Consider the following 72,089-nt stretch of genomic DNA (forward strand, 5'->3'; position numbering starts at 1 on the left):
AATAATCGGGAATTTGGAAAGAAAGGATGGATGCGAATATAATTGACCCAACCATGGTATATATCGGTAATTATTAAATATAAAAACTAATAACGGTTTTATATAAAAACCAACAATTAATATTAAAAACAGATTTTTATGATACGAACCAGATGTATCAAGTTCCTCAAAAGGAAGCATGCAAGATTTTTAAAAATATATTAGTTTTCTCGGAGACTTTTCATTTTGGTCGGAAGTAAGTGTCTTGCCCGCAGTTTTCCTTTCAGCGTAGCTTTGGCACGAGCGTACCGTGCGGACGCGACTACTTGAATTTATTACGCTGGGAAATTCCTGAAAGAAAATATAATATTCTATATTTAGAATTCTTCGAAAAGAAGACTATTTATCATAACAGCTTAAATATTTTCTGTTTGCTCTTTTTAAAATACTATTTATGGCATTCGTTAGATAAAATCCTTTTTTATTCAATAAATATTGATAAAATTCAATTATAATGAATGATATAATATCAATATCTATTTTGACAGTATTAATCGCGACATTTATTCATCGAATCGTCAGCTCCTTACCGAGTTTGCTATAATTTGACACTAAGAAAAATAGATATTTGATTTGTAATTCTATATCTCTACAAATATACTATCTAGGGTTCTGATCAAGATGTTTTTAAAACATTGGAACAAAACTAAAGTACACAACTCATTTTCATATTTCTCACTGTTGAAAATCGTGACTCCATAATTTAATGGTTTTTAATATGTAAGTTATAAACAATGTTATTATGGATGGCAAGTCCTGTTTTAATATTTAGTGACAAATTGATAATTAATTATAAATAGTGAGTCGTACAATTTAACAAGAGCAATTTGTAATAAAAGTATAAAGTACTTAGTAAATATATAATTAGTGTTATTAATTAATAAGTTTGTATTATGAATTTTATGCTCTGCGGTTGTCATGATGTTTTGCACAGCCTCATGAACCGGACGTAAATTTTCCTGAAACCTGAAAGTAAGTTATTTATAAGGTGTTCAGCTCGGTTTATCTCATAAGGCTCTTGCATGCTTTATGCGGGCCTAAGTGAAGTGTTTTTAAAACTGTGTCAGCTCGAATTAGTAGCGAATTGTTCACGATGTAATAAATCGTCTTTAAAATAAATTTATTACACGCCGTTTCAAAGAACCAAAACGAATATAAATCCCTTGGTGGCACCGTTCGTGATGGTTTAACATTAGTATACTTCTAATACTTAACAGCCCACATGCTCAGCGTACGTCAAATGGAGCTTTTATGCTATTTTCAAAGCATGATCCTGGAAATTCCTTACGTTGTAGATAATCTATTTACAAAATTTTAAAGCTTTATTATCCTTTATATTTATTTTAAGCATTTGATGACTGCATAAAGGATAATAAGGGTTCAAAATTATGTAAATAGATTATCTACAACGTTTAAGGAATGTCCAGGATCATGCTTTGAAAATAGCATAAAGCTCCATTTTGACGTACGCTGAGCATGTCCCCCTTTAAGAAGATTAAGTAAATGACCGGTGCTCCAAAAGGCAGTACCTTAAAAACAATAAAAAATATAATATTAGCATAGTTATTATATGAGATCATTTAATGAAAAGCTAACATAGTAAAATTTAATGTCTTAATTATTTAATTAAAATAAAAAATTATAAATAAGATTGACGGCTACTATTATTATATCCTTTAATATTATTATAATACAATAATTTGACCACTTTGTCAATCTGGAGTCATTAACGTCTGATCCAATCGCGTTTTGATGCCTCTTGCATGTAGAACGGGTTACAAAAGATACCCATACTTAAACTATTCATCACTAACAATATGTTGGTTTAAAGTTTATAATTTTTAGTTTGTTTTGCATACTTAGGTTAGTTTAAGATTTTTAGAGACTATACAATTCACAAATTAATCGAAAATGTTTGTAACTAAAGATTAAACGAGAGTAGTAATTACTTTATTAATATGAACCTAATTTACTTTACTGAATTTAAATTTACTACTGTGGAACTAGACCTTTACCCAAGATATGCTCCCAAGAGGATCGAAGATCACAACGTCACTGTAAGGAATTGAGATAACAGAAGATTGATAGGACTCGATGGGTACGGATCCTTTACGATATTGTTCAAATAAGTCTATTTAAAATTAAGTTTATTTTACAATTGTAAGTTTTAAGCACGCTTTTACCCATATATATACATATATTATTTATTTTGATTATATATTATGTGCTCGCCTTTCAATTTCTCTCGATCAAGTAGCTACCATTTTCCTTATTTTTTGCAATGTGAAACTTTCCATGCGTAGATCGCTATTGTAGCAACGCTGTAGAATATTGTTTTTTTTTTTAATTATTAATAACTATGTCCTTGATTTTTCCTACTAGGTGGTTGTTAGTAATTTTGAACAATCACAAACACCCAGGCTTTGAGAAAAACACATAAATTGTGTGTCCTGACCGGGAATCGAACCCAGGAACTCGCAGGTGGAAGGTAAGCGCCTTACACACTGCACCACGAGAGCCGCCTTTGTAGAATATTGATTGATTAATATTGACTTTAATACACATAAAAAAAATAATGAAAATAAATGATGAATAATTATAGTTGCATATTTTGGCATTATATTATGTGGTTAAAGAATGAAATTGTTATTGCATATGATTTTTTTTAAATATAATGAACATGATATTGTACATGATAAGTAAAATCTTGCACTACGCTATTGTGGCATCGCTGAAATGTGAGGAAATTTTAGCCACAGCCCACACTGAGCACATCTAAAAGTATACCTCGTGGTATAAATTAGACGCTTCAGTTACCGCTTTAAAAAGACAATACTTAATCTACCTCAGCTATCGATAGTTATTTAATACGATCTTGCTGAATCCACCAAACAGTATCCATCAGTTATGGTATTAAACTACATGCACTAAATTCACTAGATAAACTGAATAAACGAATTGCAACCCCGCCGTGAAATTCACTATACAAACTGAATAAACACAATAAACACAAGAATGCCTATATATTGTCACACTATTCTACGTGGTTGGCGTATGAAATCAAGTAAGTCTAAAAATAAAACTTTATATATTTTTGAGATCCTGTTTTGAAAAAAATAACAGATATGTCGGGGTTATATTGTCATGCTTGATGTTTTTTTGCGCGGGAAAAAGCTTGAAATGTCTCTTTTATTTTTTTCTTCAACTAAAATACGGCTATCATAGAGGACATATTTCTTTATTTAAGCAGCAAGGCATACCTCTGGGAATATTTGCAGCATGACCCAAAACGTACACCGTACTCACCAAAAAATAAAACGTCTTTAATAAATTATTAATGGCACATTCTGTATCTAGGCCTGCTTATAAAATATTTCATTGCTTGTATCACAGTGATGTCCTATAAAATATTATCGAGTGATTAACAAGACATTTTTTCTTTCTATTTTTGATAATAACATGTTGTAACTATAATACAACAATGTATTAATATTTAACAACATCAAATTATTACCTCTCAGTATAGGGTCATAGAGCAAACACGAGGTCATGCTACTCCCTCAGTTCATATAATATATTGCTTACATAGCACTTCTATATGGCAAAGGAGGGTCAGTCCCAGCGTTGGAATCCTTCAGGTTATTTCACAAGGGTACGGGATTGTCACAATATAAGTATATACATATAATATGATTGGGACTAGATGTAAGGGTATGCTTTCATCAAACTGAGCGTGAAGACGCGACGTTAGACTTAGTTCAGTCACGTGATATGGATGCCTGTGCTTTAAGCTAATTGGATTCCGGCTTCCTGAAAGGCCGCTAAATACCATCTACAGAGTAAATTATATGGTAAAGCTACTACTAGGTTGTTGAAATGACCTGGAAACGTGCAAGAAGACTAACGATCACCAGGAATTCTTGGAGGCACCATGTAGTTTCCATATGCTCTTACTGATGAGTGGATATGGCCACGGAAGAAGAAGTTATGAAAATACGAGTGACCGTATACTATTCTGAAGGTAAGCTTATAGCCCAAAATAACTACTTTTAATATCGTGAGATTGTCTGCAAAAAACATTGTTTCAAAAGCACTATAGAATAATATATAAGGTTTGAGACTTTTACGATTATTTATTATCGTATTTATAGATTACTTGGCTTACTCGACGTTTTGGGCTCGTTGAAGAGACCATTCTATAGACTGATCTAAATTATATGTTTTAACCAACCTAATCCGCCCCGCACCACATGTGGTAATAATAAAGCACATTACGAGGCACTATATTTTGTGTAAATATATTTCTCATACGTGTTTTTGAAGGGTGTCGGACGAAATCCCGAATGCCGAAATCCCGAATGGCCGAAAGCCCGAAAGCCTAAATCCCGAAAGCCTAAATCCCGAAGGCTGAAATCCCGAATGGCCGAAATCCCGAAAGCCGAAATCTCGAAAAATAAAAAAATACAAACAGTAATAATTGCGCAATCTCAACACTGAACTTGAATTGCGCAAATTTTGCAAGAGAGACAAAAAACATTTTTTTGTGGAACAAATGGGTTTTTGTCTCTCATATAAAAAATTGCGCAATCTATTTATCTTATCTTAATACTTATCTTAATACTTATTTTAAATAGAAAACATCAGGAATTTTTAAGTATAAATTAGCAGTTTTTTTAATGTACTTATCTAATATCATAATATTTAGAATCGATTCAATAATCTAAGCAGTATGTCTTGATGGCCATTGTCAATAAAAATTTATGATATTTTGTCCATTTCGGTTGAACGGGTTTTACTTTTCTATGCCACAGACCCAATTTGACTCTGCATTGTGATGTCAGTATTTTAAGAATATAAATAGTAAGGATAACTGCTCCTTAGTCTCTGTTATAAAATATACCACCCATTTCTGTCAAAAACGTATTGTATTAAAATACATTTTATTTTAAAATTGCCCAACGACTTTTATATTACATATTTCTGGTTGCATCAAACGGCTCTAGAGAATTGGTAAACACTTTTAGGAGAACATCATTAAGTCGTAATCGACGTTTATTTCATGGGATTTTAGCATCGCCTTGCAAAATGAGCTGTTTTTATTGTCAATTTCGGGTCTGTTTCGAATTGGAAACCTTTTTCATTATTATTATAAGCTTAGAAGAAGTTAACTAGATTTGTGGTTGCAATTTTTTATGGTTTTTGCTACGGAAAGTAATTTTACAGTGAGACTAATGGGCAATTAAAAGTTATGACAAGTTTACGTATTTGTGGTGGTAGTAAAGGAATGGTGGAACCCTTAAATCTAAATATTTAATTTGAAATTAATTTCCAATACATAATACATTGGAATTAACATTTAGTTAATTAATTGTTATTTTAGCTTCTTTAGCTTCTTTATTAATTGTTATTTATCCATTTTAAATGCGGCTAACTCCTGGTTTAATAAACAAAATAAAATATTTGAGATAATTTTACAATATGCGTTGAGATATTGTAGACTTATTTTATTATATATTACATATTATTGTTTTACGCCATGGGTTGTATTAGTATTAAAAATTGTAACGTTAAAATTAATATTCACAAACATCTGAAATAAATAAATGAGTCTGAGATTCAGATAATTTAAAAAATATATAAAAAAATACATTAAATATTAATTTGTTGGGTGATTAGAATTATTTTATATGATGAAATGCAAGTATAATATTATAATGATATAATTGAGCTGTTTAAACTCTGAAATCATTTATTAGATATTTATAAATTTCAAAGTTTTGTTAACCATTTTTTTACCACATTTTTATAAGCTCGTATTTTTGTTTGTCCGGTACTAAGATGTCGGTAAGATTTTTAACTAACTTCCCGACTAGCTAGACATTTGAAACTTTTAGAATATATCAGAACTCGACGACAATGCATTATTTTAACACCTTTAGTCATTTTTAAGCAGAATTGAATTCATTTTCAGTTAATTCTGTTTTGTATGGAAAGTTATTATTGTTGGTTGCTAAGGGGGTCCTAGCAACTAAATTATGAATATATAAGTACGTTACTATGGAAATCAATATGAAATGTCAAAATGACATTTCAGTATTCTATATTTATTCAGTATTCGATCAAGTACAATAAAAAGTTTTTATTAATACAGAGAATTGTCAAGTTTATATGATTCAACAGAAAATTTAAAAACGTGGTATATAAAAAGTTTTTTTTATCTTGTAATTATTAGTATTTTTATTCGGGATAGAATGACTGTAGAATTTAAGAACGTAGTATTATTGAAAATATAAAACTTTGATTTAAATCAGTATCTTAATGGTGACAGCACTCACCCAGTAAGTGAAAGATGTGCATTTGAATCCCATTTGGTATATTTTATTTGTAGATAATAATTGTATCTTTATAAGTATATTATATTTAAGTATAATAATATTTAATGCAAAAGTAAGTACATAGAAAAAATGTTTATGATTTTTTTTGTAGTATTGAAATACAATTTGTTTTATGCCCTATTAATTTTATTTTAATCATTCATATTGTCTCTCAGTCAAGTATAGATAAAAGAATATTTTATTCAAAAAATATCTTAATATTTTTAGTTCAACATGATTTTTTGCTCATTAGATTTTATAGTGAAGTTAAATTATTTTTACAAAACAACTCTACAGGGAAATAATTTATCGTGTAAGGATTTAAACAAAGCTTTTGCTCCAGAATTTTTCCTGTAATTGTAAAAAAAAACCGTAGCAGGAAGTACGCTTGTAATGTAGAGCTAATCGATGCAAAATAAAAATTCTTTACGGCCCTAGGTATGCTTTTGCAGGCAGTATAAAGTGTTTTAATCCACTTTGCAAGCAATTAGCAGTTAGTACGGTGCTACGATTGGCCAGCGTAGACCTCTACGCACAACGTATTTTTCACGCCACCTTGCGTCCAATTAACTCGTTGACAAATTAATTACTCACTTTAGCAACATTGCCTTTGTAACAAAATCTTAGCAAAAGATCTCTGGCGTGTATTTATGAAAACTCTCTTGGCGAAACTGTCAACCTTCCCTGTGACGCAATTAAAGAATTTAAAAGTATAAATATACATGTTATATATCTATTATCTTCATCATCAGCCGGGATTGATCCACTGGTGGATGAAAGCTTCCCATAGCTCTCACTACTCTTCTCGGTCTACTCGTCTAGTTATTTGTTGCTAGGTATATTCACCAAACTTTTTATTTCGTCCATCTAGTAAGTTTTTGGAGAACCCTGTGGTCGTTTGGTACCCACTTTTTCCAGCAGTTATCCACTCGCCGATCAAATAGCCATCTTATTTCCATTTTATTTACTCGATTTTATTTATCTATTGGTTTCTTCTGCGATCCTTTCGCGTTATGCCCAACATGCACCTTTCCATGCCACGTTGCGCTACTCGTATTTTTTTTTATTTCTATTACATTCAAAGTCCATGTTTCACACGTATATTTGAGAACTGGTAGCAGACATTAATTGGGTACGAAACAACAGGAAGTCAATTTTAAAGATACTATTCAGTCACCCACATGCACTCTGTGCCAGTTTGCTTACCCAAGCAACCTTGTCATATATACCACTGTTAACTGAAAATTATTACCCGTAGTTGTATTTTCTACTGAGAAATAATAAAAAAATATTATTAGGTATTAGAATAATAAAATTTGACATATTATTAATAACACTGCAATTCTACGTGATCCTCTCCACCATGGGTACTCTTAACGCGATTTCAGTCTTAGATAACCGCTCCTGAGACATACCCAGTCGTAAAAAAAGATGCTTCATATCCAAAAAGCGTCCCGTGATATGCCCGAGTAATAAGACCAGGTGTGGTTTGGGGTGGCCATTAACTTAGCAGTAATTATAACGCAGCGTAACACAGAACACACTAAAAGCATTGTGCACATCGATAAGAAAGTGGTACTGCCACCTGTTAATTTTTTCACTTAACACAATAATATAGTAATAGAGTTATTGTCGAAATTCAAATAACAAAAATAAATATAAATAAAATATATTATTATTTAACACATCCACAAAAGTAAAATTACTTTGTAATATACACTGACCTTAATTATTGTGTTATCAAACAGATTAACCGCGCTACATACAGCATAATGAAGAATTGTAATCGCCAATTAACTATGCAATACAATTTCAAATAGATTATTGTAAACAAATTAATACGATGCTGTAATAAGTATTTAACTGAATACATCAAATCCGAATACAAACATGAAATTAAACCCACACTATAACAAATTAATTCACCTGGTAAAATCATTATTTACATAATAAGCGCTGTTATAAATATACATTGCATTATTTTAGATTATTTATGTACTAAAGCTTCATTAATAATATAATGTTGTGATAGCTGTCAACGTAAGTGTATTCAATTAAAGCCTGTAAACTGCAGCTGAGCCGCTAAAGCTTTTGTAATCGTGAAAATCAGCACAGAGCTTTGCATCATCGTCAGGACAGGTTCGTTCATTTTAACCTAGTTTCCTGTGCTATATGTCCGCTAGTAGTTAACACCTAACACAACTGTTTAGTTTAGGAGCACACGTACACCACACTGAAAATTTTAAACGTACAACACACCATGTATGAATTATATAACAAGCGAAATGGTCATTTGCTCTACAGCTTAAAGCTTGTCTAGCATAATATTTAAAGAATTGCCATTGTGAGTATAATATGAAACGATAATTTATTCACCATTAAAATCAGAATCTATTAGCCGTTACAGTTCTGTTCATTGAAAGCTGTTTCATTATAATGTCATCATCATCTTAGCCATTTTAGATTTACTGGTGCATGAAAGACCATCCAAAATGTGTCTAAACTTTTTGGTCTTTAGTATTAATTTGTTACGCGATGTTCAGTTATTAGAATGATAAGTCTGCCCATCTCTACTTTTCAATTTTTGTATCAGTCAAACATTTTTATTCGCTCTTTTACTTCTTATTTTTTTTTAAGATTTTTCGATAGCACATTATGTCACTTATTTTTTTAACCGTATTTTAAATGGCAGAAAATGTAGGTAAAATATGTTTAGACAGGTTTTTCTTATATAGTTATGGCAGATCTTTAGTGTTATATATTATTTAAATTGAAATTTATTGATTAAGATATATGACGTAAAATTCAGAATTTACAAATTCAAGACTTTCACAACATAACATGAGAAACTAAGAAATTGTATTAAAACAGTATTAAAAATATAATATATTATTTCTATATTAACATTTTTGAAGTAGGTAGGTACTTAAACGGTTAATTGAAATAATTTATGTAGTAATGATATTAACACGAGCATATAATTTAATTGTGATTTTTTCGAAAAGGATACTGACTAGTTGTTTACCGGATAAACTTATTATAAATTAAAGATTGATAAAAAATAATATATAATATAGTTTCATGTTTGGGGCTTTTAAAAGTTAAAAAAAACACAAATCTTCTTAATTAGTATTGTACACATTCAGTATTTATTATTTAAAAAAATATGATGTAAATGGTACTGTCTTTAGATAATTCATTTAAATAGTAATAGTATTTAATTATATGTAAGGGGTTTAAAATATAATAAAAAAATTATATTGTGAATTTGAACTTCGTCGAGTAAGAATTACGTATTTTAAAAGCAATTGTATAATATAGAATAAATTGTCACAAAATGAGCAGCCAGACGTATATAATATATTAACTTACTTACTTTTAAAAACATACCGCCTGCAAATATGAGACCGTTATTCACCGTTAAATAACAAAAGCAAGACCTGACTGAGAAAATGAATTATTACTCAGTTTGCCGTTTAAACCAAATTGCACAGTTATTTGACGGTAGAACAGTCAAATAAATTTCATTAAAGCCTCTCTGTGTTCGTCGGGGACGTAGACGAAGTTGAAAAACAAGAAACTCTTATTTAATTTTGATTGGTGTTATTTGATTGCCTCAGACTCAATTGATAAAAAGGTTATCATTAGATAATTGAACGACTCATATTTCAAGATTATATTTAATTTATTTTCCCCAATTATCTACCTAATTCCAAAAACAGATGTTTTATTTATATACTGTTTCTTTGTATTGTTTGACTTTTCTTTCAATTTCTATTCCGGTTTGCTTTATTCAGGTTTACAATTTTTAGGTTATACTTCTTTTGGCGCGTTTGGAAAATTAGATCAGAGTTTATTTTTGGCGTGTGACATGTAACACATAATTTTTTTTTTACAAAAAAAACGCACTCGATTGGATTTGAACCACCGATTGTTCGGTTTTCAGCCGAACGCACTACCTTTACGCCACAGTATGATACTGCAATCGTGACGATTATACAGTATAATATTATAGTTTAGAATTGTTCCGTTGCCTAGGCAGCGAATTTATTATTATCGGCTATTTGCAATTCCTTACGTAAACAAACGATTAAACGTCAGTGAGTTGGTAGTTTAAAAATTAAAACAACGATAAACTATTATATAATTTAGTAATATAAGTTAAAGTGTATAGAAATAAACCAACGGCATTCCAATAAGCGGCTCTTTTTTTTTGAGTGTGTAATTTAATAAGATAATTATTAAGATCTAGTCAAAGAATCTAGTTTATCACAAGTTTGATTTTTGTTTTGTTACGTCAAAGAATTATAACTTCTAACGCGCGTACAGTACACACACCAATATTTTTTGTAAAGTTCCCAACTATAAAATAAATAACAAAACGCATAAAATTAAACGATATAAAGACATGCACCAGTATTCAAATGGTGGAAGGGCCCATTTACATTTTTTCTATTTTTAAGTTTTTTTCAACAAAAATTGTAGCAAAAGCACAAATCTGTCAGTGTATTTCAAATCAAATGACACAAGTCTCCTGAGTCTAGTACACATGCATTAAGTGTGATTCACACCATGCAAGGATAGTCAAGGCAAAGTTAAAAGAAATGGCCATTTTTATACGGAGGTTTTCATACAATTTGGTTCTAAAAACAATTTCGTTATTTAAATACTCATTCTCAAAATAACGGGAAACTTAACATGTCGAATAACAATCGGAATTAGAAAAATAATATATTTGAAACAATTATTACAAAAGCATTTTGTCTGAAAAATAGCCTAATAATATCGAAAATCTCAATTAAAATGAATATGAACATACATAATTTAAAAACACCTCAAATATAATATATATATAGACATATACCAACTAGAAAAAAATCACATTTGTATATTTATAAGCATTTCATGTGGGACCTGCTAGTTTTAATTATTGTAATTAAGTAGGTGTCACGTATGGTGCGATACCAGTATATATACGGTTTCAAATCCCGTCGGGCGTCATATTTTTTTCAAATATAATTTTTCCAGTAGGTACTTAATATCCGAGGTGTTTACAAGCTATGTATGTTTAATATTATATAGAATGATGCATTTTCAAATCATGATAATTATTTGTTGAATGAAAGAAATGGTTTATTAAGGTTTATTATTATCAAACTAAACAAACAACAACTAAACAGATTAAACAATACTAAAACATTGTGTATATCACTCAAATATTTTGTTCGCAAGACTAAATTGAAATCTTATTATTGTCCTACTCAAAATTCTCAAAATTGACAAGTGCGCCCTTCTGCCATCTGTTTTACGATATATACACCAATAAAATAGTAATTATAAAACTATATATTATATATAATAGTTATATGTATAAAGTATAAATACATTAGAATTTAAATTCAAATTCCACCAAGTACCTTCGGTCGATAGTATAAGTTTATTAAAGTCATAGATTACATAGAGACCATAGAGAATTAATAATATATAGGTGCACAATCATAATAAAAGAGTTCACCAAATAACAATGGGAAAAGGTTAATAATTAAATAATATGAGTACATGCATATAACTAATATTTATAAAACTAAGGATATTTTAGGTTTTCCTTAGGATATCAAATATTCTTTTCAGTCCTCTAGATACTTCAAAACTACCGAAAATAGCGACTACATTACGTCTTTGGATGTCAATGCTTATTCGCTGTCTAAGTTACTCAGTTAAATGACACTCACCTGTTTTATCAGTCAACCAAAACCAATATCCATAACGAATGTTTCAAAACCCAGGGGACAGACGATATAATTGAATTTTGTGTGAGTAATAAAAAAACCTGCTGAATCTGAAGATTTACTGATTTATTCAGGTGATTTTGGAAAATTCGAAACTGTAACTTTTACGGAGCATTCGATAATTTTTCGAAAATATCAACAAATTATCTAATTTTATGTGTATTTTATAAAAATAAGTGTGTTAATGTTTTGTGATATTGCCTACTTTAGTCAGACAGTCAAATTAATATTTCCACAAGACGTAGTGATAATCTCGAGGATTTCATGAACCGGAGCTTCGTTCTTGTACGCTTTCGTTCATTTCAATCCCTGTGAGTATGTCTACCACTATCATAGTGGCATCCCAAATTATAATATCCCTCTCTTTACGGAATTATCATGATACCATTAGGCCGCTTGTCATATAGTTGATAGACAACAAAAGACTCTTGCTTTGACAGAGCTCCTGTCAAAATCAATGATTAACAGAACACATCTGATAGTAGAATGAATGAAGATAATAAATAAAGTCAACAAACAGCCCATCACTAAAAATGTCAACATCTCCAGGCAAGGACAATGACGCGTACGCAGTATTTTTCTAACTGACATCTCATAAGAATTATATTGAATTGTATCATGTTACAGGCGTAAGATATTTTTACCTGATACAGTAGTAAATAAATAAGTACATTTTTTTGAATTTTTTGTATAATACCGCATCAAAAAATCTGTGGTTTATGAAACGCCTGGGGATGTTTTTGTTATAACATTGTTATCTTAAGATATTCTACGAGGCAAAGTTATATAAGGCCTGCCCTCTCCGAAACAGAATTTTACTTGTACAGATTTCGAATAAAAATAAACCCGGCGCGCCGCCTGACTTTTTGCCAGTATGAGTGGGTACTCTCCCCAAGTTTATAATTTGAAATGTTAATAAACATTGCGCATAAAATAGTATAATATGTTATTTTCAGATAATATCTTAAAGCTTTGTTCTTAAATTTTATATATCGCATACTTTATTATTTTGTGAATATATGTAACATTGCGTCGCTATAGGATTGGTTTCCCGAATAGACCAAATGTTCAGGAGACGAAAAACAAATTTCATAATCCTATATTTAAATACATGGAGATATTTAAATTGTTATTATTACAGCATATGAAAGTCGTATTCAAAGTTCAAAGTAATTTAAAGAAAGGGAAGGCTCTAGTCCAATTAGATACAAAAAAAACATTCTGCATTAAAAGGTCGATTTTGACAAAAACGGATATTCGGGAAACCAATCTATTACGACGATTGGTAGATTTAGAGACATGTAAACTCAAGGCATTGTCTGATTTCTTAAAGCCCCTTAGGGTAAAAAATCAAAGAAAAACCATACATTATTACTACTTTAAACAAGAGTAGGTACCTAGTAAAACTATCAAATTCAAAATATTTTCTAGAATCGCATCCTATAACTAAAAAATAATCATGATAGATTGCACATAATAATGTTAGTAATTTATTTTTGAATACAAATATGTACCTATCTGTTTGAGTGGTTATGTTATAGACCCATTTGATGTTAGTTATAGCTATTTTATTATGATCGGAGCATTATTAACTACTCAATTTGTAAAATATACGCAAAGTTTTAAGATTTCCGTATAATTTAATAATTGAATGACTAGTTTTAACAGTTTTGATACCTTTTTTGACGAATCCTTTGCTTCGTTTGCGTTAAAAAAATGCCACTGTCTATGTATATTTAATTATTAAGAATATATTTAATTTTGTAATGTTTAACTTCATATGTGTAAGTATAGATAAGAATGTAGCCAATCCACAATAATGTCGAGCTGAGATAATGGCACTTTAGCAACAACGTGATATTAAAAATGTATGTAAAATTTAAAATGTAAAATTGTAAATAGTATTTTATTTCAAGATTTTTTTTGCGGCTTGGCTGTTTTCAGCAGAACGTAGAGAAAACCTTCTCGCATCTGATCTATATCATATCTCATTTATTTTTATTTTTTGTGGACTGGCTACTTTCTGCATAACTATGTCCAATTTGTCATACGTCATATAAGTTACAAGAAGCATCTTTCAAAGTTTTAATATTTATATATATGGGAATATTTGTTACAAAAAACACATTAAAACTACCTCCCAATTCCAATAAAATTTTCCAGTATTTTTAATTTTAGGATTTTGATATAAAAAAAATCCATCTTTAATAAAATATAACAGACTTCAAAACTCTATATGACACAAGGAGACAGTATTAATTAGTAAGTAAACTATTAAAGCACACGAAACTCGTCCATTTACTTTATGAATTCTTTAACAAGGTATGCCCAACCCTCTACCTTTTACAATATTTAATATAACAAACAATTTTCTCTGTGCGCTTAGCTGGAAAATATATCCGTTTACCGAAATTCTAAGCAATCCGTTTCAACAATGTCATATTATCTGTTTATTTTCACAAATCTTGTACCAATTATTCTCTTCTCAAATGTCACCATTATTTCACAATATTTTCTTTATATTATAATAATATAAGAACCTCTACAAGTATACGATGTATTTAAACACCCACTTTGACCGGCTTTATATAAATACGTATTCTTGGGTTGTGGGCTTGAACGCACGGCTGGTTGAAAATGCAAATTGTTTTTTAGTGTATTTGATCTAATGCAAGAATTCAGTAGGTTGGGCAAATGACTCAAAACTATATTTCGTAAAACAAGTCGATTAATATAACCTATTTTAATAATAATATCGATTTTTATTCAAGTTACTTATAGTTGAAATTAAAAATACGACCTCTCAAAATAAAATTACATTAAAAATCTGACTTGAGTTCCAGAATTTACGTCATGTCATTATTTTTCATATATTATAGTCTTTGCTCCTAAAATGTATCAATAATAATAATTTTTTTATTTATTTCCTAACCATTTCTGAAGAATAAGGGAACTCATGAACGAGGCTGGTCATAGATTGGATCTGCTGACATAAATGAAATTATTTTGTATAAAGATTATGAATGTTAGTAAAAGATGAAGAGTAAATATTTCAAATTCACTTTTATATCTTTAAAGCATTTGTGTCCCATTCTGTTAACATATTCGCTCATGCCTACTTAAATAAAGCCATACATAAATTACACACTATTTATGTGATATGTTCGAGAAACGAACTCTCCATACACTGCAATAAGTTACATTATAAATTTGTATTCATGCCGTTGACCTATTCTAATATTTATATTTTTATATTTTTATCTAAGAATGTATCTTGTATAAGCTGAAGTCAATAAATATAATATGCAGTAGGTACGAAATATGATTATATTATTTTTATTTGCCTGTATTCAAAGAGGGAACATAATTAGCTATTAATCTATTATACTCTATTATTAGCTATTATTAAGCTTTTAATAATAGAAGCTTTACGTCCAATATAATATATAAGATTATTCAATTAGGGCTTAAAAATATTCGTTCTCTATTATACTCTATAGAAAGATCTTTTCTTAAGTGAAATTACCCCTAATTCGAAAAGAGAAATTCCACCCGCCCCCACAAGACTTTTGCTATAACTTTCTGCCAAAATTGATAATCTAAATTCAATGCAAAGTTCATTCAATATTTAAGATGAGCTTACTATGCGTACTGGAAGTAATTTTGAAGCCACAAGATTAATAAATATAGATATAAAACAAATTATAAGTTTACAAAGATTTTGTGGTACGGAGTCTAGGAATTTTACGTCGATGCAAGAGCTAAGATTTGAATATAATTAAGTGTTTTGCATATTTTTCATTAAACTATTAATATTTTACAATTTATTCATCAAGTAATGACAACCACCTCCGTTTTCATGACTTATTCATATTTTTTATTTAATGGAAAGAATCAAGTCTCTCTTTAATTTATTTCTATTATATTTCACACATTCATTAAATTTTGGAAAACTACTTCTTTTTCTTATAGTACCATCACCACCCATTCCAATTACGACGATACTGCTTTGCTTATCGTTGATCTTTTATTGGATGACAAGTTGAGGAATGCTGTATTTTTGTCCTCTCATAATGTAGTCGAGGTACTGTAGTTTTATGGTTTTGATAACTTTGCGTTCCTTTTCCATTCTAAGAACGTAAAAAATTGTCACCCGGTCATTCCAAGGAATGTTGATTGAATATCTTAAAAGCCTCAAAATTACTTAAGAATAGTTTTTTGTATACAAGGTTACACGTCCTATGAATATTTGTGACCCAAAATAACTATAGAATCTTCAATATAGAACATGGATTGACTTCAAAATGCAAGTAACTTAGTTGAATATACATAATGTATGTAAAATTTCACGCCAGGCGGGACTCAAATACACATCCATTAGATTACGGCCAATATTTTTTTCCAATCCTGGTATATACATCTAAAATATTTTTGAATTATGAAAGTAAGTTTAATAATGAATGTTACATTCTCAATTTTTTTTACGTAGCAGTACTCAATATAAAAAAGGTTAGTAGTTACACTAATCGTATAGTATTCTGCCCTATTAAAATAAATAACTTAATTTCAAATAAATCAATTTGGAAATAAATGGTTTATTTAAAAAAAAAAATCATACATAAAATGAGAAAATATTATACGGGAGAACCAGCCGTCATTCGGCAATACCACTTATTGTTTTCATCTCGATTTCTGTGATGCCTCTTGGTGTTTGTTGACCAATATGGTCAGCGTCCTGGCGGTATCATGATTATCTCGTAGAGGGAAGAAAATGTATAGTTTAGGATGCTACAGGAGTATATACACGCGCGTTGTCTCGCATTGTTCATCAGCTCGTTTGGCTGAGGCCAATACTGCTAAAAATACGAATGTGAATATCGCTGTAGAGCGATTATTCTATGTTTTCCCGATGTAAATATATGAAAAATGTGTATCGTCGATCTAATTTTTGAGATGCTAGAAGAGGAGCGTAGAGGCTCTGGCGGAGAGTCTACGTGAGTGAAGGTGAAAGCAACCAGATGATAAAGTCCTCTGATAGGAAGCAGAAGGTTTTAAGGATACCGAAGATAGTTAGGTGCTCGGACGCTTATTAGATCTTCGTAATTCAGTGCTTAATGTGCTATTCTTTCACCCGTTGGTTCCTAGTTCGATTCCGGTCACAATATTGATACGATTTTCTCAAAACCTGGATGTTGATGAATGTTTTATTTCTATTATTAATTAATACGTCTTCACTGCACTACTGTCATTGAGCTTCATGGCATGTTGCAGTGTTAAAAAAAAATCGTACATAGCATACTACACCGTGTTACCTAAATAGAATCTATTCTAAGGATATATAACCACGTCAACCTCAACTCATCGCACGAAATTAGTGAGGTATAGGGTTTCGTCCGGTAAGAAGTATTAGAAGGATACTGCCAATAACTATTTTTACATCAAGTTAAAACAATATGTAACTTTTAACTATAAAGCACACAAAGTCGCTGTTAGAAGAGCATGCACAAATTCTAAACCCTAACCACATACATCTTGATAATGACTTAAGTCTATCCATGTCACTAGAGCGGCATTGTCGTGAAAAATGAATATTTTACTAATAAAAATATACGCTTTAAAATAATACAAAACAGGTCAAACGTGTCATCTTTATATAATGTCATCCTTGAACATTGTACCGACACTGTCAATATATGAATATATTATATTTTATTGTTTATCAGACGAATTTCCTCGAACACCCTCGCACATTTCGATTTGACTGTGAGACATAACGCGCAGTCATAGCAAAGCGTTCTATTTGAATCGCTTGGAGGTAAAATTTCAAATTGCGATACAGGAAATTCATCTCGGCATGAAATATTTTACGATCATATTTCTCAGAGGCTTCCAAATTTATCGACATTTTATCGTCATATTTAAATTTTATGTCATATCCTATAAATTACTGTATACATCTTTATAATTTAACGTTAAAAATATTTAATAATTGGGTTACTACATATTAATATACCTTTGTCTTCTTATTTGTCATACTTGGCTTGTGCAGATAATAAAGATGTAAATATTCTGTCCAACTAGTTTCACAAAATCTATAATATAATCAACTTAGCTAATAGTGTTAATTGATGTCATTGTAAGTTATATATTTTTATTTCCTCTAGTGAAAAAATACGAAACATGAAATTTGAGAGAAATAAATTTATTGATAATTATTTATTTTATTGGATTTAAGATAATATGTACTATAACATTTGCGTTATCATTCTTTTGCAACCCGGGTTTTAACTTTCGACATCTTTGGGCACTATGCGTATTTACCATTGGTAAATGCACTGGTAATTAGGTAAAATGCAATGGTATATGCCTAAGAAATTGAGACTCAAATGGATGAGTACATAACTTAAATTTATAAGAATTTATATTCAAATTCCATCAAGTACCTTTAGTTGATATTAATATGAAAATTCACATGTTTTAAAAGTTGTTTTAAACTGACAATTGTTTAAAAAATGTTTAATAAACTTACAATTGTTTTAAAAAAATGTTATAAAATATGAATTCCTGAAAGGATCCTATATTATTGTCCCCATCCCATTTGTAACAGTTAATGACTTCGGGCTTTGTCAGCATTATTTTGACAATGATAAAATTAACAAGTCACTTAATTATCGCAAAATTGTCCCATCTACAGTCAGCATATTTCGCATGAACGGCATTCTTTGATGGGGTTCGAATCTCTCTGATTAGGTCATCGAAATGCTCGAAGTTGCAATAATGCAGAGGCCAGCAGATTTTGAAAAATGACTTTTGCAATTTACAGAATATTCATGTATATACATAGCGAGTCATAGATGACGAGCGAATCTTAGTATCAATCTTAATCTCAATCCGTGCAGTAATCTTCGTGTCAGTCAGATTTCACTCTCTGAATCACTCCGCCCATCATCTCTTCTACAGAGCTTCGGACAAGTAACTTAACTCTTGTACCGACTGTTTACGCTGCAACAAAAACTCGTTCCTCCACACATTGGAGCAACCACCAAATGTTTTATATGTATGTAGTCAAAAATCTCTATATTTTTATTTTCATAAAAGTTTTTATAATCCATGTTCATGTTTAATAAAATCCATTACATTCTATAATTTATTTAAAAAAATGCCTTAGTTCCTAATTAATAATATAATTTACAATATATATATTTTTGTGTACAATTATTGTAATGACATAGTATTAAAAGATTATTTATTATACAAAATATGCATAACTACAATGAAAATCATGCATTAGGTAAATACTGTGGTAATAAAACTACAAATGGAAATTTTAATATTTGTTCTGTAGTAGTGGAAAATATTTTGCGAATAAAATGTTTTATAATATTCTGTCGTTTTCGAGAAATGCACATAAACGCCTTTGATAATATTTTTTATGCGTTTAGTTTTAAGTATTTCCACTTAGATAGAAACTCGCGAGAGATAAATATAGTGATATTGCACTTTGAGCCATATAATGTCTAAAAGAAATGCTATAAAAAAATAGAAAAAAAACCTATGGAATATTTGTCAATCAAATAAATAATGTTGTTTAATAATAATAATTTTGCATTTTACATACGGTTGTTTTTATTTGTATATGGTATGTGATAATATAAAATTTTCTAAAATCTATTCTATCTACTAATAAGGTACAAAATATCAGTTTTGATGCTACTTGACCCGGTGAAGACACAATATTTTCTCAAAGCCTTGGTGTTTGTGATTGTTTCACTTATATTACTAAATATACTACTGTTAAACTACGTTACTGTTATTGGGCCCCAAGGCCTGTTGTAGTGTTATATGTAAATGTATATTTTTTTATAAATCTTAATCTATTTCTTAACTGACGACATAATTAAAGTCAGTAGAAATATATAGTAAAGCAATGAAAGTGAGTAATTAAATTAATTTGAAGATGTTTTCATTGAGCTGACGATTTACTTGTTTATAAATAATTATGACAAATTATAAAATGAGATAATTACATAGATATCGTCTTCAAATAAATTTGTTTTTCTTCCATTTTTATTTTAATACAGAAAATACTTATCTTTCATTCATTAGAGCATATCATTCAAACAACGATTTTGTAAAATACAGGTAGGCATATCAACGGAAACAGTCTTTTTAAATTATCGCAAAGCAACATTTGCTAAAAGTAGTCTACATGAATGAGATATGAAATCGAGTTGGGTTGTTTGTGATAAAATTTTATTCGATGAACATAATAGATGACTCGCTCTCGAATGCTTCGCATAATATTTTATGTAATGTAAACACACTCGCAGAAACGGAAAGATGCTTTCTCGAACCTCTTTGATACAAATATATTATCATCTCATTGTGAAGACAACTTTGTCTGTAATACTGAATAGGAACTCAGTCTTCAACAGCTGTACCTGACATGGCAAATGAACCATTTGGTTGTTTTGTGTGTGTGTTTTTTATTATAAATACTCGTCGTACCTAGTTCTATCAGGTTGTAATGTGAAATTATTCGATTTCAGTTAGAAAACTACTATGTAAAAATATTGCCTACTTTCAGTTGATAATACTATATGATTTGCTAACAGTACTATTAAGCCAAACATAAAGCAGAAATGGAAGAATATGGCGGATACCTATTATGAAACTAACAGCCTCAAATGTAAATCAGCAGTATATTTAGGTCAAAGAATAAACAATACATGGACAAATATAATCATTAAGTAGTACACACGAAGTATAAAACATCAGTGAGATAATTGAATTCTGCATGTGATTCAACGTAATGCACAAGGATCAATAAGAATTGAATCAGTTTTTGGAAGAATTTATCCAGCAGTGGATTGATTTAGAGCTAAGATGATGATAATGATGAAAGAAAAAATGTAGCTGGAGAAATTTAACGGAGTTTGAGTTTGGAGTTATCTAAATATACTTTGATGATGCATTTTTGTAAACTATTTGTTGAAGGAGATAGATGTAAGGATAAAAACAAAAGTTTAAATACGTGCATTACACATATTTGATTACATAATATGTTAATTAAAATAATAAATAATATATATAAGATAACACGATCATTTTATGTCGATTAAAGATAGAAAGCAATATTTGTGCATATTATAATTATTAAAGTATGTTCCACCTACTCGGTTATATTTCAAAACGAAGGTAAGCGAGTCACTAAGCGACAACCCAAGCGGAAGAGAAGGAAACAAATAAAAGTGGCGGACATAATATAATTAATTTCGCTGGACAAATCATATCATCCAGTAATTCGAGATCTAAATAATTACAAGATAAAAAGAACTTTTTATATACAACGTTTTTAAATTTTCTGTTGAATCATATAAACTTGACTTGACTAGCTTAAACGATCAAAAAAAATGTACTTGATAGAAATAATACTGAAATGTCATTTTGACATTTCATATTGATTCCTATAGTAACGCACGTATATATTAATAATTTAGTTGCTAGGACCCCAGATCCCTAGCAACCAATGATAGTGGATTGGATTACGGATTTCTTTCGAAATAACTTATCATACAAAACAGAATTAACTGAAAATGAATTCAAATATAAAAGATGGCTAAAAGAATTAAAAGAATGCATTGGCATCGTGTTCTGATATATTCTAAAAGTTTCAAATGTCTAGCTAGTCGGAAAGTTAGTTAACAATCGATTGCAAGATTTTTACTGGATAAACAACCACCGGAAAAATAAGAATACGACCTAATAAAAACGTTGTAAAATAGACCGGTATCATGCTGGTTCAATTGTATAGTTAGGTTCAGCAGAATCACGTATTATCGGACGACTAAGGGCCAAGAATATTGCAGACAGTCGATCAAGATTGACTGAGCTGATGATTATAAACTTTATTTTAAAATAAGCTCAATGCGACTTAGCAATAATAAGGAAGTATAAATCTGTTAGATCGGACGTAGACTGGCACTAAATAAATATTTACTTAAACGAACCTTCACGAAGGCTTACTTTTAAGCTTAATCAACTGAAACAATATATTCCTAAGCAGGCTGGAGCGTTAATTTAATATATAAATATCTAATATAGAGCTTATTTTGTGTCGAGATTCGATGATGCGAACCAAGCTTTTGCAGTGATGAATAATTAATAAAGATATTATTTCTCGTAGAGAATTTCAAAGCTCTCATAATATTTATTAAAATTCCAAATATTTGAAATATTTTTAGGGAAAAAGCTTTGTATTATATTTTTTAATTGCGTATTTTAAAATAAGTAGACTGTTTACATTAGGTATTCTTTAAACATTGTAATAGAGACATCCATCTACAATTGATTGTGTTTTCCGCTAATGATGACAAAAAGTTTTCGATTGTTATTTATCTCAGGTTTATACATTACATCTCTTATAACAAGGGTATGAACTTATCGATAATGAATCCGATATTTGCAGCTAATTTCATCATTGTCCTTTATATTATTGTTTTTAGTTTAATTTTTAAGAATATGTTTAGGCTCTGTCTCTATAGAATAACGTTTCTTGTATGGTTTTGATTGAAGCTGATAATTACCTAATCTAATACCGAGTTAATTTTATTAAAACAATGATTATAGTATAATAACTTGTCACCCACGATGGCTTAGCGGCTTACGGGTCGGCTTATAATGTCAAGGGTTCCATGTTCGAATTCTGAGTCTGGAACATACAAATATTGTTTTTTAATTTATGTCTGGAGGTAATAGGTTGAGCAAGTGGTTGACATCCATTTCTAGTAAAAACGTGTTAATACATAACCTCTACTGTGTGTAGGCCCATATGATCCAATAGGATCGGGCTTTGTAAAAAAAAAAAAAATTATTGGCACAAGCGTACTCGTCTTAGATGAAAAAGAACATACTATAATATTATAATAATATTTCATCATCAACATCAGCCTGAAACTATCCACTGCTGGATGAAGGCCTCTACAAGCTGCTTCTACTTCTCTCGGTCCTATGCGTTGCGTTGCAGGAAGCAGACAAGGGTTTGCGATGTGATAGAGTTCATTAAAAGCCCCAAATAATAATATTTAATACACATAATTTGAAAACATCACATACCCAATAGTAAAAAATAAATTTTTGAAAAAAATACGACACCCGTTATTTAGTGGGTATATGCATGAGATGTTTTCAAATTTTGTATGTTCAATACCAAATGTTACATTCTCAAATCTTGGTAATTATTCATTGAATAAAAGAAGTAGTTTAATAATAGTATTTTGTTATTGTAACGTTATGGTCATAGATAATAAATCGTTCTTTAAATCATATATAATTATCTTCATTAGTGCTTTTAACGGTTTACTGTTAGACTTTTACATCGCGTAATTAGATGGAATTAATTTCCGTTAATCAAGTGTCCAACCAGGCAGAGTCTCGGATGCATAATATTTCTATTTAATAATGCGGGCAAAGCTTCTCTGATACTAGGAGTGTGCTGCTTGAATAGGTTAGTTGACATTTGTTCCATTACATGATTAAAACCAAACAAAGCTCGTTTACGGAGCCAGCAGTTTATTTTACCCTTCAAAGCAGTTGCCGTGCATTATGTGCAAAGCCATTTTTAGAGTTTTGCTTCGTATCTATATGAAAGATTACCATGACATTTAAATTAAAAAGTAGTTAAAAAGCGTTAAAAATGTTAATATAGTTTTACAATAAATTGTCAAAAGGTGAAATCATGGTAAAAAACGATCTATAATGTATAGTACAAGGCTTTTAATTAGAATTTTAATGTCTTTATTGATTAGAGTGCATAGACCTTAGTATTCTTTAGTTTTAGTGCTAAAAGTTACAATTCAATAAATAAATAATACAAAATAATAAACAGATAAATATTGAAAATACAAAGTTATAATTTCAAGAACAAATAACTTAGGTATATAAAAGACACGTCTTGTACTATCATGCTTGAATGTCGGCACCGAGGGATTGAACATGTGAATAGATTATTACACAAAGAGTTTTTTTTTTGGTTTTTAAGAATATTAAATGTATTATATAAACATGTACCATTTTTAAGATAATTTTTAAAAAACACACTTAAACTTCGACTATATAAGTCAAACATCTTTTTTTTTATCGCGGCTAGTGCTGTTATTAATTATATTATCAATTTGTCTATGATTTTATGCGAATTGTTGATAGCAAATAATCCAATGTGTTTTAAATTCCGAGCAAAATTGTAATTTTAATCAAAGCAGTGATTTTATTACAGTAGAACCTCGATTATCCGGACTAATTAGGGGTGAATATAGTCCGGATAGTGAGAAATCCGGTTTGATAAGTACTTTTTGGATGAACACGTTGTATTGATATATTAAATAGGTAGGTACATATAGTTTCAATTTTAAACTATTTTTTAGCAAGAAATTCAATTACTTCTTGATTTTTTCTTAAATGTAGCTGTCCTTTTTGAAGCTGCCAATTCACGAATACTTTTTAGACATCATAATATGTACCTACTTTGATTTATAAAGCTCGCGTCAGGAGCATCATGAGGTATAAAAAAATTATCTCTAAGAGAATTTTCGGTATTAAAATTAAAATTTAGTTACAAGTAAAATTCATGGATATCTACTTTAATTTATTAATCTCATCTTTTTAAATAGTGTATCCTGATATTGTGTAGGCTATAGTGTAGGCTTATAACGTGTGTGGATACTGGGTTTGAATCTCGGGTTTGGCAAAAATTCACATATTGTTTTTAAGTGTGTGTTTGAGTAATATAGAATAAGTTGAGCAAGTGACTAACATCCATTTTTCGTACATAAAAATTGGCCCAGATTCACATAGAATTGTCGAGCTAATTAAGATAATAATAAAAAATCTTATAAATATTTTTTTAAACAGAGAAAAATAGATATCAAAAATGTACAATGCAATCTTGTTTTATAGCGTTACTAACCGTAACATCTACTTACTTAAAATAATTTTTGGTATAAAAAGCTATGACTATTTTTATTATAATAAATAATAAGTCGACAAATTTACACAGTTTTTACATGGTTTAATACTGTGTATAGTTCAAATTCCTTGAAAAAAACGGTGGAAGAAAAAATAATTTATATTTAGTATCGTTTATTTAAGATATTTTTAATAATCCTAATGAAATTTTTGACAAGCAATTCAGGCTTTCGTTCAAGTATTCAAAATTTTACAGTGCTGTAAAAACGTTAAAACGGTCTTAATAAAACGAATTTTACGTGCCAATGAAATACTTTATTATAGATAGGAATTCTTTGTAAATGTAGAGTGGGAGAAGCCAATTACAAACGAGGCTAAAAACAATAATCCGTTTCGCAAACAAACCTCTTCAAGAAACACTAATACTATTTAATTAAAAATAATATAGAAGACTCTTCTATTATATAGGTGTTTTTCAAACATTGGTTCGCATACTCCAGGTGATGACCGTGGCTAGGGATTGTAATACCAAATGTAAAATCAGTATTTTGGTATTTCATATCGAATACTGGTAGTCAAAAACATCAAGAAAAGATTTTTAGAGTACTATTATTTCTTTCTCTGTACCGCCAACTTTTTCCGCACAAAATGAAAGAAAATTCTACCCAAAAAGTTTTCCGCCCAAAATAAATTTACGGATGATTCAGTTATTTTATATATGGTTTTTTTCAAATTCTCTTTTTTAAAAGGTACCTACCAAAAATACCGACATTACGATATGTTTGAATACCAGTATTGTAATCCTTGACCGTTATATCTGAACTTCTTTATTGTACATAAAGTGGCTCATCATTGATTAAGATAGAGTATCCAGCTGTTTCAATGAATGATTTCGTTAGTAAGTTGGTATAAAAAAGTAAGCTACTATATTTGCTTCCAACCAGAGAATATTCAAATAATGAAGATTATATTAGCAGATTTTTTACGAAGAATAATAAAATTGTTATCCATTCATCCTTGGGTCCTTGTACTGGATCAAATATAAATTGACAAAAGACAACATCCGTATTATTTTGATTATCTGTAAGCTCGAACTCGCGACCAATGGCTTCGTATTCAAAATATAATTTTGAAACTGTGGAAAAAATGTGTTGATATTATTATCACAAGAAAAATCACCTAAATCAGAAATACAATTGTTAATAGACATGTAAGTCACAAGTCATAAAAAATCTACACATATTATTTTTATTAGAAAGAAAAATCATCCATTGACAAGTCACAAGAAATAAAAAAGAAGATTCTAAATAGGTTAGGTATTTAATTGCTACTCAAAACATAAAAGAGGACGGATGGCTATGGACTGTAAGCTTAGGAAACACTGTGTATTTTATATCAACGAATAAACGTACAGGTACATTAAATATTAATCTACTTGTTTCTATCAAAATCTTTACGTTTATTTTATTAGAATATCTGAGGTATATTTTAAAGAGAAATAAATTTTATATGAACCTGTCTTTAAGTAGTTTTGTAAAATTATGTAGAAAGATTAGAAACTTCTTTGAAAGAAAAAGGCATTAATATAACTATAAGTATGAAGCAAACTTTTATTAATCTTCAGTGTCGATTTAAGTTAACACAAAATGTTATACCGTTGATCCAAATTCATATATTTATTAAATAATAATAAATTTATATAACTGTAAAGCCTAAACATAATTTTTATCTCTCTATCGCAGTAGATAGAAATAGCATGGTGTCTGAGGCAGTAAAAAGCGGGTTCAATTTCTTATTTATTTTTTCAATGTGTGATTAATCCAGAGCAAGAATCCAATGTTTTATGTGAATGGTTGATAGCCATTTCTCACAAAATGTCTGTTAATATAATCTTAGTGCTAAGGCCTGAATAGTAATTTACTTAATATATCTGTCCCTTATTTGCATTTCTGTGTGATATTTGCAATTCCATGCGATTGTTCATCTTAATAATAATGATTATACATAATAATATGTACATAATTTTTGGGCTCTAAGTCCTAAATTCTTAAATAGTTTGAAATATGCTTTAATAAAAAATAATTTAATTAACACATACTGATGGTTCATTATTCATAATTAATTAAAGTTTCAGAGTTTTTCTTGAACAAAATTATCACATTAATTAACATTTTTGAGAATGGTTGATTAATTAATTAAGAAAATCTAATATTATATTATTGATAATATTGAAATCCTATTTCTGAAAAAGGGTAGTAAAAGTGTGTACTATAAATGAATCTACCATTCAAAAAACTATCAGCTAATTTTATTATTAGTATAAAGTACCTCTTTTAAATCTTCATTTATTTTATACTAGGTCTATATTATAAAAAAGGCTGTTTTTAATGTCTTTAGTAAAATCATTTAATTCAAGGGTATGCGATTTAATCAAGTTTTTTAAGAATCTCAATCTATCAAAAAATCTAGTCACTCAATAGTAACCAAGTTTTGACAATGTAAAACACATGTTCAATAGTAATGGAATTATTATTTTAGATATACTATTACATATTATTATCTCTATCCATCAGTGAATTAATCTCAGTCGATCACAAAAATGTATCAAATCTTATAACCGAATAATATTTCAATAATTGAACAAAATTACCGTTCTTATTATAACAACGCTCGGAATTTTTGTATGAATAATATTTATCCAGATACTGTCTTAATTTGGTCACAATTCCGTATTAGTGTGTAAATTGGATCGAGCAGATGTGGTCTTAGAAGGCCAAAGTGATATCTAAAATAGCTTGCGGTGGACCTCTCCAAATAACAAATGTCCTCTTCGAAGTGAGTGCAATGAATCATTCATGGGGTGAGATCAATGAATATGAACCAGACACTGTATATATTTCATTTCTTAGTGATGCTAACATAAATCACATCTCATTGAAGATGATTCTTTAGGTTGTAATTTTTATCTTACAAAGATAACGTTAGTAAAATCGGGTATATTTTATCCTTGTTATCAGGTATTGCTTATTTATTTATGTATCTTTAATAAAAGCATATGAAGCACAGTTTGTAGAATTCTCAACATTTTTTTTTTATAAAGTTTTGTTTTAGCTATTTGCTCTTTTTTTATTACATACATAGGCGGGGGACTACCTATTTTAAAAATACTCGTACCTTAGAAACATTATTTTTTCGGGCGATAGTTTTAGTTCATTTAGCTGGCATTTTTTTCATAGCCCATTCCTTTAATGACCAGTTTTATTTCATTATTTATTTTAAACACTAATTTTACAATAGACCATGAGGCCCAATACCGGTAGGAAAATTTCAATAAAATAGTATTAGTGGCAGTTTTTACGGCCAAGTCAGTCGAGCGGCTACCACGTCGACTTATAAAGCCGTGGGTACCTGGTTTGAATTCCATGACTGGAAAATTCATATTTTGTTTTGCAATATGTATTTAGACCCAGAGTATAGACCTACTAGGTTAAACAATTAGCTAGAATCCATTTCTCGTAAACAATCTATTAATACATTGTAATGGTTAAAAAAGAGGAAAGATAGGAATAAAAAGAAATTACAGAAGTTAAAAGTAAAGTGTAGAGCTATTATGAAGTAAAACGTAAAGATATAAAGCATGATTATTAAGTTGCTCAGGGCATGAGATCGCACTGGCAATTGGATATGACTATCAGTGAAACTCGTATCTATAGATTAAGCGCCAAGTGCTTTCTAGATATGTACATGATGGAATACTGTTAAGTGAAATTAAATAAAACACTATATTTAGAGGTAACTATTGTTTATTATAAGCTAGAAAACAAAAAGAAATATTGAATTTATTATAATAATTAAGAAGATAGAGACATGGAATTGAAGAGACTCGTGATCATTGCTTTGCGTATATATATAAAGTTTTACAAGAACAATATAATACAAAAATGGGGAGACTTATCTGCTGGTCTATTGAAAGTCACTGATTCTACAAATAGTAATGAAAGTTCAAATGAAAGCTGAATTTAATTTCAGCCACCGGCCGACGGCGACCATCAAATGAATGTAATGTTTAATGAAATAAATGAATTGTTTTAAAACGATCAGTCCATGTGTGCTGCCAGAGTCTAGAGGTCAATCTCTCAGTGCTGCTAAAGTAAAAATGACAGAATCCAAGCAAAACTGGGACCTCGTCTTGCCGTAGGGTTGTGGTTGATGTAAAATAGACAACCAATCTTGCATCTTCTTTTACTTGCTCAGCGTTTACCTACTTTGAATTTAGGTATATTCACAACATGCCACATCCTCCATTTCGTCGAGGGCGAAGGACCATAATGTTCAAAATTACATAATTATCCAGGCTTTGTGAAATACCATGTGTATAATATTGTAACTTCACCCCGAATTGAAGTCAGTACCTTATTCATTGAACTAAAATTATAAGTTAAAATGTTCAAAATATTATGTCACTTTGAAATTGAAATATATACAATATTATAATTTATAAAAATTAATAGCTGCCTACCTTGTAGCTAACTAAGTTGTCTTTACGATTTTTTTTTCGGTGTCTTTTGTCATCCTATTGTAACTCTTGCTTTTTAGTGTTGTGTTTACTTTAATTTGACACTCTTTGAAATTATCTTTGAAAAAGCATGACGAGAAAGAACAATACCAAAGTTAATTACGGAGTTATAAAAGAAGTGGAAGAAAAATAATGTTTTATTTTCATTGACTTAATTTTCCTCCCCTAGCGTGGAACAAGACTTGTCAAGGCACAGCCAGTAAAAGACGACGCTGACAAAAATACTTTATCTATTTTTGCTACTGTGCCGGATTTAAAATACGTTACCCTGTGAAAAAATAATAAATAAAAGAAACAATTTCACGATCTACGGGCTGATTAAAAACTTTGCAGAAATGTTTTTTTTGCCTTTTATGGAAGATTATTATTTGTTTGCTGAATATGCAAAGCATATTTACGATACAGAATTTATAAAGAATTGTATCAAAGCCGCAGTAAGCACAGCTTTGATTTAGTAATGGGTATATAAATTTAAAAACAAAAACTGAAAGTAAAATCGGTGAAATTTATGCATCACATGGAAAATATTGTACGATAATTATTTTGGTTTGGTCACTTATTATAAGCTATGATGGTTTCATAATAATTTTATGATTTTGATAAGTACTCAAATAAAGAATCTTATAATATATTATCTATTTATTTAAAAAAAGACAGATTGAGCACACAGCAAATTATTAATTCAAGACGTTCACAACATGACATTTAGAATAAAAAGTACAGGTAAATCAACTAGAGAAAAAACAAAGTAGAGAAAAAATACAAAGCCAAAAATAATTTTATAGAAAAGAAAAAAAATAAAATAAATAATGAAACTCATAAAAAAATTAACAAGTTGTATAATTTAATAGTTAAGTAAACTTTTAGTACTATAAACTTTTTATTATAGGTAGTCCATTTGTTAATTTTGCGTAATCTATTAGTAACATACCTACTATGTAATACTAATAATATTATTAAACTATTGTGAAGGTATTTTTAAGTATCACTTAAGTCTGTTTATATTGTTTAAGGTTAAATTATATAAAACATTATTTTAATAGTAATTATTTGATTCGTAAAATTTTTCTTTCTTTTTTTTGTTTTCTCGGCATTTTCAATGATAAAAAGTAAATATGACAACAATAATATTAAGATAGTAATAATAAATAACATAAGATAAAAGACAATATTATGAAATAAAGATCAGTGGATCTATTCTATACACAAGGTGACTATCGGCGACTATCGACAATAATTTATCTTATTTATGTATTGGGTTGAAATTGTTGCAATAAGTTCATCGTCTAAACTGTCAAAAAGTGCTATGTTTTAACAGCCCTATCTTGGCTGTGGTAACTTGTAGAGCAAGATAGACAGTGTTGACAGTTTAAACGGCTAACTTATTGTAAAAATTATAAAACCTCAATACAATAAACTACCGTCGATAGTCGCCGATAGCCGGCTTGGTCGGATTGACAATTGGTCGTGATTTTAAGTAGATAAAAGATGAAAAAAACTCAGTTACGTTTTCTGGGCAAATGCTTTTAATAATATAATATGATGTCTTTTATTTTGTTTAATATAGTATCTTACAACCATTATTGGACTTTTACATTAATAATAATATGAACTTGTGTATTATAATTTTCATAAATGAATTTTACATTTGCGATCATAGATAATCGTCAAAATTTTAAGATTAATGTGTGTTGATTAAAACAGCGATGGCGAACTTATAGCAAGCGTGCCATTTTTGGACAGCGCAAAAATTACACTTTCCCGCAAAATAAATGTAGAACCTTAACTGAGATGTCAAACAATAAATCCTATCTAATTGTGACAAAATTACGTTATAACAAAAATGAGAGATTCTGACACCGGTTGGTAATTATTAAGGTACATTATTATTATTTTCATTTAAAGTACAAAATAAAGCAGATTGCTAGAAAGAATAACACAATAAAAAGCACTTTAGTGAGAAGTGTAAAAACGGCTGGTTAATTTAGTCACAATTAGATAGGATATACATTGTTTAGGTCAGAGCATATGGGCGCGAATCCCAGGAGGTGCGGGTCCGAACCGCTGGACAAAAAGATATTTTCTAGTGGTTATATATTTCTTGCATGTCTTTTCAAATATCGTATGTTCAATAAAGAATGTTACATTATTATGTTTTGCAATTTTTTCAATGCATTAGAAAAATGTTTAGAAAAGGTAATCTTTTCGGAAGTAAACCTATAAAAAAACTATTAGTTTTAGACGGAAATTTTCTATGCGGGAAGACATATATTTTTTTTGAATGAATGAAATGAATGCGGAAGAAAATCGATTTGGGGAATGAAACCTAAAAATTGGTCTCGACTCTGGTTTGAAGCTAAAAATATTGTTCACTGTTTAAAATACATAATTTTAAAATGATCACAAATATAATTTTTTGGTTTATGGTATCTGAGCACTTGAAAGGTGTGCTATCCCTTTACTCGTAGATTATATTTTACCATTTTTTGTTTCCACAGTTTGTAAAAGAAAAGATAAATATTATAGCAGGGCATGAAAATTGTTCAGTATAAATAAGTACAGTGAATAATGATGATGAATAATAAATGAATGAAAATATTATTTATTCATTGCCTAACACGAACCGTGCATAAATTAGTCCATATATTTTATAGAAATCAATATTAATAATACTCGTTATGTATAAGGTAAATAAAATAGAATTATTCTGTTTTACTTTTTTTATAATAGTTTTCATAAAAGTGCATAATTAGACACACTGTTGGTTTAAGTTTGTATAAAGTTGGATAATATATTTTTTGTATGTTCGGTAAAAGTAGCAGTAGTACAAACATGGAAGAATTATTATTATTATTATTATTGTAAATATGTATTCAGCTTGCCTCGTAACTGCAGATATATCTGTAGGTACTAATATTAATGTTTTCATTAAAAATCATATTTTGTTCTATTTTTATTTGAGTCGTTTTAAATGTGCAATCAATTAAAATAATTAATACTTGATCCAAAATAATTTGTAACGAAAATAAAATGTTACGTTAATTTGTTGAATCTCAATATACCTCGATAATATTATTACTCATTGTTTAATATATTATATTTAGTGTAATTCTCTAAATTCGGTACTTAAATATTATTTTATCGAGCTAATAACCAAGTGTAAATGCGGTCAGAAAAGTCTTTACTTTTAAGCTTTAATAACGAATGGGAAAAGAAATGTTGGGGTTAGCAAATGACGTTATAAATACTTTTATTAAAGGGTGCATAATATGCACTCTCGTTGCATAGCCTCATCAATTCTGTCGTCATGGCTGTCCCTCTCACTTACCAGCGGCGGTGCTATAGGAGCAATCCATGAGATGTAGAACTGATGTGACTGACCTAGTGAAATAACGTAACGTTACTATCTATACTATACGTACCCCAGTGGCGAAGGGTGGAGGTAGGCTGTTAAGATTCGCTATAAATAGTGCACACTAAAATTTTTTAGTCATATTTATTTGTTTTTATTGAACTATGACTACAATTTACAGATGGTGTTAGTTAGTTTTAAAAATGAGTTAAACCATGCCTAAACGAAAACATAATAGTTTTGGTCTAATTTGGGCAATACGACAAAATTGTACACACTTTTTCATTCATAGTTATTTGTTTTCGTTGGATTAAAAATACATATTACAGATATTGTTGGTTAATTTTTTTAATTTATTAAGCCCTGACTAAACCAAACTAAAATAAATAAGAAATATTATTCTATTTATAAAATATTCAAAGTTATGTATGATTTAATTGCATAATTTTAGATATTTTATAAATAGACATGTATTTTTTGACTATTATATATTATGGCTTGGTTTCTCAGGGTTTAATTGAATTTTAAAAACTAACCAACACTATCTGTAAATTGTAGACTTATTTCAATGAAAACAAATATGTATGTCTGAAAAAGTTTAATGTGCACTGTTTATGGCGGATCTTAATAGCCTACTTCCACTCTTCGCCACTGACGTACCCTATGCTCCAAAGCTATAAAATGCAGGGCAAAGTAGAGGTATATATTTTTAGATGCAAAAAATAAAAAGAAAACATTTACAATAAGTTATATATTACATACTAAATAGACAAAAACAACTACGTTATATAAAGTATATAAATGAAATTGACACATTGATACATTTTTACGGCTTTGACAGAGTTACAAATAATGATGGGATTTTAAGATAAGTTTTGTATTGAAAAAGCTTTCCCAGTCAGTCGTATATATTTTTTGAATTGGGATTTTATATAACTCTGTAAATACCTGGAAAGTGACCGATACATAATAACATAAAAAGTTTGTACTACCATTCGAAAACTATAATATAAAGTCGTAAATATTTCTTCTAACGTAGTCAAAATAAAAAAAATTAATATAAACGTTTTACCTACTATGTATGTTCTACAATATAAAGACTCACTTTTTGTTGACCACATTCTATGTGTTATAATATTTTTTTTAATTTTGACAGTTAGCTAACTTGTAGAAAAAAAAACTTTTATTTAGTACTACGAAATAAATACCCCAAAGAATGTTTCTATTGAAATAAAAATTATTAACCTGAAAACTAAACAAATTAATTAAATTAAGCCTCTAAAATGCCTTTGTAAGTAGGAATACTTCACTAACTGGCATAGTTTTCGAGAATTACACTAGTTATATTATGAAACTTTCAAAATATCTTCGCGTGGAAGTTAACCACTCAAGCTTTAAGTATCTCAGAGAACGGATGATTTAGCGATTGAAATTATAGACATATATAATACCATATATGAGAAGGGATTATATCCTTTTTGTAAAGGATATTGCTAACACGCACCTTTGTGTGGAACTAACGAGAGAATTCGTAACGGAAATGGTTCTATCCGGTTCAGAGAATGGATTTTTATATTGAAGTAAAACTTTTTATAAGGTTAAACCAAAGTCTGTAGCAGTAAAAGATATAATATTATTATATTTTTTATATGTACATAGTCGTCCTTATAGGTATACCCAGGTAAAGTTTTTTTTATTATTATTTACGCTTATTTTATTATTATTATTTTAAAACATGAATATATCAATTGTTGTAAATTAATTATGTAGATACAATTTATTGTCACGATGTATATTCTTTCTTATAAATAATATTCATATCGAGAAATTTTACGTCTGTCCGATGTCTAGAAGTATAAACAAAATACATAACTAAAGCATACGCATTGACCTACCATATAATATCATTTAAAAAACTCTACATTTTCAAAACCATTATTATTACCTAATAATAAGCTTTAATGTATGGTTGGAAAATCTCAATAATAGAAATGTGTTTTCAATTCAACGTTCAAAGCTATTTATAGAATAAGTACTTACTTCAAGTTACCCATACAAAAATCCACCAAAGCCTTTTCATAATAAAAGTTCAGATGGCACATAAGACCGTCACTCGATCCCTATCTCTAATTTGGTGAACGGAAAAATTCGGGGACCAAAGAATTAAGAGAAAACCCAGACATAAAAAGACTGCCAATATATTTTCTGACACTTTATTTATAAGGTATTTATATTCTAGGTAGGTAGGTTTTTTTACCCATGCGAGCTTTTTTTTAATCAAATAATATGATTTAATAATACGTACAATATAAACTTATTTATTTAAGACAACAAAATATTTTGGACATAACAAATCAAAATTCAAGACGTTCACAATATGAGATTTACATTATAACAAATATTAGGTAGCCTTATAAAAGAGAAGAAAAAAAACATAAACAAGTTTATAAAGCAAAAAAGTTTCAAAAACAAAATGCAGAGCACATCTTTGAAAATGGCTATATCTTTAGGGAGCTCATTGACTAATCTTACACCCCTCGTGAATTGACTTTTTCAATCACTCAATCACTTTTGAACAGAAATAATCACAAGATTGTGATATCTCCCACAATATGATAACTATGCAGTTTGTAGATTGATATCATGGCATCGCTGCAGGATAAAAGAAGATTCAAATACTTACATAGTACTTTAATGATAATAATATATATATTCTTTATAGCACGACATGCTAAATGAGCTACATAACACAGACCGTGAGGCGCAATGACAATGGTGTAGCAAAATAGTAATAGAACCGAAACAATCACAAATACGCCGGCTTTGAGAAAATCATGTCCATAAAAAACTGCTTGTCTTTAGCTATTGCTTGTTATAACAAGTCATATATAAATACCTACCAACTATCTTTAATATTATTATCATCATCAGCCTGATTTAATCCACTGATGCAGGCCTCTCCAAATTAATTACATTTATTTCGTTTTGGCGGCTATACCCAATATTAGAAACAGATGATCATTATTTAAAATATGCTTGCATACCTACAGACATACGACAATTTATAAGTTCATACCTGAAATATATATTATTCAAATGTGACCATTTATGAATATCTAAAATTTCAATAAACTGAGTAAAAAAAAATATGTTTGGTCCTAAGCAGAGCATAATATGTCATAGGTATTATGTGCCTTCGCAGAGTGAGAATTGTTGTTATGCATTTTCCCGACTTATTAGGTTTTTGCACTGGATCAAATACACAAGGAAAACTTAACATGGATTTTAGACTACACGTTAGTTTAAAATTATTGCAACTCCCGACTTCGTATTTACACTAAGATGGTCGCTCTGCGTATTAGACTAACGTGGTTACCAAATAATATATTCAGTAAGTATAGTATTATGAATCTAGTGCTGTCATGTGCACAAAAACCTCGTGAAAATGAAACATAATTCAAGCACAATGCAATATAAAATGAAACAAATAATATTTCACGATGGCGTTGAGCATCACAGCAAGCATGTGGGAATATATGTATCACATTTTTAAACATTCATCCGGCAATATACTGAATGCATATTCCAACGATGTGTTAATAATAAAAAGTATGAATGATATTCATATGGAACATTTTATTAACAACTACGAACAAGTTAAAATAAAATAAGCTATAATGATCAATAAACTTATACCGAGTCAGCATGAATTTCGATAGCGTAAAATTATTTTGTTATTTATATATCAATTGCTTCATCTAGCATCAACTTTTTATTACAGTCAACGACATAGCAATGGGCTATCTCATGCTTGCTCATTAAAACGCATCGTAGTCGTCGCGTCAAATTGCGCTGACGGCACAGTTGTTGTGGCCTCATTAATGGGCCATTCGATATAATTAGAATGTTATTGAAATGTTGTAATTAAATAGTAATTAAACGCTCCGCGGTGAAAGAGATTTATTAACCTAGATAAACGGTGACATGTGTAAGGTAGGATGATTGATAAGAACCACTCCACTCAAGTCCGTCGCCCGACATAGTCAATTCTCACTTTTCCCTCGACGCTTGACACTCGACACTTGTCATTAGACATTCATCTCTCGAGCATAGACCCTAGAGCTTGTCTTGATCATTATCACTACGGATCGCGGCTCGGTCTGAACACATAGCTCACCGGGATACAACGTACCTACCGATATCTTACTCTGACCATTGTAACTCTCTGTACTCGGCATCAAGACAATAAACGTCTACATCCATATACACCACCGCTGCCTCAATCACTTCATCACCTCCAACTGATCGATCCCTAAAGTCCTAAAAGTATATTACTTGAGACTTTCACGGTTTTTTTTAATGTAGTTCGTTTTGGGCTATCACCTTGTATTCGTTCTTCTTTTTTCTCAGAGGCCATTATCTTATATATTTTTTTAAATTCAAATTTGAGCTGTCTCCATGGAATATTCTGGTGATTTTAATTTAATGTATACCCTCTCGTCTTCACCTAGTCGTTTTTTAATCGGTCGTGAGGTTTGGCCAATATACTTCTTCAAACATCCGCGACAGCGTATCTTATAAATGCCCACCAAATCCAAATATGTATGCTGGTTTTGTTTCAAAAACAGTCTCGGTGAACTTCAAGTTATCTATCAGTATCCTTACTATGCTATCTGTAGTATGTTTATTTTATGTATGGCTCATTTACTACACGAATAACCCTTAAACCAACTACGATAAGGTTCATTTACCTTAAATGTCTACCAAGTCTTTAATAATGGGTGAATCCAATTTACTCAAATACTCATATTATATATGAATTAATGAATGATTCGTTAGGTATGAATGTAGTAATTCAATGGAAATACTTTATTATTTTACCCAGTTTACACGTTATGTATTTATAATAAAAAAATATTATTTACACTTTTTAATGAACTTCTTTACAAAAATCACAATCTTTCAACATTCAACAAAATTTTATATGTACATAAATAATAAATACAATACATTATTTTGAATTTATATATAGTATCAGAGTCATGTATCACATTGAAATTGTAGAGTAATTCCGTTAAGTTATGGCTTATACGAAGTAATTTCAAATGGTGAGCAGATGGTGGGAAAATTACTATAATGATTTGTCTCATTTATTTTTAGCTACCTGTCACATTGTCTCCCAACATATGCACTATAACTTAACTTAATATTAAAATAATAGGAGCACCTTTGGTGCGATAGATAAACAATCTGTCGGGGGTTGCGAATAAACATGTTATGCAGTATATATTACGATATTTACGCTACAGTGATAGCTTACTTGAAAAAGTCTAAATTATAGCGCATTATGAAATTCATGTAGATTATTATAGACATTATGATATTTTTTTCCAATAGCATATACAATTATTTAATTGTTGTTTTTATTTAATTAAACGCATTTTCTTGTAGTAGTACTTATTCCACTTTTAATCAATAGATTAGAACCGGTTTCGTCCGCCTCAGAGGGACATTTTCAACTTAATACATTTTTTTAAAACAATATTTATCAAACAAAATCCAAAGCGACAGAAATAATATAACAATAGGTACATAAATTATCCATCCAATAATACCTTCCCAATAACAGAAGAATTTAAAATTAATGAGGTTGGACATTAATATTTCATACTACATCAGGGGCATTAAACAAATTATTTTAAATATTAACAAACCACAAAATATGAAACAATCAACACTTACAATAACATTATTATTAACAAAAATTTATGATTAGTTTGATAAATATTGTTTTAAAAAAATGTATTCAGTTGAAAATGTCCCTCTGAGGCGGACGAAACCGATCATAATCTATTGATTAAAAGTGGAATAAGTACTACAAAAAAATGCGTTTTATTAAATAAAAACAACAATACAATGCAGTTCCAACATGAATTGACGGTTAACAAAATAAAAGAAATTATTTATATACTATTTTCAAAATACTTCTGTGAATTTCCCAGACGAGGGATTCAACCCCGCGATTCACGACTTCATAGTCGGAAATTTATCACGCGTTAATCGAGAGCGCTGGCTAATCTGAAATGATCGCATCTATTCAGTCACCCTTAATAGCCGCTCCAATTTTTTAATGCGACCCTTCGAAGCTAATAATTCAACCATTAACGCCCTATTCTATAATCTACCTGTGAGAGAAAAGTGCCGACGTGTCCAATCGCATTTTGAATGTCTCCGTCTCGGGAACCGAAATCGGTAACAGATTTAAATTCTGCCAACGGGGAAACCTTTCGAGGGTGTCATTCGATTTGAGTATCCGATGTTATCCGCGCACGTTACACCCTTAATTAGAAGGGACCGGAGACGTCCCTGGGGGCCCTTCGCATAATGGTTTGTCTACATTTGGACAAATGGTTATCTCACCGCAAAGGTTTCCATGCCAATAATGACAAACAGCCTGTTCTAATCTTTATTGCAATAACTGTCAAGTACTATACACTTTTAATGCCCTTTCGTATTTTCAGGTATTGATTTATTGTTAATTGACTGCCAATAATAATTGTAACTTCAAAACCATTTTTGATTAATTTGAATACCTCCATGCTTTTGTTTTGTCCAACAGTATTTATTACCTATACGGTATAATGTATTATACAAAATTAATGATGTTTTAATAGTCATTTCATTAAACCAGTGAGTAAAATATGTCTCATAACAATACTTACTTACATTTTAGTTAGCCTTTTTTACGTTTTAAGATAAAAGTTTAGTGAGACTGTGTTACTATTGTGTAAGTATAATAGTTTTAATAAAAGAACACAAATAGTTTCTTTTGTATAATACTTGGAGAAGCAGCTACTGCGATTTGATGATTACACACAAAACTTTCCATTCGCTGAAAAGCCACAAGCCAGCGACTATTTAGACGGAACATTACAACCTGCTTATTAGCTTATTCGATGATTACACTGGGCGACTTTACAGGCAGGTTGTAAATTCGCCAATAAACAGCTCGTAAAGAAGCTCAATGTAATTGAGGCTTTACTTTATGTTTACAATCATCAGTCCGGGGTGATCTACTACTGAATAAAGACTCTTTTCATTATTTCCGGTACCCAATTACTTTCTACTACGTACATCCGCCGAACTTTATAAGTAAGAAAAGTAATAAGAATAGTATGTGGATCCAGCAAGTTTTAGAGTGGACTTCTTATCATTCAGTTCCCCATGAGTATCACTGTAAGATTGCATTAACCCTTAGAATACTAAACAACGATATATCATTGTTCATCAAAACATTGATAAATGATAACAACAATCGTTGTTGATGTCATAATACTTGAACTAGTAAATCATTTCGGACACCTTCTACTTCGTCATTATCAAACCGGTGTTTATTTTGTTTATCTTTCACATTTAATTACTTTTATAACACTTATTTTGCAGGTAAGATGATATATTTATTAGAAAATAAAGTTACTTATGGATGGAAAAAAACTACCCCTTAATAAAACTTCTAGTTGTCAATAAAACGCTCAAATTAAAGAGGCAAATAGAATTAACCATTCATGTTATGACATTTCGGGGTGAAATATTCTAAAATAAGTTGTATTTTTTATTAAAAGTATTGTTATTAGTCTCCCGCATACAATATTCCGATATTCCGATGCCGCATAATCAATTAAAATGTAGTATGATTATAAATAATACCATATTTTTTATCAACAAACCTATAAATAGTAGGATTTCTCGCTAGGACATCATAGCAGCTAGAGTTAAAATTACTTTGTAGTTTTCCACACATTGAGCGATATAATTAATTAGTCCATTTTATGTTACATTATAATATTACGTCCAATAGGAATCGTTTTATGTCTCGCTGAGTTACTCTTAATTATTACTTGATTTGTTTTACATTAAGCGTTCATATTTTTATATGTATACAATATCACTGGTAGTTCATTGGTAGAATACTCTAATTTTTATATAGTGACTTTTGATGACACTATATAGCAGTGGCGAAGGGTGACTTTTGGAAAGAGGTAGGCTGTGGAGATCTGATAAAAAGAGCACACTTGTCAGGTATACTTACGAGAATAGTACGATATTTACTACTAATGAATAGGTACACACTAGTAAATGACAACGACATACTAATTCAATGAAACTTCAAAAACTCATTGACGACATAAAAATGAGCGAGAGAGAATGAGAAAATCATTAGATAAAACTTATTTTTATTTATAAAAACAATCTATTCTTACTGACTTATTAATATTCGATTAAACGCCGTTGAAATTATTTTTTCTATTATCTAATTATTAATGATTTTGGACAAAGTGCGCAGTCGTGACAACATTATTATGCGCGAATATATTAGGCTCTGCGATAGGAGCTTACCTTATTTCGTACAAATCAGCAGACTTGCTGAGGTTACGAGACGTAAAGTCCATACGAAAAAAATTCAGAATTATTTCACACATAATCGGAGATTTATTTACGTCGAGACGTCGCGGCGTTTATTATTTATTTACGGCGGGCTGTGGTATATTTTTTAATACCTTTGCAGTTGTTTTGTAAACTGTGTAATACTGTAATACATTCCTACATATACGACATCTCTCGTTGGCAAAATAAATTATTTTTATATAACATAAAATAATGAAGTGATTAAGTATATAAATATGTCAATATGCAATTTAAAAATATTTTTCTTAAGAAGGTAGGCTTTAAATAATCGCCTAGTACGGAGTCTTTGCCACTGCTATATAGACGTCAGAATGCGCCAGCGATATATTTATATTAACTCATCTATAAGGTGATACATAAAGTATCCCTAAGTTATATATATCGTAATATCCATGTTTTTGCATAAACTGTACAAATTTTCTCGTAAATATTCATATGCTAAGTTCGCTTACTAATATTGCATAATAAAATGGATAAAGGATTGTCTCTAACGAAGTAAATCTATGCGGCGCAATGCATTTGGGTCACATTAAGTCAGAAACGAGACTGGCTGCACTTGAGTTTGAAGTTAGTATAGCAAAGCCCAAACAACTCGCAAGGAAACTTGACCTGTTTTTTTAGTCTCGCTGCACTAGGAAAATATAAGAGCTTCGGGAAAATACCGTTTTATTAAACGAAAACAAAAAAATGAAAGTATGTTTTACAAAATTCAGACCGTCCACTTATATAACAACTACGAGTACAAATACATGACTAAAGCTTGACAGAGATTAAACTATGTTGGTTAAAAGTAGTTTAAACATCATCAAACATTTTCTTTAACCATTATTTTAACGGTTAAAAAATAACAATTTTTAAGTTTAACACGGTGTTAATATTATATATGTGTATATAAATGCACAAATACTCAGAAGTGAATTTTTGTAAATGGATTTAATAATATGGAATTCATATTATTACGCTGTAAATAAAATTTATATGCTTAGCTAATAAAATTTATTCAAAGTATTTGGTACTAATAACACTTACATAATACAATAATTATTATGTATAGTAGTATTGTGTAAATACTGTTAAAGCCAACTTGGCACGTGGCAGTAAAAAAACTAGGGACCGAGAAAGGTGGAAGGAGGTATAGGACATTCATCCAACACTTGATCAACCCCAGCTGATGATGATGATGGAGGTCAACTACTAAACACACCTTACTAACGATATTCTACAATAGTTATACTTTGTAATCGTGTTATGATTAAAATAGTTATCGACTAACAACTGAGCCTGTTGAATTTAATAGTATCTACATTTATGTAAAATACAAAATTTGTTCGTTAGTTCCTTACAATTTTTAATTTCTACAACATAAGTATACATACAGTTTGCATAATTTGGATTTGATTTTGTTTGACTTTTACTGATGTCAGAATTATTATTTTCATTTGATATATTGGATACAGTTATCTTAAGAAAAATCGAATAAGGTAATGTATTTTTTGCGTTATATTAAAGAGGTGCATGCTAGGCATAACGCAAAAGGACAAAAAGAGGAATGAGTAGATAAGGAAGCAGACAAGGGTTTGCGATGTAATAGAGTTCATTAAAAGCCTCAAATAGAAATCGGCTAGGTACATAGCTCAAAGACGAGACAATTGTTGGACAAATTTAGTCATCCAGTGGTATCCAAGAGGTACAAAACGTCCGCAAGGTAGACTTAGAGGCCGCTGGATCGATGCAATGATAAAGTTCTGCGGAAGTACGTGGCAGCGCAATGCACAGGACTGTGAGAAGTGGAGCAGCTTGAAGAGGCCTTCATCCAGCAGTGGATAGATTCAGGCTGATGATGATGATGATTAGATAAATAATTAATTGATCACCGAAGCGACCTATGGGTACCTCGTTGAGTGCGCACACCGCGCCTGGCCCAAGACCATTACAGGTCAATAGCATTTTATCGAATTGGGGTAATTAAGAAGTAATTAGTAGCTCAGCAATGAATGTAGGTATTAAGCTAGTTAATTGATATTAAACAGTTGTCAAATGGAATTCTACTGCTTTAATTAAATACTGGATCAATGAATATACAAAATTATTATAATTTCATTAATTTATTTATATACATGTTTTTTTAAAGGCCTTACGAAGAGGTTTTTCAAACAATGTTTTACAAGAACTGGATGTTAACCATTTGTTTATCTTACTAGATCCCTTCTCGGAGTTCAATCAGATTAAAAAACAACATATTGTGAATTTATCAGATCGAGAATTTGAATTTGAAATTCATGACTTCATAAATGGGTATTTTACCACGTGTTCATCTAGGACGTGCAGATTATTTTGATTGCATACCAAATCTCATTAAATTAAATTATATTTTACTTCATTCTTACCTCCATAACCCTACGCGGGATCCCTCCATCCCGGATGAAGTAGTTCCTCCAATGTACGTGACCGACCCGATACAGTTACATGCCATGTGATCACTTCATTCCTTCATCGTAAATATAAATAGCTCACTATAACTCGATTTTTAAATGCAATTTTCTTTGACAAACCCAAAAAACATCTCCAGTCTCTAGGTACTATACTGAATAATGTTATATAATAAAGAATTATAAATAGAATTTCTTTAATTTCCTAGTAAAAAAAATCCGTGGCATACGAATTGATCCCGGAAATATTATAAAATTATTTTTATATATTTTTTTCACAGGCCATCAGCGGTATCGATTAGTGCTTACTCAGTGAGAAACGCTTACGGCGAAAATAAGATTCTCTAGTACATACATTTTTAGTGTACAAATTTCACACGAATTTAATTACCAATTATTGCAAATTAGAATTTTTTCCTCAGTAATATTTATTACTATTTATTATGTAAAAATGTATTTCTCACCGAAGCCATGTGATACTTAGTGTCAGCATTATTCAAACGTGAGGGGTTCAATAAATAGGCTATTACGATTGAATGAATATCTCACCCCTATTTTATCTTGATGCGTAACAGTCTCTATATCAGTCACTCAGTATTGTCAACATCGGATAACGTATCTCAGTAGATTTTGTATATTATATGTTGTGTTTATTGTACTCATGTAAACTGTACTTGTCAATCAGTAAATAACCTTGCCACCTTCAACAGTAACTATAAGTCTTCATACTCCGCTCATCACTCCACCATCAATCATCTCCACATACGCTATCACACCAAAAGAAGAAGCTCTCAACTTTCATTGTGAACGGAATTTCTTAAATTTGTCAGTAAAAAAAAATATCAGATTTCTCAAGAATCTCGAAAATTCTCGAGAAATCATAATATCATAATTGATCACGAATTCTCGAGAAAATAAATATTCCTGATTCTCGAAATTTCAAGTAATCAAAAATATCGAGTTATCACAAGTTCTAATTTTATTATACGTAGGTGCGTAAAATCTAATCTATAAACTTTTGCTTGATAATATACCTAATAGTTATATTTTTATTAGTACATCGCATTAAAAATCTATGTATATTATGCATGGGAAACGTCTATCACTTTCATTATAATCTTTACCTTCATGCGCATCCTGTCGTAATATTTTATGTTCGGATAAGCTGATAATAATTTTATGTCAATATGCCTCGCCATTTCGTCAAATTTGTAGGCAAAGTCATTATGCCTGATCTTTAAAGGATAAGGTAAGAAAATTGACATGTATCATTCTTATCATAATGATGTCTAATAATAATACAATATTTATCGTAAAAACTTTACAGTATAAAGCTAATTAGCCTCTGAAATGATATTCAATAGGTAATATCTGTATCACACCTATTCATCTAGATAATATTAATTAAAATATTGTAATACATAAAAAATCGATTTAACATAACTACTTTCAACAGTATACTATTTAATATATTGTATAATATACAAATTATAATAAAAAAAAATAAACGCTTTTCTTTCTATATAAATATTCGCGTTATTAAAATTACTTATTTTTAGAATTTTAACATCGGTAAGTAGATACCTATATTTGTATTAAATTTTTTCCTTGGTCATTTAATAAAATCGAAACATATTTAATATTTTTTTACTCTGACAAATTAAAAGTATTTGCTATTAAATAAATGTATCAAGTTGAAATAGTTTATTAAAACTATTCTTTTGAAATTAACCACCAATCTCATTTCATCGATTATCTTTATTTTATAGTTGCTGCAGTATCAAAAATTTGATAAAAAAATCCGAATATAAACTTATTTAATTTTAAAGAAAATACGATAATCCAAATTATTATGAAAAATTGTAATGAAGCAAAATGGTCGATATAATAGTATGATTATTATAACGTAATGTCACATACATCACGTACATATTATTATTAAAATGTGTATTAGGAGCAATTTTCACATGATTTCATGTTTATTTGTTGTGTAAAACAGGATTCCAAACATCCCACTTGTACGAAATCAGCAAAAAGCATTTTGGTCACAAAGCCTAGTCCAGGCCAAAAATATCTATATTTGTTCGAAGTTTCCCGTCTGCGTCGGAAAACAAAAATCCAACGAAATATTGGAATATAATATTAAATGTTCATAAATGTACCGAAAATAATGTTGATACTAATTTCGAACAATGAGTACCTATGTAATGTTTAATGTTGATACGAAAGTATGTAATTTGAATGAAATACGTTAATATAATATAAATAAATATTTTTCTTTAAAATAAAAATCATTTTTAAAGTGACTCATTTACGAAGAAAATTTAGTTTGAAGTCGATATAATCAACATGGTCACCGATACATATTATCGTCTCTGTTCTGGCAGAACACGCTAACTGGAGAATACTAGTTTTGAGTAATTTGACTTTGATGTTTGAAATGGTCTATCATGTGAGTTTATTAAGTAATCGTAAAAAGGATGACTTTAAAATAAAGACTGTTTATTTATTAAGAATGTTTCCAGACGGTAAAGTCTGAAATAAGGAACATTTTGGTATAAACTAACTCAATATGTAATTTTTTCGAATTAGTGTCTTCTGCCAGAACAGTGACGTTATGTATTTGTTCAATCTTCAGTACTTAACTCAAATAATGATTACATAAAATATGGTCACAAAAGACGTCAGTTTAAACATAAATACCAGAAGACTGATTAATCACGTCTGATTGAATTACTGAATGAAGCAAAATAAAATATCATCAATCATTGATTGTACTAAAAATTTTCGGGAGAAATTTGTTTATTTATGGTATTTAATAATGTGTATCATGATTTTTTTCGGCTGTCCTTAGATAATCTGCGCAGTCATTTAAAGTGAAAAAGATTCAAAACACGTCATAACTAATTACTCTTTTCTGACAACGGTTATGAAATACCTGCTTAGGGTTGTAAAATACTCCAGAAAATGATAGCCATTAAATAATATTTTCATGGAGTACAGTTACAAAAAAAAAAAAGATTGTTTTCACTTGTATTATAATATGAAAAAAACATTAAATGTAATAATTAAAATAAAACAAACATCTAGAACTTATTTCACATAATTAAATATGGATTTTTCTTTTTTTTGACCATATCCGATCCTAATACGATCTTATTAGAATTTGTAATAACAGATTTTAATTTTTACGAGAAATTGATGTTAGCCACAACTTATTAGGCAAACACAAATTGAAAAACCATATATGTATTTGTCAGACCCAGGATTCTAACCTGGGACCCAACGCGTAAACCGGTCGGCCTTCATGGGCATTATTATTACAGCTGTTTATACTAAAAAAAATACAAAAATTATTTATTTAATACGTTAACAGTCAATAAAATATTCTAAGAACTTGTCTTTTGCAAAAATAAGTCAATTTACCTAGCTTCAAAGAATATAGTATTAACATAATCGTATTGACTTATTTTTGGACAGAGGAGTTGTTAGAATATTGTATTTAATTATTCTCTATCTTTAATAAATCATTTATACCTTTAAATGTGTTAGTATACCTATTAAGAATGTATATTGTGAACTTGGGTTCCATACAGATAGGCAACAAGTGTTATTTTGGAATTTGTGAATACCTGAAATCAAAATAGTTATATCGTATCACAACACAAAACACTGCTGAGGAACGTCCTTGCACATGGATAAAAATATTGGTTTATTGACAACAAATATGACAAGGTATTCTGATTTTAGATTAATGATATTTGTAGCAAATAATGACGATGAAGTGTGACGCATATATTGCATACGTTCAAACACGCGCGTCAACATGATCTTACTCCCTACTACATTTATCGTTTGGCTACGGCCGTATGTTGTAGCTTAGCCACGGGGAAATGCAAATAGAAATGGAGTATTTAAAAAAAATACTACTTTATTCTTAGATAAATAATTATTATAAAGCAAACATTATTCGTAGAATGTTTATCACATTTGAATGGTCAAGGATATCGCTTATAATCAGTATCTTTAGAATTATTTTCAAATTTGTAAATGTTGCCCATTTTTTGAATAATAAAATGCCTAATTCTTGTCAAATTTAGGATCACAAAGATTGTAAAATATAATTTTTTATCGTAAATATGTCACTATATAATGTTAACATTAATTTTACTAATGGTTTTGTAAATGCGTTTAAAATTAATAAAACTAAAAAATATTAACACCACTGCACATGGATGTACCGAAATATGACTATATTCTAAAACATTAGAGCGAGAGATTTAAATTTTATGTTATAAAAATACTTTATGCAATCATCAATGTTTAAAGAAATATAAAGGATAATCAAGCTTCAAAATTATATAAATAGATTATCTACAACGTTTAAGGAAAGTTCAGGATCATGCTTTGAAAATAAAGTTAATAAAGTTTGTAGTAATAAGAGGCCAAAATTATGGTAGTTACATGGCATGAAGGATAGATTGGACTGGAGAAGACGACTTGTGGACGCTAGAGCCCAAATAGTGCATACAGTTGTGGCACGAATGATAATGAATAACGAATATTTTATATTGGTTTATAATATTTTATTAGAGTAGATGAAACCGGCTTAGATCATTAATAATTAATGATGTGGAATAAAAATTCTTTCCGTCAGTAATTGACTATAATTATAGTCCACTATAAAAGTTACTAATATTTAAAAAAAAAATCATTTTATTTACACGGTTGTTGATTATAAAAAAATCGAATAATCATCACGTTTTTCAATTTATCACGTTTTTCTTCCGGTGGTTGTTTATCCAGTACACACCTAGCAATCGATTTTTAACTAACTTCCCGACAAGCTGGACATTTTAAACTTTTAGAGTATATCAAAACACGATGCCAATGCATTCTTTTAATACGTTTAGCCATCTTTAAGTAGAATTGAATTCATTTTCAGTTAATTCTGTTTTGTATGAAAAGTTATTTCGGAAGAAATCCGTAATCAAATCCACTATTATTGGTTGCTAGGGGAGTGGTCCTAGCAACTAAATTATTAATATATACGTGCGTTACAATGGAAATCAAAATGACATTTCAATATTCTATATTTGTTTGTTTGTGTGTTGCAAAATAGCAAAAAAAATGTTGACAATTATTGCCTTATTTGTCCTAAATTATTAATGTATACAATTGTCAAGTTTATAAGATTCAACAGAACATTTAAAAACGTGGTATATAAAAAGTTCTTTTTATCTTGTAATTATATTGAATTAATGTTGAAAATTGATTAGGTACATGAAAAATATTTTAACTAAACTTTAATAAATCATGCATATATATTAAGAGTACAAATTCGCGGCATTGACAAATTCATATTTTATCTATAATTAAACATCACTCATCAAGAGGACATCAGCTAAGAATTACATTACCAAATAAATCCTACTATGGGTTATTGGAACACTTTGAATTAAGACCCGTTTCAAATAAAGCTATACAAAACATTCACATGGCCAATATTGCCCATTGATCAAAAAATCGGGCCTTATCAAAATAAGATGAAATGAAGGTGAAGAATATATTTGTTCTGAAGATATTGACTATGGTCTTTGGAGTTGTATGCGAAGATGATGACGTCTAGCAAAGAACATGTAATTACGGACTATACTGGTTGTATAGTAATCTCTATCTTTTCATATATGAAAGTCGACAGAATCTGTTGGATAAACCATGTTTCAAGAATGAAAAATACCTAACCAGCCAAGATGATTAATTATTATGAACAAGTGAAGAAAATATTGCATGTCTAATAATTATGTTCAATATTGTCATTACACGACAAATAACGTATCTACCTAAAAACTGAATGACGTTACACAATACTTTTGAAAATCCGCTTTAAAACGGCCTTAAAACAGTATTCTCCAAGTAAAAAATAGAAGAAGAATGTTAGTAGTCGTAGGTAATTATAAAACAATGTGATTGTTTAATTTAAACAATTTAAGTAAAATATAAATACCTAACTAGATAAGTGTTATTATAACACAAACTTCTTGGTGGGGTCTTACAATATGTTTACTGATACTGCTTAGTTAAAATTAAGCAAACAAAATTAACTATTTTGTCTAATAGTTGGTGAAGATTTTGTAAAACTTTCAGGATAATTCAAATTTTACAGTAATTTACAAACAACTTTTATCCACATAGTATGAAGTACAGATTCAAACCATTATTCACCGATTCAACTATATTAGTTTAGGAAAAGTCCGCGAGAGGCATAGTGATAGATTTAAAAACTGCGCGCTAGATGGCAGTAAACTACTGAAAGTATTTCCTTTCAGTACGTATAGTGAATAATACAACCATTTACTTTAAATTACCATTTTATTATAAATTACTGATATTAAGATTAGTTTTCAAAACATTTTAGACGATAAGTTTTTATTATCACAATAATAATGTTTTATCATTTTCTAGCTTCTTTATTACAAATCAATTCAATTATTCTTGATGAAGTTTGAAGAAAAATAAAATTTAATTTTTGACTATCAATTTTAAAGTGAAATATTTCTAAAAAAATATATCTAACTATACGACAGCTACGAATGTTAAAATACTTTTATGCCTTGGAATATATTTCGCTCAGACCAAAGTGGTACATTTTGAAATAAGGATCTTTTAGTGCGAAAAGTGGGATGTCAGTTTCTTCAAGTATGAAGAGGAAGCTCTTGGCGAAATTGCGACCGCTTACAAGACTGCCGGCGTTTAGCCGTTAACTCTTTCTGAAACCGGAAACGAGATGGCGCCTAAATCGGAACGCCCCCCTCCCTCTCGCTCCTTAATAACAGTGTCGGTTTACTTAACTGGAGTTATGTTGATAAAATAAAACAAAGGAGAACTACGTGGTCTATAGGTGGAATATGTTTTTCTTTTAGATTTTTTTAAAATTATATTATTAGGCAGATATACTCGTAATACAATATTCATTTTAATAATCATACTATTTATAATAAAACATGCCCACATAATTGAAAAGTATGTATAATATTTTTAAAGTGCATTATATTAACCGATTTTTAGGAATGTATAGGTATAATGCATTCAATTCATTAGATTAGATATTTGCTTCAGCACTCGAAATAGATAATTTTACGAACCGGAGCGCTCGTTAATTTTATGAAAATATTATCATACTTAGTTAGTCTAATAGTATATGTGTTTTATAAAAATAAATGTATTGTGTATATGGCCAATCCAGCTCAAACGATAAAAAATATTTTTTTCCACGAGACGTAACGACAATGTTGCAGATTTTACGACCCGGAACGGCGCCTCAGTGTGCTCAGGTCAATTTCGAACCCTGATTTGCTTTCAATATAAGCATACATTGGAAAAAATACCACAAGGATATTATAATCATCAGACCTCGCGATTCGAACCAGCGTACTACATAATTAAATGTTGGAACTCTGTACACTAAACTACTGCGGGTGCAGTTTGATAGAATATTAAGTATCTGCTCAAGACATTATTATAAAACCGGCATGTCAAGCTTCAAATAAGCTGCGATCTGCTATCCAGTATCAAAACTGTCAATGATCTACCATACATTGCCATTCTTCAAATCGAACAAATGTATTACATTAACAATTATACAATGAATTAACGAATTGGTGAATATGATATTTAGGTGATGGTCTTATATATGGCACTCATTGCACTCATTGTCAAACCATTATTTTAGTTTGCAAAGAGTCTACTGCGTAACGGTAAAGTGGAAATATGCTTCAGTTTAAAGCACTCCGATTTACAGATTATTATTTTTTTTCTATTACTTCCAATCTATGGGTAATGCAATACGAATCAAGTGAAACGATGAGGTCATGCAAGGTTCATTATGGATCATTTGAAAACGGCTTTTCCATTAGCTGACTAAAGAAATAAAAATAAGTATGATCAATGCTTCTCTTTAAAATTAAGAATGAAATCATATTAAGTATATTACAAATGAATTGTACGCGATTTTTATAGTTTCACGACTAAATTTCCCATCTGCCTATGGTGCGATCGATCAAAATCCAATTGCAATTAAATTCATTAGAACGAAGGTGGTTGCTTAAAACATTAATCATGTGTGAGCTAGCGTAATAGTTTTTTTATAATTAATATGATATTTTGAGCAATTCTGGGTGACATAATATTATTATGTTAGGTAATATTTGTTTGATAATCGTATTATATTTCATTGTTTTATTGCTTAATTTGACCATGGGTGAATAATCGGATTATTTCAAATATTAATTGTAAATTCACTCGTGTTACGTCAGTACTTTCGACACAAGGGACATAAATTTCAATTTTCCAAAAGAGAAAGTTGAAAAACAACAAAGCAGTAAAAAATTCGAATAGGAAACTAGTCATAAATTATTGCCAAATGTTGGAAAAAGTTTTGAATCGTTCTCAATTCAGAATGAGCTTAGGGAATCCAATTGAGAATATGGCGTTTTCAATGCAAATGAGCATGGAATAAATAATACTGATATATTATTATTCGTTGCGTAATTTTGAACAAAGCTATATATATATATTATATATATTGGTATATTACATATATATTACATATATTTATTACAGAATATAGTTATTTAACGAAAACTATATATTTTTCGTTGATAGGCAATATAACATACCTACTAAAAATAAAATTGGTGAAATAGCAATGGGCCAGACATGTCGCTCAGTGAGTAGACAACCGTTGAACAAATGCCGTCATACAGGGGTACCCAAAAGGCACTAAACGCCAACAGGGACATTGTAAAACCCGCTATATAGACGAGCTCATAAATTTCGGTGGATGTACATGGCAACAAAGAACTAGTAACTGAGAAGAGTGGAGAGAGCTAGGAGAGATCTTTATCCACCAATGGATCGACCCTCGATGATGATGATGAATAAAATTGAAGAGTCCGCTCGTCTGTTCGGTTATAATAATAAAAAAACTACTTAACCAGTTTTAATGAAACTTGCAGAGCTTATAAGTTACGCTATTTATACTAACTTGGTAAACTTTTAGTAGATTTTCATTTTGATTTTCGATATTTCAAAATTAATATCTAATAAATATGCACTAGCAACAATATGCAATGAAATGCGGGTTTTGAAGCACGCGATTGTAAATCGAAAAAAAATCTTGTGAAAAGTAAGATTATTACAGTTGATATCAACAACAATACCCTCATTGGACTTATTGCATCGCTCTCGCCCACCCAGCACCAAGTTTTGTACCAAAACTATTAAACATATTGTTTTTATAATATTGATACGTTTGCTTGCCACACTATTATTTTTAATTAATATTTTTCATAAAATTATAAAATTTGTTCATTCAATGATATTCACATTTTATGAACATATTACCAATTAAATAATACAGGTAGCTGGGTTTTCAAATATTTTTTTTCATATCTTTATGTAATAGAAATTATATTGTATGTAGGTCATATGAATTAATCATAATTATGAACAAAATAGCCAAAAACTTAATTTTAATAATTTTGTTTCTAAGATATTCAAATAAAAAATGTTAAATAATATTATATAATATTAAATAAAAATGAGCTAAGTTAATTGTGACGAATTTATAGCTACTTAAGATTCACTGAAATTGTAATTCATTCTATGACTATTAAGTGACGGAATAAATCCTTCTAATTGCCTGTAATTGGAATTTTCTTACAGTTATCTTATAAGAGGATTTATTCTCTTGGGAAAGATTTGGCTTAAATGTTTTTAGCGTGAGTATTTTTTAAAGAACTCAGTAAACGTATTGAGCATTTTTGCTTCTACAGAAAAGAATATAAGATGTATATCAATTTTATTGGCATAATAATTAGAAATTGTTAAATGTATAAATTTTTGTACATTACTATGATGACGTTACGTATATACAGTATATTACAATATATTTAAAAACAAAAATAATGTGTGATTTTATTTGTATGTATATGCCGTCACTCGTGTTCAATCTTACTATAAGGTGTAATATGCAATGACATTAATATGGACGAAGCATCTGGAAAAAAAAACGACACTCACTTTTTTGTCGGGTCTGCCGAATGGCATAATCTGTTCTAACGCCATTACAATAAAGATGATATTGCTATAAATTCCCGATGATTTTTGTCGGGTCTGACAAATGGTTCGTTTCGAACAGGTTTGCTCAAATGAACATTGATACTAGAAACACTGTTCTAATGCCATTACAATAAAGGTGATATTGCTATAAATCCCCGATGCGTGATATCGCATAATGGAAATTGCGTGACGTCTACCTATACATGTGCGAATATCGCTATGCGCGAATTTACTTGCTAGCAACTATATTGAGTATATTGTCCATTAATAATGTCATTGGTTATATGCATCTTATTTTTCGGTTAATCGAATTTTAAAACATTGTATCCAAATAAAAGTAAATAGGTTTGTGAAATATTGATATAACAGATATAGTAGAATTGCAGGTAACGAAGATTTACTTATGTTGTAGGATAAAAATATAATAATATCTGTTGAAGAGTGACCGACATAAAGACTGACACTAGTACACGCATTTAGCTCATAGCTGATAGAAATGATTTTTTTTATATAATCGGATTGACAATAAAATAAATTGTATCTCATTTCGATTTAACCGGTGTTTACTAGGTATTTATTAGTATCGGCAACCTTTTAATTCTTATTGGCCACAATAAATTTGTAGTTTAATAATATGTAGGGATTGCAATACCGAATGAAAATGTCAATACCGGTTTTTCGGTATTTCTTATTGAATACCGGTATTTATTAAACATTAAAAAAATAAGTAGGTGCTTATCAATAAATACTGCTATTAAAATCTTTTTGAAATATCATTTTATAGCAAAAACCTACATTTATTATGTTGACATTTAAAAATATGTATTGATCATAATTGTGGAACTAGTGATTTTTTACAAATAATTTATAATTTTATAATATTGATAATTTTAACTAAAGCCCTCAAAAGTTCATCAAGTGCAAATAAGTCTGGCTGCAGGAAAAGCTTCTTAAATTCAACGCTTGTACAGTCATCAATAATTATAGAATAATTGAACATTTTTGCCACGGATGTTTTCTATTTCGAAATAATATTATGATAATTCATCACGACAATTACTTACTTATATAAATATATTTGATGAAATTTATTTTATTATTTTTTAACCTATGTTAGATTCACTCAATATATTTGCATTTTAGCAGCATATAACTTATAATTCATTTTCAAAAACGTAAACGAGTGTGCTTTCTTAATACCGAAAATTCCGGTGTTTTGGATTTTTAAAACCAGTATTTCGGTATTGATAAAAACTGTAATACCAGTTTTGAAATACCGGTATTGCAATCCCTAATTATAGGATCATAAAAATATTTAAAGAAAATCATGGAGCACAGTAATGAAAATAGATTTTTATTATTTAAATTTTTAAAATATAGATTTTTTAAGTACAAGATAACAAAAATAACATTAGGTATTCATAAAAATCAAAATACGGTATACCCATAACCGTCTTTATCCGCACTTATTGTGAATTTGAAACTGTTTTTCCTTAGTTAAATGTTATAATATATCCAATTTAAAACGAGAGGTACCGTAATCGATTGGAGTCATATAGATGTTTATCAGTTAGACGTAAAGAAAATTTATTCTTTTTAAAAGTTATAGCAAAAAATGCTTGATCGAAAAAGTATATGCTTCCATTTATTTATTTTCAACGTTTTTATTAGCTCGTATTCTTATTTGTCCGGTGGTTGTTTGTCCAGTACAAATCTTTCAAATGATTTTTAAATAACTTCCCGACTAGCTAGCCATTTGAAACTTTTAGAATATATCAGAACACGATGCCAATGTAATCTTTTAATACTTTTAGCCTCCTTTAAGCGGAATTGAATTAATTTTCAGTTCATTCTGTTTTGTACGAAAAATTATTTCAGAAAAATCCGTAAAAAGTAAAAGACTATTATTGGTTGCTAAGGGAGTGGTCCTAGCAACTAAATTATTAATATATACGTGCGTTACTATGGAAATCGAAATGAAATGTCAAAATGACATTTCAGTATTCTATATTTGTTTGTTTGTTTTTTATTTACTTCATATCAAGTACAAGTTTTAGCATATTGGGCATAATAATTCAACAGAAAATTTAAAAACGTTGTATATAAAAAGTTATATTTATCTTACAATTATTCATAAACATGGTCCAATGACTCACACCACTCATAATTAAAATATCATTTGACTATATGTGCATTTTAATTGAGTATATTAAATTTATTGCAGAAATATTTTAACATATATAATTATGTACGGCGTTTTATTATTAATTAGTCGATTATCAAGTTGTACATAGTTTTATTAAAATGAGGTATATTTATTAGTGTTAAGTAATAATTAATGATTGAAATAAAAATTCTTCCAGGGAATAAAGTATAAATAAGAATAAATAAACATCTGTAAAAATAGGCTCGCTAATAATTTATCTGATTAAGTAAGACGAGTACCTACTACATTTATAAAATAAATAAATTGTTGCATGTTTCAAAGCTTATCTGAAAGGAAAATGTATGAAATGCACAATTCGACAAAGAGATGTCGATTTAAAGAATACGACCAACACAAAGGCATTTTCAAATTCCAATTTGTTACCTTTCATCTTTGTACGAGTCCTCGATCCAATCTCACAAATTAAATGGGCCCAGGTCATTTTGTTAGAGATCTTCGTTTTTCTATATCTCTAGTGCCTTATACATAATATATAATATATTGAGTAGGTTTTCCGTTTGTCACAAAGATATTTCCACAGTGAATTATTTATAGAGCTCTTCTCAAAAATTTCTTCACCAGGAGACAACCATAATATATGTATAATATAACACAGTGGGTCTATTCTATACTTATCGACCGCTAAAGTGATAAAGTGATAAATATTATCAAACTTAGGGTAGGTTTGTATCAAAATATTAGCACTTATTGTAACAATTACACGAAGCTGGTTTTTATTGTTGCAATAAGTGCTATATTTTAACAGCACCTATCTTGCTGCTGTTAAAATATCGCACTTATTGCAACAATAAAAACCAGCTTCGTGTAATTGTTACAATAAGTGCTAATATTTTGATACAAACCTACCCTAAGTTTGATACTATTTATTACTTTAGTGTTCGATAAGTATAGAATAGACCCACAGAAAACATTTATACCTTCTTATAAACGCAATGTTATGTTAACGATCGTATATTTAGTAAATACAAAAAAAAGTTCAATTTGCATTTATCACTAACGACCATTGATTAAAAATACAGGATAATATTATATTATGCTTTTAGCGAAGCTCACATAAATTTATGATTGTTCATTAATCATTCGGGGTATTAGTATTAAATGGTATGCAGCCTGATCAGTGCGAAACGGTTTTCAGCCAATGACATGCAGGTGTGTTCATGATCGCAGCAAAAAATCAGTTCCCCCAATAAAAACACTATAATATCGTCACTGAATATCTTTTGCTGACGAGACTTTTAAAAAGCTGAACATTGATTGATTCCATTGATTCAACCATAGGTAACTCATTATCGCAAGACTGACAATTACCCATTTTTGACTGAGAAACAGCGATATAAATAGTAAAATATATTAGTCATATAATATATACCATTGGTATATAGGTAAATGCATACAGACTAAAAATGCTGAAAGACGAAACTCAAGCACTACCATTTCTATGAAATAATAAGGGAATCTCATAGAGTTGAAAGCATAATTTATATTTTTATTTCAATATTATTTATTAACTATTCGATCGTGTCAAGTAAATAAATAATACCTACTTTAATCTCAATTTAATGTTACCGTTATACGTATTATTATAAAAAAAAATATATATCCAACATGAAATATCATTTTTTTGACATGTTATAAGTAATATAATATTATACTTTCTTATGAATTCGCTTAAAGTGGTATGTGAAAAAATCCAATCTAAGCTTAATTTCCTGTGGTAAATTGATAGATAGCTATCGATGAATATTTTGAAAATTTATTAGTGGAAAATATCAAATTATTATAGCAAAAATTTGATGTCAATATTCTCAGAATACCTGCATGTTTTATTAAAGAGTAGGTATATTCAAGTCCAAAATTAATTCTGTCAAAGAAAATAAAATTCCCGGCGTGATTAAATCAATATTTATCTATGGGTTTGAAACCTGTAGCCTGACAAGACAGATTCAGGTATTTAAATAAGAAATAAATTCTACGAGACCGGTTAGAGTAAATATAAGGTGGTATTCGTAATATTATTAAAAAATTAGATGGAATGTTAGAAGAGAACAATGAAAACACATACGTATGACTGACAAAATTTAGTGTGCACTATTTATGTCGGACCTTAACAGTCTACCGGCACCCTTCGCCAGTGAACGAGTATTCTTTGGTGTCGTGTAGGCCAGTGCTCCACAACCGGTGTGCCGCGAGATGATGCTAGGTGTGCCGCGGCGCATTGTGTCAAAAAATGCAAATAATTTTGTATATTATATAATACTTACTTAATAGCCAAATTTGCGTGCATGGCTGGTAATATATTTGAGCACCTGAATAAAATTAATAAAAAATGCAAGGTCAGAACGAAAATATATTGATATGCTTCGCTACCATAGGGATATTAAATAGATATAGAAGTACTATAATTATATTCGTGAAGAATTTTGTTGAATTTGGGAACGACGTGATGAGTAAAATGAATTTCGCCGATGTTCCATTGGGTATTTTCTGCATTTCGGTTAATAAAGAATACCTCGGATTTCCGACAAGGCTATCGCAGTTCAGCTCCCATTTTATACGACATATACCTATGTGAGCAACTTTTTTCAACTCAAGCTATAATTAAAAATGATAAGCAGTCATACTTGACGGGTGATAAGAACTTCGGGTTTCTCTTTCGTCAGAGCTTTAGTCTGGGGGGCCAGGCTCAGGGAGGGCGTAGTAGATCAACCAAATAAGTGACACAAATTGCAAATTTTCTCTAATGGTTAAAAAAAAGTTGCCTGCGGCGCTATATTGCTACGCTGGTTCTAAGATTTTTAAATATCCGATTGGGGATTGTTTGTATCATAAATACAAAAAATAGCTAAACATACAATGAATACCATTGATTTTACCTCGAACACCAATTAAAAACACTACCTACTTTAGAGTATCACACTGTCTTTAACCTTAGCGATAAGTAGAGGGCCCACTTCAGCATGTGGGGTTCATATTTTTATGTATAAATTGTTTTACCTGTGGTGTGCCGCGGAATTATGGGAATACATTTGTTGTGCCATGGGTGAGAAAGGTTGCGGAGCACTGGTGTAGGCTACCAATTTACAGTAGACCCCATATCTTACGTAAGTTGTATCCCCAATGCCTTGGACATTGAGCCACTTATGAAGGTAGCACAATCAAAAAAATCTCACTATATCTATTTTTGCCACCACCTTCTTCTACATGTCATTATGAATTAAAGTAAATCATATTCCTCATTGCCTAAAATACGGCTGAAGTATGCAGCTTTTCGGCGTGTGATAGTAACTATAAGTTATCATATATTATTATTGCCTCGTTTTAACCTTTTCATTAGTAATGAGTTCAGCCCAGGATATTTTTATGATAAACCGATACAACCAAATCTCGAAAACCTCCAGTCTTACTATAGTTCGTTTTATATTCCATAGTGCTACGTCATACACTTACTTCAGTACGAGTATTACAGTAGATTGATATAACACCTGATTGTCTTCTATCGAAAGCTATGGCTCGATTACAGTAATTCTTTCATTTTGGATATACGAATATTAGGGAACCACATTACTGAATAATTTACAAATCTAGAACAAAATGTTTTCAAATAAACATCGTACATTAGATACTCCATAAATCATACTCTTAACAAAATTACTGGTAGGTACACACTAATATGAAATAATAATAAAACATTTTATAAATGTGCCTATAGATTTTTATTTGAACGGGTAAAACATTTCTCATGTCTCTGACGTCACATTGATCTTAAATATGTAACTTCATTTGGTGCTAAATAGTTTATTTTAAAACTTGATAGCACCCTACCGGAACACATTGACATTATTCATGACAATATGACAGTGATACGGAAAACGTTGAAACTTTTTATGTTTATCCAAATACATCCGGCGGGATTGCTCGTAAAATGGCATCGAAGCTTTTGCATTTTACTTCTCGTAAAAATATATTATGGAATCGCATACGTAAAACCTTTGGCTGTCTTATTTCCGATTCGGTTGAACTTTAAGTTTTACACAAAATAAACGACTCGCTGAACCTATCAGTATCACAAAATTTACAAAAACACACGTTTTATCTACTCAATATTAATATAAAAAGACAAGTTTTTCTCACAAACCTGGTTTCCGTATTTTGAATTACGTGAATTCCGTTCCATGATAAGCCATTTTATTAAATTTAGATGTATAGCAGTCTGGTACTCCAAAGATCGAGCTTTCATAAAATAATGTTGTTTTTATTTTTATTTTTTGTTAATGTTATCATACTCATGGACAGAAATGTAAAAAAAAATGCACCCAACTAATGAAATTACAAATTGAGATACTGGTAATACCTTCAAATTCCATGAAGTTATTGGGTTTGTAACCGTAACTAATATGTAAAGATGATAATTATCGCCATTTTTTAGGAACACGAAAGATCTCTTTTAATACACAAAATTATATTTAAAATAAACTAATTTTATGATGACGCCGATTGTGGTAGATTATTATTGCTGCCGCGAGTTGGCTAATGTTATCAGTTTCTTAAGCTCAAGAATTAGTGTTTCCTTCGTTCAAATCCGTTGAATAAGCAATCTTTGCTAATAATGCCTACTGATATTTAGGAGTTTTATGTCGGAGCGTTTTTTTGACTGTAATTAATACCACGAATTTTGGATAATTGAATGTCAGGTAGTTTTAAACAAAAACAGAAGTGAATGTTGATCTAATAATATTGTCAATATGTCACGGACACTTTTTAGTTAGGGGCAAATTTTATTTATTTATTTTATGAACTGACTTTTAAAATATTAGTGTCTTGTTGATATTGTATTGTATTTAAGGGCTAGTTGCCGTCTAACTGTTATTTTCTTCTTCAAGCCACGTGGGGGTAAAAGTAGTGTATTTTTTCCTTTATTTCAAAATTCGTGAAATTCTTTGTTTTGTTGTAGTGCATGCCGATCTAGCAATTTATAATTTTGCCTTAAAGTTACAAATTCATATTATTACAGGTTAAATATTTAATCTCTAAATTTTGTCAATGAGGAATTTTGATGGAAGATTTGGGAATTTATTACGTAAATTGATAGCATTACACATATTTTCATATTGAATTTTAAATAATATATAAATGCAGTTGCGTATTTTTTTATTTAGTTAATTCTATTTATTTGTTGATTGTTGTTTACAATATTTTGCTAAATCAGCAATAAACATAATAATTAAATAAGATACATATTATTATATTGTTTTATAATAAGTTTTTTTATTAATGAGATGGTTTTGTTTTTTTTTACAGGTAATGCGGTGAATTTACACTTCTATCTTCCAGAAAATGGTATTATTTTAGTTCATTATTATACTCAATAAATATCGACGATATATCTTCGTAATTGTGAAACATTTATCCTGACCATATAATTATTCTAAATCTCAAATAAAGTCATAAACACTGTACTTATTTCTACTATTTATTTTATAAAACATTCTGAGATTAACCTACCAATAAAATATCACTTAGGTTAATTAAAATATTTTATTTAATCGAAGTAATATAAATAATGCTCTTAAGTGTGATTCTGTTTATCATTTTTTTGTATTTCCTTAAATTTATATAACGTTTGATACCAAAGTACAAAAATAAACCAGATTAATTTCCGCATAAAATTATACTTAAATTAACTAAAAAGTCCTTTTAAAAATGTTTATCATTATTAAAATATTTTTTAGGAGAATTTTTCACTTTGCGACTGCTGTGGTCAATGTACGCTAGAACCTTTGTTACGGAAAGCGCTTATTATTTGAAATTACGATAAAAATGCTTTCAGAATTTCAAAAATGTGACAGAATCAAACGGAAACGTAGCTATCACAATGTCGACAGACTAAACCGCTTACGACTGAAGCCACCTATCAATGGGACGGATGAAAATGAACTAAAAATAAAATAGCAAGGTAGAAATTTAAATTGAGTACTTCACAAAAGGATGAAAAAAAAACAAATATTAACGAAGAACGTCCTATTATAAATTTAATATCATTATCAACATTCGTGGCACTAGAGCCTATCTGGCCTCCTCTATTTATTATCACCATTCCGATCTATCATCCTCCATACAAGATGTTAGTGCAATCCAAATATCGGCCACATAATATATTTATTGAGACTGCATACCGATGTGCAGTCATATTTGTGGGGAGTAATGTTTCAGTTACATTATGATCACGTCACGTACTGTTACATGCTGGTACGACGACAAATTTAGTTTATGGTTTCGTCATTCGGCAGAATATTTTGAATGCTCACTATCTCTATAAATTCAATGATGGAGAGTGTCAACTCTAATGTATTAGTACTTTGAATTATTATACATTATTCAGGCTAATTAAAATTAATTTAACAGTTTCTACGTGTGCGTACGTTAAACATTACTTGCGATATTGTATATATAGATCATATTTTGAACAGAACCCAACCTGCAGACCATAGATAATAGATGATAATTAAATAGAAAATCCATAGAGAAAACCACTAAAAACAAAGAGTAGGCATGTAGAAAATGATAAAAAACGTACATTGCGAGTGTCAATGATGCGTGGTACGCGTTATGTGACCTCATTTTTGTTCATGTGATTTCGGCAGATTTTGCTAACTGACAATGTTCGTTTAAATTGAAGGTTCAGAATGTGCTACGGGATAAGACCATCAGTCTGATAATATACCAAGAAAAACGACATTACACACTTTTTTCTTAGCGCTAGCATACTGTGACAGCACGCGACAGAACATAACGTGATCATAATATATTTGAACCTTAAAAGTTCCCCCCTTTTTTGGCGTTATGCGGATGTGTTGGTAATCAACTAATCTGTTTATCCGATTTGCAGTATCTTTACGTTCAATTACATTTTAAAATATTATGTGTTTAATTCCCATTAAAATAGCATAACCATAAAGTAAAATGAATACAAAATTATCAGTTTTTGTAAAGTAAATTATTGATAAACAATATTTTTGTGCTTTTGCATAATATTGTAGTAATAATAAGTATATCGAAGTAATATTTATAAAACGTCCATTTTCATCACACGTATAATATGTAAAAACCGCAACTCTTGAGAGGAGCATAGATAAACCCTCCATACCTCATGCTTATATGACTGATATATTTAAGAAAACAGCTAAAACTAAGACAGAAAATACGCTAAAAGAACAAGGATTAACAAAAGACAAAATGTATTTTCAATTATATTACAGTTGTAAAACCAAACCCTGGTACATTAATAAATGCCTAATAGGGAAACAATTCTTACAATTAATTGCTGCAAAGCTGACCTTTATAATCTTGCAGCATTTCTTACTCGCATGGGTATAATAAACGACTATAAGTGTCAGTGCGGAAATGGTGATGAAGATAATGCCGAAAGACAAAAGGTTCTTGAAAATTTAAGTTGACAAAAAAACAATTACCACTAAACCTTGCGATGTTTTTAGCTCAGCCAAATATTAAAGTATTTCTGTGTATCCAAATGATTTTGAGAGAGTGTAACTTTAAGTGTAAATTGTAATACCACATGATTAAAGCTAAATTGTCATATTATAAATAATAATAAGATGTACCTATTCACATGTGCAATTCAATTCAATTTATTTTTTAACATATTGTGGACATTGCAAATTATAAGTTTAAGACGTTCACAACATGACATGAAATATTATTATAGAGAAGAAAAAAAGTAATATAAAACTGTAAAACCAAATAAGTCTCAGCAGAGACTTCATGGCTCAATAAAATAAAAAATACGTAGTAAAAAATATGTTGCACGTCCAAATGGGTATTTTAGAAAATTTGTTTTCTTCAAATACGAGTACATTATTCTATAATCTTCATCCGGTCTTCAATTTTTATTTGATTCTAGTGATTAAAATTATGAATATTTAAAATATATAAAATTAAACACCTGTAGAGTAACCCATCGATATATGATATAAATCGATATCAGGTGAGTTTGCCTAGCTTTTTACACATGCACGCAGAATACTATGCAGTAAAATGAAATCGTAGGCAATATAGCAACGAGAGGTAGCTTGAGGTGCCATCAGTCGGCGTTGGTGCCGGCATACAGAGTACTACGCTTTTAATAAGCGCCTCCCATCTAAACCTCTTGATTAAATTCCGCGTCGCCTCGCCGCTGGCGTCCCGGCGCCTTTTGCGCGCCCGTACTGGCTTATGCCGATCCAGAAGCGGTAAGCGCGTACATTACGACGTGATAATTACTTAAGTTGGCTATATGATGCGAAAGACTAAATATTTTGATCGTACGCTTGTGGTTTATCTAGTTGGTTTTATAAGCGTTGTTGCAAAGCAATATACATGTACATTCATTACAATATAGAGATGCCACAGACACAACAGAGTTTATTTGAATCAAATCATTTAAACTAACATATATTTAGAATTTATCACTTGCAATCTTATTTGAAATTTAAGTTGAGCTCGCTTTTTTGCACAACATGGTTTTGTTATTACATATAGATTTTAGAAGAAATTTTGTATTGAGTACTGAATGACTGGAATTAAATATTTTGTATAGTGTTCTTGTGTTCATATATTGGTTAGTATTTCGTTCGGTTTTTCGAGGTCAAATTTGTAATTGTATTGTCTGCACAGAGCTCTTCACGTTTCACTTTTTTTATTGAGATATATTATATTATATAAAAATAATAATATTGTAAGCGTATTTATATAATTGCACAGTATTGTTATTTCTAGATGGAAAGTTATTAAAATAGTTGAAAAAAAACAATTATAATGTTGCTATTTCTTTCAAGTAATTAGTTACAATAATAATAAACATAACACTTTTTTATTTCATTTTACTTTCCAATGTGTTAAGTTATCAGTTATGCATTCAAAATATTAAAAATAACATGAACTCCTAGTGACATAGACGACCAAACCAAGTATCAATATTATGACCATACCAAAATTAAATTTCATATAAATAAGACAGATTTCAAATTATTTATATTTTAATTTTTTATAAAAATCGATGTTTTTTAGAATAAATATAAAAAAACCTTAAATCCATAAATTATGTGGTTAAAAATTTATTATATTCATTGGAGAAAACTTCATAAACGATTTTTTTTGTAACTAAATTTTACTATAAAATAATATTATGTAATAAGATGGGATCCTGTTTTTTTTAATATTCCGAGTATTTCACTTTAAATAAAAATATATACATTTTAGATAGGAACTTATTTATTGATTAAATACTTTAAATGTAAATTATCAAAAAAATATCTCACATTGTAAGCTTGGTATTTTTCCGCTAGATGACTCTAGTAGGTGGAGTATTCATTTTAAGCGATACTTAATTATCAACACCTGCGCCTTTGTTTCAATTATATTACTAATCTACTAAAAGAAAAGAAACACAGACGCTTTTATACAGTATTAATTACACATATTCAATATTTTTCAATCGACAAGTTAAAGCTATGACATTACTAGTGTTTTGAGTTATAAAAAAATCTGTTTCATTAAGTTATATTTAGTACCCTGCAGCATTTTTACCAACACCTTCATGAAAAAAGCTCCTCTGCAACTAACAAATAGTCTATGTAAAGTATATCTATGTAAAATAGTACATTAATTAACGATACGAGCTACGCCAGGTCAAACAGTTTCTTGAATGCAAAAGCAGTGTCCCGCCTTTACTTTATATACGCCTGATACCGCCTCCTTCGTCCGTATAAAATGCAAATTGTCCCGTCAGCCCTAAGCTCTGCAATAGAGTTGAAACAGTGATATCGATTTAATACCTCTTCATTCTCATTATCTCTTGGTTATGTGACGTGTGCAGTTGTGGCGCTGTTTGAAATAATATAACGCCAGTATGTTAAAAATCAATAACCTTTTCAACTTGATATTGAAAATAAAATTTTAATAATACATTTAAAATTGTATTTGTTTTATATGTTACAATAATTTAACATTCTCCATTTGGTGACTGTGTATTATAAAATAAAAAATATTAAACAAATAGATTATAAATCTAATTACTTGGCTTTATACTCAAATGTGGATCTCGGCCAATTTCCAAACGTTTTTTAGCTATTCACTGAACCTATTAGTTATAGAACAAAAATTATGCCCTGAACGAAATTACCCGTCAAAATACTCCGTACATTAAACCCTAGAATAAAAATAAAAAATAATTAAATTAAAATTCCTTAAAAGGAGAATTCATACAAAAACTTATTTGACAAAATAAAAACTTAAACAAAATATTATTTGATAGAAAAAAGATGAATAAAACTTACAAATTATATGTACTTACACCGAATATGTATATTTTAGAAGTGGAAGGAAGGATATTAATGAATTACTTTAAAAATAGTTAGATTTGTCGATTGAAGTGTCTAATAAAAAATGTGTAAAATTATTATTTAAAGTTATCTATATTAAAATCTAATATATTACATTTAATGATAAATATAGGTACCAAACTAATTCATTTAAAATATCAAAATGTATTGTAAATTATTTTTTTAGGTTTATTTTGTAAATTTTTTGTATTTATTGTTTGGTGATAAGGGATAATTTTAATTGAATAGTTTTTATTTTTTACACAGAGTTAATGTCCGATCTTTTTTAACATGGGGTCTGTATTGTCTGTTCGAAAAGTTTCTATTCAATGGATATTTCTCCTGTTGACATATTTTAGTGCTAAATAAATATAAATACTTTTTTGTTAATCTTGATAATTGTTTTCTAAGTAACATCATTTATTATTTAAGTATGCATTTCACAATGACTAAAAAAAAGTAGCAATCAATGGATTATCAAAAATATGTATTCTGATAATGTTTACATTTAAGAAAGCCTGTTGTGTTAAAATTAATTATAATCCAATCCATGTGTAATGCATGATTAATAATATCAATAATTAATTCTATGAAAGCAGTATGTCGGAAAAATATAATTACAAAGCATCACAAATAAGCTTTGATGTTGTAACGCAGATTTTCTATCCAATGCAAACGAAAAATAAGTAGAAAGAAGTGAGGAGTTGGAAATAAATCTCACACAATGAAACGCGAAACCTGCACGATGCCAACACTAATGGCGTCGGAGGTACAACAACGGTGCCGCAGCAGCGTCGCCAAAGGCGTCGCTAAATGATGACGTTGTTAATGCCGCAATAACTAAACCCCAGTCCCAAAATAAACTGCTTTGATTTATATTATCCGTTGTATGCAAGGATAGAGTTGGATCTAAGAAATTTTAAAAGAATTATATATAATAATATATTACTTGAATATTATTAGTTTGATAGGATATTGAAAAAATCTAAAATCAAAGTTTATAAAATTAAAGTATGTAGTTATTTATGAAAATGGCATTTAGAAGTTGAAGTAACTTGAAAAGCTGTACTCACTCTATATTGGTGAAACATTGTGTAGCATATGAAAATACAAATGAGAAAAGGAGATACCAGCAAGTCTTCATCTACTGAAGGCAAGAGAATACATGGACGGTCTAAACTGAGACAGGTGAATTGCTCCATGGAAGATTTATGAAAGCAATGGTACTGAATTGTCTAGGTCAAAAATAAGCTTTTGGAATAGGCTAACATATTATATAAATGTTGTCTTATATGATAATTAATACAAAATATTCCATTAAAATATTTATAAATTGGTTTGCGTTTTTTTAGAAATAATTTATTCGAGTTGATGAAGAATATAAAGTGAAATGACAATAAAAAATTATCATCATGTCAGCCACTCTTGATCTATTGCTAAATGTGCCTACATCTATCATCATATCGCTAGTTCTTTTGATCGTCAGTATTTTATAACTAAATTACCTAGTCGTATCTTATCATTATTTGTTGGTAATATTGTTTTAAATATCTATTTAGATTTGATTTGTGAAGAATAAATAAAAAATAATGATTATTTTTCTTCTATAAAATTTGGTTTTATTAAGTAATTAGATAAAAATATACATACTTAATAATAAGGAAAACAGGACAAATTTAATGCAATGACATCTTACTAAGTTAAGTAAAGATAATGACAGAACATTGTATAGATTAACTACTATATTATTATAATTAATTTAATTGTAATGAAACAATGTATTTTTACGAAAAATTTCCACCTTAATTTTGTATCTAGTGTCTGTATAGTTACATATTGTAATACGTCATCAATTTTTTTTATTAATTTATCAGAAGCATAAGAGTTTCTTTTTGAATTATTCACTATTAAAGAATATACTTGTTAACATCGACTAATTATATTAGTGCAAGTTTAGTGAAGAATACGATTTATTTATTATAAACACAAAAATATATATATTATTATGAATATGTTTACAATAAGAACTTTCTCGATTTCCATTTTAATAAAACATCTTTAGCGGCGCTTTCAGTTGAATGATAAATCGTTCAGAGGAGGCATTTTCAATAAAAAATGAACGTATTTTGTCGTCTAAAAATAGAATTGTGGACGTTCACGACAAACGATCATTCCCCTCTGAATACTTCAAATTTAATACAAAAGTTCACCCCTTATCTGTGCATGCTTTATTCTCTCCTATTACTTTGCGCGCGCACTCTGTTTCCGCCCCTTTCTAACTGAACTGACCATCTCTTTCATCCGTTATAAATTGTGAACCCCACCTTTGACACAACGAAACGCTACGAAGAAAGGTGAATTTTCGTATACCTCCTAAAACTTTCTGCGCTCCTGGTAATTCGTAGAGCTTTTCTTTCCAAACGGTCCTTTCTCTGAACGCTTGGGCCAACCCTTGTCGGGCCTCTACGGCGTAGAATATGTTTATCTCACTCACTAGAATCGGATTCGACATAAATCTTTCTCTTTCATTTGAAAATGTGAAATGGTGAAAAATTTCCCCGCTTTCCCCAGCGTAGATGTTACGGCGGCGTAGCGCTGGAAAATGTATGTTACCTCTTCGTTATTCTGTGAGCCTGGTATCTCGTAGCCTCAAGAATAGAGCCTTCTTTTGACAAGTAACTTTCAGCGCATGCTCAAAGTTTTTACCGTTAAACACACTGTCTACGCTTTGATGTATCATTACAAATAGGTTTAGATTATTTTTGTATATAAACTGTGTACACATTTTTACTATTTATAACTATACTATTTAATAAGACTTTCAAAATAAGTTAACGAAATAACAGTTTATCTAATGATTTCGGATTTTTATCCTAGATTTAACGAGAACTAGGTATATTTCAAACATTTTTTAAAATATTATTTTTATTATTATTAGATTATAATACATACTCATACGCACTATAAATATAAATTGTAATATTATATTTTGATTATTATTGGGGGTTCGCTATTATAAGGCATAGCTCTCTCACTTCCTTCGGCTCTTTGTAGAAAATCTAATGTCTCTTTGCAACATTCGCTAAATAATGGTTTGGACGAATGCACTGTTTAAGTTCAATTATCTCGAAAACTAGATCGTCGACACACGTGTATTTGGAAACCCTCTACGAGGATAATATTACTGAATAATTCACCTTTACTACTACATTCAATCAATAGCAACATTATCGAAAAAAAATATAAAGAGCATTGCATAGAGAACCCATGGTTGAAATGTTAAACAGCCAATGTATTTAAAGGCAAAAATTATACATAAAAAACGTTGCAGATTTTAGATTTTATACTCTCGCTCGAAAACGAAGAATATGTTCATTTGCAGAGTGGCGGTTATATTGAAATATTTTTAACAAGAAGCAGTTGTTAGTCATTCACCCAACTTACTGAATATATGCACTTTATCAAAATATATACAAATTTATGGAATCGAACCCAAGACGGGTCTAGGACGATTCAGCGCCGGGATAACTCGGCGCCATTCAATCGAATGAAATTCGAATGTAAATAGACGTTCGTGGATTATAGGTAGGTACTTTAAAAATATGTATTTAATATTATTATTTATATCAAAATTATTATATTATTACTTAATACTTTTTGAAAATTTAAATATGCTGATTCGATTCGATTCGATAACGACCATAAGATGGTTTATTTATATTTTTAGATAAAGCTTCAGATACGATAATTCTTAATCCGCCATAAAAAAAATATTACGTGAAAGGCAAAATAAATTAAAACCACTAAGTAATAGATATACATTGATTAGAATTCCTGGTCTACTTTCTGTATAAAATCGTAACGAACGTATATTTATTTCATTCGAAAGTTTGGCGCCCAGATGACTAATTTACAACCACCCACCGATAACTCATTAAAATTTTATATAATACTTGAATTTTGTGTCAGTGGGAATAATATTATTTACAATAGCATGACAACATTAGTAGGCACCTAGAATATTACACAGAGATTAATTCAGAAATTTAGAAACTTATTCATGATACAGAAATGATGTTCATTGGATTTTATTGAAAAAAAAATTAAAACTATCTTATGTACTTACTTAGGTTGGTTATTCATAATACATATTTTTAAACTTCAAGTTATGGAAAAAATTGATTTAAAAGTAGTCTGTTATGGGCAGTATTTACCTCACGTTTTGTGATAAGAAATTTTCTAGTATTTTACTTTTTAATGAGCGATTAAGTTTATCTAATATTTCTTACCAAAAAGTTAGGTATCTATTTAAAGTTTCCGATGAAGGGATAAGTTGAAAGTCTCTTAAGAAAGTTAAATTGAATAAAAATTGCCATCAGAAGTGGTTTCTCCCACAAGAGTGTGGGCAAACATAATCCTAGCCGGCTCTGCAAAGCGTGCGTTGCCAAGGTAACGGATCCGTAGCGCACACAAGCATGGAACGAAGTTTTATCAATGGATTATTTGACTTCGCAAACTTGCTTTGAAGCGTACGCCAAGGTTAGTCTTTTAAACTTCGTGCTTTTATTTGGTCGAAAAATATTCGATAAAATGCAGAATACTTTGACCACTCAACGCTAATATTGTATATCATAATATTATGTTATTACACACGAGTGTTTGACATTATTAGTAACCGGATATTTGATTAATTTTATCAAATTTTATTGTCGAATTATGTATCTAAAAATACTGATTATAGATTATACAATCAAATTGATTACACTTGGTCAATTATGTAGTTTAATAACTAGTAAATAATCTGAGTGCAATTGCTCTATGCATAAAAAAACATCTTCTCATTTCAAGTAATGCAAAAGCACCATTATTGACATATACGAGATGCTAAATTGTGATATTAATATGCATATGAATGACCATTAGAAATATATTAATATAAAAATTAATTTTGTGACATTGTACTATCTATAAATTGTGGTGATATTTAAGCTCAGTAGAACTTTTATTATATTTTAATTAAATTTTATAATCTCCACTTTGAATAATAAATCTATAGTTAATGCAGCTAGGTATAGCTCCTAAAATCAATGCTGTTTCTCATTTTTAATTCAATAATATTTATATCATTTTGATTAATTAAAATAGCAAAACTTCATTATGATAATTATAAATATTTCAAAAATAGTTATTTGTTGATATATTGTTATATTGTCTGGACCACTATAAAAACGATTAGTTGTTGCTCAAGTATTTTTTTTTCATTACGTGTCGGTCTTTCTTATTATTCAGCAATTAAATAAACATAGTTTTGAAAATTGTTCAAAATTACATATTTTCAATATAAAGAATCTATCATTCTTAAAGCATATTGTGTAT

Source organism: Rhyacophila brunnea, unplaced genomic scaffold (genome assembly GCF_057557595.1).
Source record: "Rhyacophila brunnea isolate RB1 unplaced genomic scaffold, BYU_Rbru_1.0 scaffold_5, whole genome shotgun sequence".
In the NCBI taxonomy this organism is placed as follows: domain Eukaryota; kingdom Metazoa; phylum Arthropoda; class Insecta; order Trichoptera; family Rhyacophilidae; genus Rhyacophila; species Rhyacophila brunnea.